Source organism: Pleurodeles waltl, chromosome 6 (assembly GCF_031143425.1).
Source record: "Pleurodeles waltl isolate 20211129_DDA chromosome 6, aPleWal1.hap1.20221129, whole genome shotgun sequence".
Taxonomy (NCBI): Eukaryota; Metazoa; Chordata; class Amphibia; order Caudata; family Salamandridae; genus Pleurodeles; species Pleurodeles waltl.
The window spans coordinates 1,717,220,368-1,717,292,456 of NC_090445.1; the positions used below are offsets into that span (position 1 = coordinate 1,717,220,368).

Sequence of the window (72,089 nt, forward strand, 5' to 3'; positions counted from 1 at the left end):
ATGTTTAGAAGCCTCTAGCGTCCTCTTGGGCCACCCTAGCGTTATGTTTTCTTTACTGTAGGTGGCATCAAGGAGGCCTTTTCCCCTCGCCAAATTTACAGTGACACATTGTAAGCATTGCGCCACTTTGTAACCCCTTGTGACACATTATACCTGCGCCAGGCATGATGTATGCAAAGTGGGCGTTTCCCTTTAGGAGGCCCAGAAAAATGTTGCAGTGAAATTTACCGGACTTCACTGCACCATTTTTTCCTATCATTTTAAAAGCCCACGGCAGGCGTTACATTGACGCTCCCATCGTTTCCAATGGGCCTCCCTACGCATTGCTGGACTAGGGCCTTCATTTTTGGTGGTAGTCGACCAATGAGTCACAAGAACGGCAAACATTTTGAAGCTATTGTGCTAACGTGCACCGTGGTGCACCATATTGTAAATACAGCGCTACCATGGTGAGGTTAGGAGGGCGCAGGGAGGCTCAAGAAAAGTGCTGCATCATAGCTGACGCACCACTTTCTTATAAATATGCCCCTGTTTTTTCTCTAGAACTTTATGCCCCTTCTAAGTGTTGTAACTACAAGGTGTTACTACTACCTAATTTCATTGACCTTTGAAAGATCCCATCTTGGTGAGTTTCAAACCAGAAACCTGAACATCTCAGCGAATGTCTGTAGTAAGCATTGAGTTCACTTAGCCATCCTGCCAGTTAAAACTAATAATGAATGCCCTGGTGGCCTTTCCGGGGAAAGCCACTCCATCACCTGTACTTGTTTCGAGTTGAGAAACTGAGGCGTGGTAAAATGTGTAGATTCAGACACCAGAAGAGGCACATGTAAAACTCACAATCATCTAACATTGAACTCACAGGAGTGGGTTGGTCACATGGGTCACATAATTAAAGGTGTAACCCATGTGACCCGATCAGGTCACACACTGAGATGCTTTATCTATAGGAATGGGGATAAAGCTTGCATTTGTGTCTAATGACTGGTGGTAAACTACTGACTCCACCTTTCCTGCTCCGTCAATCCTGGGACATTATCTTTTGTAATTGGGGAAGACCTTGGGAGCAGACATTCCCTTATCATGACTTCAGGAACAATCTTATGAAACTCACCATGACCAGAGGATCAGATCTCACGTAACTTCACCATGAAGGTAGGAACAGATCTTACTTACCTTATTGTGATATCAAGAACAACTTACATACCTCACCCCAACCTAAGGAGCAGATCTTGTGTAACTCATCATGAACGTAGGATCAGATGACACATAACCTCACAATGACCTTAGGAACAAATCTTACAAACATCACCATGACAGTAAGAAGATCTCTTACTTTCCTCAAAATATTATTGGCTGAATACTTAACTTCATGATGATCTAAGGATCAGATCTCTCTAACACGCAATGACCTGAGGAGCACGTCTCCCTTCCCCATGACCATCTGAGAAGATTTTACCTAACTCACATTAGTCTTTGGAGCTGATGTAATTTCACCTTAACGTTAGGAGGAAATCTACATTTACCATTGCATGGCAGGTCTAATGTCACCTTGACAATGGTCACAGAGCCAACCTTCTTGGTATGCCCGACCACTGGAGCAGATCTACCTTTACCAAAACTCCAGGATCAGATCTAACATCCTCAGTAACTTAGGAACAGATTTAAGGTTACCATAACCATAGGCAAAGATCCTACTTTCCTTGCAAGTGTTGACCTTACGAGCATATCTGTCTTCCCCATGACCCTGATCCGCAAATGTTACTTAAATCTTATAGTACTCAGGGCAGAGTTTCTTACCTCAAACCAACCTTAGATAGAGATCTAATTCCATTCCGACATTAGTAGGACATCTCACGTACGCCGAGAAGGCCCACAGCAGATGTAGCCTCACTAAGTCCTCAAGTGAATATCCTTCTGAGCTGGCATTGATCTTCGGAGCAGAGATAATTTTCTGCTCATTAAATTAAGAGCAGAGTACTGTATACCTCTTGTCAAACTTCACCATAACTTGAAGACCAGCACTTTCATAGCTTGAAATTAACTAAGGAGTAGATTTAAATCCACCATGATCTTGATCTGTCTTTACCATGAGTTGAACAACAGATCTAGTAGCAGACCTCACATCACCAACACCTTAGGTGTAAATGCAACGTTTCTCGTGAGCATTGACCCTGCGAGCAGACCAACCTTTGCCAAAGCCATACAAGCACATCTTACTCAATACTTTACTGACAATGCCCCCAGGGGCTGATATAACCTCTCCCAGCTCTTCAAAGGTCTTTCATGACTCACACTGACCTTAGTAGACAATCTCATTTCACTATGACTGTAGGAGGCTGGACTGGCTTGTAGTGAGTACTAAGGGGTACTTGCACCTTGCACCAGGCCCAGTTATCCCTTATTAGTGTATAGGGTGTCTAGCAGCATAGGCTGATAGATAATGGTAGCTTAGCAGAGCAGCTTAGGCTGAACTAGGAGACGAGTGAAGCTCCTACAGTACCACTAGTGTCACTTGCACAATATCCTAAGAAAACACAATACACAGATATACTAAAAATAAAGGTACTTTACTTTTATGACAATATGCCAAAGTATCTCAGAGTGTACCCTCAGTATGAGGATAGCAAATATACACAAGATATATGTACACAATACCAAAAATATGCAGTATAGTCTTAGAAAACAGTGCAAACAATGTATAGTTACAATAGGATGCAATGGGGACACATAGGGATAGGGGCAACACAAACCATATACTCCAAAAGTGGAATGCGAACCACGAATGGACCCCAAACCTATGTGACCTTGTAGAGGGTCGCTGGGGCTATTAGAAAATAGTGAGGGTTAGAAAAATAGCCCACCCCAAGACCCTGAAACGTGAGTGCAAAGTGCACTAAAATTCCCCAAAGGGCATAGAAGTCATGATAGGGGAATTCTGCAGGAAAGACACAAACCAGCAATGCAACAACAATGGATTTCCAGTCGAGGGTACCTGTGAAACAAGGGGACCAAGTCCAAAAGTCACAAGCAAGTCGGAGATGGGCAGATGCCCAGGAAATGCCAGCTGTGGGTGCAAGGAAGCTGCTACTGGACAGTAGAAGCTTAGGTTTCTGCAGGAACGACAAGGGCTAGAGACTTCACCTTTGGAGGACGGATCTCTCACGCCGTGGAGAGTCGTGCAGAAGTGTTTTCCCGCCGAAAGACCGCCAACAAACCTTGCTAGCTGCAAATCGTGCGGTTAGTGTTTTTGGATGCTGCTATGGCCCAGGAGGGACCAGGATGGTCAGGGGACAGAGGGGGCGTTGAGCAAGACAAGGAGCCCTCTCAACAGTAGGTAGTACCCAGAGAAGTGCCAGAAATAGGCACTACAAGGATGCATGAAATGATGCTCACTCGAAGTCGCACAAAGGAGTCGCCGGAGACCAACTTAGAAAGTCGTGCAATGCAGGTTAGAGTACCGTGGACCCAGGCTTGGCTGTGCACAAAGGATTTCCGCCGGAAGTGCACAGAGGCCGGAGTAGCTGCAAAAGTCGCGGTTCCCAGCAATGCAGTCTGGCGTGGGGAGGCAAGGACTTACCTCCACCAAACTTGGACTGAAGAGTCACTGGACTGTGGGAGTCACTTGGACACAGTTGCTGGATTCAAGGGACCTCGCTCGTCGTGCTGAGAGGAGACCCAGGGGACCGGTGATGCAGTTCTTTGGTGCCTGCGGTAGCAGGGGGAAGATTCCGTTGACCCACGGGAGATTTCTTCGGAGCTTCTAGTGCAGAGAGGAGGCAGACTACCCCCACAGCATGCACCACCAGGAAAACAGTCGAGAAGGCGGCAGGATCAGCGTTACAGAGTTGCAGTAGTCGTCTTAGCTACTTTGTTGCAGTTTTGCAGGCTTCCAGCGCGGTCAGCAGTCGATTCCTTGGCAGAAGGTGAAGAGAGAGATGCAGAGGAACTCTGATGAGCTCATGCATTCGTTATCTAAGGAAACCCCCAAAGCAGAGACCCTAAATAGCCAGAAAAGAGGGTTTGGCTACTTAGGAGAGAGGATATGCTAGCAACACCTGAAGGAGCCTATCAGAAGGAGTCTCTGACGTCACCTGGTGGCACTGGCCACTCAGAGCAGTCCAGTGTGCCAGCAGCACCTCTGTTTCCAAGATGGCAGAGGTCTGGAGCACACTGGAGGAGCTCTGGACACCTCCCAGGGGAGGTGCAGGTCAGGGGAGTGGTCACTCCCCTTTCCTTTGTCCAGTTTCGCGCCAGAGCAGGGCTAAGGGGTCCCTGAACCGGTGTAGACTGGCTTATGCAGAAATGGGCACCATCTGTGCCCATGAAAGCATTTCCAGAGGCTGGGGGAGGCTACTCCTCCCCTGCCTTCACACCATTTTCCAAAGGGAGAGGGTGTAACACCCTCTCTCAGAGGAAGTCCTTTGTTCTGCCATCCTGGGCCAGGCCTGGCTGGACCCCAGGAGGGCAGAAACCTGTCTGAGGGGTTGGCAGCAGCAGCAGCTGCAGTGAAACCCCTGAAAAGGCAGTTTGGCAGTACCAGGGTCTGTGCTACAGACCACTGGGATCATGGGATTGTGCCAACTATGCCAGGATGGCATAGAGGGGGCAATTCCATGATCATAGACATGTTACATGGCCATATTCGGAGTTACCATTGTGAAGCTACACATAGGTAGTGACCTATGTGTAGTGCACGCGTGTAATGGTGTCCCCACACTCACAAAGTCCGGGGAATTTGCCCTGAACCATGTGGGGGCACCTTGGCTAGTGCCAGGGTGCCCTCACACTAAGTAACTTTGCACCTAACCTTTACCAGGTAAAGGTTAGACATATAGGTGACTTATGAGTTACTTAAGTGCAGTGGTAAATGGCTGTGAGATAACGTGGACGTTATTTCACCCAGGTTGCAGTGGCAGGCCTGTGTAAGAATTGTCTGAGCTCCCTATGGGTGGCAAAAGAAATGCTGCAGCCCATAGGGATCTCCTGGAACCCCAATACCCTGGGTACCTCAGTACCATATACTAGGGAATTATAAGGGTGTTCCAGTAAGCCAATGTAAATTGGTAAAATTGGTCACTAGCCTGTTAGTGACAATTTGAAAGAAATGAGAGAGCATAACCACTGAGGTTCTGGTTAGCAGAGCCTCAGTGAGACAGTTAGGCACCACACAGGGAACACATACATATAGGCCACAAACTTATGAGCACTGGGGTCCTGACTAGCAGGGTCCCAGTGACACATAGCAAACATACTGAAAACATAGGGTTTTCACTATGAGCACTGGGCCCTGGCTAGCAGGATCCCAGTGAGACAGTGAAAACACCCTGACATACACTCACAAACAGGCCAAAAGTGGGGGTAACAAGGCTAGAAAGAGGCTACTTTCTCACAATGACTTTCAGAGCAGGTCTGCTTCCACCATGACTTTAAAAAGAAACAAAAACAAAGTTTTGTTAGTTTTCATCATGAACTATTCCATCATACAGTGTAATAGTCAAGCAGCATCACATATAGATCGTAGTTGAATATACATTCCATATAATAGGACTACAGGTGTGAGCTAGCAATCCTGTAGTATGTAACAATGGTGTTGAACAACAATCCCACCTGTAGGAAAGTACCATCTTGTCTGGCATGTTACCCCCATATTTCACTGTATATATGTTGTTTTAGTTGTATGTGTCAGTGGGATCCTGCCAGCCAGGACCCCAGTGCTCATAAAGTGTGCCCTGTATGTGTTCCCTGTGTGATGCCTAACTGTCTCACTGAGGCTCTGCTAACCAGAACCTCAGTGGTTATGCTCTCTCTGCTTTTAAAATTGTCACTGCAGGCTAGTGACTCATTTTACCACTTCTGATTGGCACACTGGAACACCCTTAATTCCCTAATATATGGTACCTAGGTACCCAGGGTATTGGGGTTCCAGGAGATCCCTATGGGCTGCAGCATTTCTTTTGCCACCCATAGGGAGCTCAGACAGTTCTTACACAGGCCTGCCACTGCAGCCTGAGCGAAATACCGTCCACGTTATTTCACAGCCATTTTACACTGCACTTAAGTAACTTATAAGTCACCTATATGTCTAACCTTTACCTGGTAAAGGTTGGGTGCTAAGTTACTTAGTGTGATGGCACCCTGGCACTAGCCAAGGTGACCCCACATTGTTCAGGGCAATTTACCCGGACTTTGTGAGTGCGGGACACCATTACACGCGTGCACTACATATAGGTCAATGCCTATATGTAGCGTCACCATGGTAACTCCGAACATGGACATGTAACATGTCTAGGATCATGGAATTGTCACCCCCAATACCATTCTGGTATTGGGGGTGACAATTCCATGCATCCCTGGGGCTCCAGCATAGAGCCCGGGTACTGCCAAACTGACTCTCTGGGGTTTTCTCTGCAGCTACCGCTGCTGCCAACCCTCAGGCAGGGTTCTGCCCTCCTGGGGTCTGGGCAGCCCAGTCCCAGGAAGGCAGAACAAAGGAATTCCTCTGAAAGAGGGTGTTACACCCTCTCCCTTTGGAAATAGGTGTGAAGGGCCTGAGAGGAGTACCCTCCCTTGGCCTCTGGAAATGCTTTGATGGGCACAGATGGTGCCCTCCTTGCATAAGCCAGTCTACACCCGTTCAGGGATCCCCCAGCCCTGCTCTGGCACGAAACTGGACAAAGGAAACGGGAGTGACCACTCCCCTGACCAGCACCTCCCAACGGGAGGTGCCCAGAGCTCCTCCAGTGTGTCCCAGGCCTCTGCCATCTTGAATGCAGAGGTGTGAGGGCACAATGGAGACCTCTGAGTGGCCAGTGCCAGTAGGTGACGTCAGAGACCCCTCCTGATAGGCTCTTACCTGGTTAGGTAGCCAATCCTCCGCTGAGGGCTATTTAGGGTCTCTCCTGTGGGTTCCTCTTCTGATAATGAATGCAAGAGTTCACCGGAGTTCCTCTGCACTTCTCTCTTCAACTTCTGCCAAGGATCGACCGCTGACTTCTCCAGGACGCCTGCAAAACCGCAACAAAGTAGCAAGAAGACTACCAGCAACATTGTAGCGCCTCATCCTGCCGGATTTCTCGACTGTTTCCTGGTGGTGCATGCTCTGAAGGCCGTCTACCTTCACCCTGCACTGGAAGCCAAGAAAAAATCTCCCATTGGTCGACAAAATCTTCCCCCGCCAACACAGGCACCAAACTTCCGCATCACAGGTCCTCTGGGTCCCCTCTCATCTTGACGAGCGTGGTCCCTGGAACACAGGAGCTGGATCCAAGTGTCCCTGACAGTCCAGTGGCCCTTCTGTCCAAATTTGGTGGAGGTAAGTCCTTGCCTCCCCACTCCAGACAGTAATCCTGTGTACTGCGTGAACTGCAGCTGCTAGGGCTTCTGTGCACTTTTGCAAGACTTCCTTTGTGCACAGCCTAGCCCAGGTTGCCAGCACTCCGTCCTGCATTGTCCAACTCGCTGAGATGGCCTCCAACTTCGTGGGACCCCCTTTTGTTGTGCTGAGTCGACCGTCGTCCTCAGATCTTCTGAACACCTGTTCAGGTGCTTCTGCTGGTGCTGCCTGCTTCTGCGTGGGCTCTCAGTATTGCTGAGGGCCCCCTCTGTTTCCTCCTCCAAGCAGCGGCCTCCTTGCTGGGCCTTGGCAGCACCCAAAACCTTCAACCGCAACTCTTGCAGCTAGCAAGGCTTGTTTGCAGTCTTTCTGCATGGAAACAATTCTGCGTCCTCCAGCACGCCGTGGGACATCTTCTGACCAACTCTTCGGCTTCTTCCACCCGCAGGCAGCCCTTTTGCACCTTCATCTGGGGTTTAGTGGGCTCCTGTCCCCTCTGGACACTTGCGTGACTCTTGGGCTTGGTCCCCTTCCTTTGTAGGTCCTCAGGTCCAGTAATCTGTCTTCAGTGCTTTGCAGTCAGTTGTTGTCCTTGCAGAATCCCCTATCTCGACTTTACTGTCTTTCTGGGGTAGTAGGGTAACTTCACTCCTACTTTTCAGGGTCTTGGGGTGGGGTATCTTGGACACCCTTAGTGTTTTCTTACACTCCCAGCGACCCTCTACACACTACACTAGGCCTGGGGTCCATTTGTGGTTCGCATTCCACATTAGGAGTATATGGTTTGTGTAGCCCCTAGGCCTATTGTCTCCTATTGCATTCTATTGTGTTCTACAGTGTTTGCAGTACTTTTCTAACTGTTTACTTACCTGATTTTGGTTGTGTGTGTATATTTTGTGTATATTACTTACCTCCTAAGGGAATATATTCTCTGAGATACTTTTGGCATATTGTCATAAAAATAAAGTACCTTTATTTTTAGTATATCTGTGTATTGTGTTTTCTTATGATATTGTGCATATGACACCAGTGGTATAGTAGGAGCTTTGCATGTCTCCTAGTTCAGCCTAAGCTGCTCTGCTATAGCTACCTTCTATCAGCCCAAGCTGCTAGAACACCTCTTCTATACTAATAAGGGATAACTGGACCTGGCACAGAGTGTAAGTACCACAAGGTACCCACTATAAGCCAGGCCAGCCTGTAATGCAGACTCAGACCCAGCCCCTCACACGGTACGCTATTTGCCCGACCACAGTCAGCGCTATGACTCAATCTGTGCCCTAAGCGCTTCCACCTGGGAGTCCCACTCCGAGATATTGTTTCCTCCTCAGTCCTCAATGCTCTTCTCTTCTGAGGGCTGCACTTTCAGCCTGGCTCCAGCGTAACAACTCGTACTTCCACAGGAGGAGAGATGGGGCATGGGGGGACTTCCAGCGCTTCGTCAGCTGACGCTTGTCCAAAAGCAGAGCAAAGTCCATTAAGTGCAAAAGTACCTCAGAGGCACGCTTCCTAGGGTACAGTCCCAGGTGAAAATAAGCAGGTGACAATTCTACTGGTTCGTGCACGACCTCTGTCAGAGTGGCGCCTATTGCGCTCCAGTAATGTGTGAGGGACGGACATGTCTGAAGCATGTGGAGAAGGCCGGCATCAGCTGTGTGGCACCGAAGACAGTGCGCCGTTGCAGTGTGGTAGATCCTACTGAGTCTATGTGGAGAAAGGTACGCTCGGTGAAAGAGGTAAAACTGAATCAGCCTAAACCGAGTGTTACGAGATACTTGCTTGGCATACTGCAATGAAAAGGACCATTCCTTGTCAGTAATGTCTCTGCCTACATCAGTTACACATGCGGCCTTCGATACCTTCTTGGCATAATGTAATGAAAAGGACCATTCCTTGTCAGTAATGTCTACACCAGTTACCCACGTGGCCTTCAATGTGTCCAATGATATGTGGAGCTGTGCCAGGATCCCGCGATATATCCATCTTACAAGATATCTACTGTGTCCCATTGCGCGAAGAGCCTGGAGGGTTTCATGTGTTACTGGTTCAGTATCCTGTGGTGCCCAATAATTGCGAACATATAATGGTATTTTAACATGTGTCAAAAAGAGCGTCTCGGATAAACCATGCAATTGCACAAAATGAGAATGTGGGAGTAACATGCCATCTTCGAACAAGTTCCCTAAAGTGAGGGGACCCAGCTGTTCCTAAACCCTGAGCATAGCCATTGTGATAGTTTCCGAAGGGCTAGGGAGCCCTCATAGTGGTATGTTAGGTGCATAGGGGGTCGCTGAAGCTGTGTACTGTGTAGTTTCCAATAGGCCAGTGACAATTCTACTCTTTTGTGCACGATCTCTGTCAGAGTGGCTCCTATTGCGCTCCAGTACTGTGTGAGGGACGGACATGTCTAAGCATGTGGAGAAGGCCGGCATCAGCTGTGTGGCACCGAGGACAGTGCACCGTTGCAGTGTGGTAGATCCTACTGAGTCTATGTGGAGGAAGGTACACTTGGTGAAAGAGGTAAAACTGAATTAGCCGAAACCGAGTGTTACGAGATAGCACCAAGGAGCAATTTAGGCAACCCAGGACAGAGCAGTTGGTGAATAAAACCCCTTCTCCACATTGATGCTGCACAGTTTATCTCATCTCAATTGTGGCTTGCTAGCCGGTAGGCCAGCCATTGCAACTGGCCCTCAATACAGTAGGCCTTAAAATCTGGAGCGCCCAAGCCACCCAAGTCTGGAGGTAACTGTAGTTTCATCACTCCAACTCGGCGGCAACCTTTCCCCCATATGAGGTCTATCAGTAAAGAATTCAGTGTCCGAAATACACAAGGTGGTACTATAAGCAGCAGGTTCAAAAAACGATATAGGACCTGTTGTAGCATTACCATCTTCACCAGGGTCACCCTTCCGGCCACTGAAATGGGTAGTGTAATCCAAAAGTCGACCTGGGATCGGCGGGATGTAATTGCCCGGTTTAGATTCCCGTCTAATAGATCCACTTGATTCCGGGATACAGGAATACCAAGATAGTGGAAGGAGACTGGGGCCGTTACAATGGTCATGGGCTCAAACCGAATCATTGGCTCGGACCAGGTGACCTGAAATGAATATGCATATGACTTATCAGGATTTATTCAGAGCCCAGAGAGAAGCACAAATCGAGAAAAAATCTGTGCCGCCTTCTCCGCGCCCTGCCGAGGATCCCTGTAATAGAATATCATATCATCCGCATATAAAGAGCAAGCATGCGTAGTGGAGTTGAGGGCAATTCCCCAATCCACCGCACTGAAGCAGAGGTACTGTGCCAGGGGCTCCAATGCCAGTACAAACAAGAGTGGGGACAGAGGGCAGCCTTGTCTAGTTCCACGGTATATGGGGTAAGAAGTGGAAATATGCACCCCTGTCTTGGCCCTGGCAGTCGGGGCAGTGTACAGGAGCCTCACCCACCGTATAAATTCGTGAGGAATTCCAAAGGCTTCTAAAGATGCCCAGAGATACTGGCAGCTGAGGGTATCAAATGCCTGTCGCATGTCTCAGGAGATGCAGCCGGCATGTGTGTATTTGTTTTTTGACTCGTCCATTAACTGAAATAACCAGCGGATATTCATGGATGAACCACGACGGGGGACAGAGCCACATTGGTCCGTGTGGAGCAGCCGCGGGAGTAGTGAGAGCAGTCTACGTGCCAAAACTTTACTGAGGAGTTTATTTTCAGTGTTTAATATAGACAGGGGCCTATAGAATGATGTCTGTATGGGAGGTCTCTTTGGTTTGAGAAACGAGGTCACTACTGCTTTGCGAGTTGTAGCTGGAAGCATTCCTTCCGCGAGGGACCTCTTGTATAATTTCTCTAGGTGGGGAAGCAAGCGCTTAGGCTCTGTGGCATCAGACTTCACCGGCAATCCGTCGGAGCCAGGGGTTTTATTGTGTGTTATATTCTCTTTTAATGCCTCACCAATCTCAGCAGTTGAGGTTGAGGCACGCAGCATTTCCTTTTCTAGTGTTGTTACCTGTGGGAGCAGATGGCAGTGCAGGAACATATGTAGGGAGTGTTGGTCTACAGGTAGCTGCTCTGCCTACAAATCTGCATAGTATGAATGGAAGGCCTCATTAATGCCAGTTTGGCTAGTTGAGAAACCCAACTGATGGAATTGTATCCTTGAAATAGGTGTGGGAGACTGTTGTGGTCTGATTAGTTTAGCAAGCAGGACACCCGGTTTGTCTGCTTCGGCATGCATCTTCTGGTGTATGAGCTGCAAACTATGGCCCGCAAGCACTCTAGAGGTTCCGCATGCTGGATTCGCACCTCTTGCAATCCGTCAGTTTTGTCGTCGTCCAATATCATCTCACGTTCTAGTGACCCCAACTTGTCCTCTAGGGGTGTGAGCTTGGTTACTATTTCAGTCCTGGCTCCCAGGATGCTGCTGTGCCAGTATTTTCTGAAAAATATGTTTCTATGGTAGTAGCTAATGTCTTTCGAAAGATCTGGTCTTCCAAGAGTGTAGGCTGCAGATGCCACGTAGGTATCGGGGTGGGTACCCATCTCCAGGTTAATTGGATCTCGAGCGGATTGTGGTCAGACAGGGTATTGCCAAAGTATGTAGCATGAGTTATGTAGGGTTGCAAGCTGGAAGTGCATAAAAATCAGTCTAAAAGGGAATGGAGCACATGAGGGTAGGAGTAAAAGGAGCATTCCCTTGCATTCGCATTACGGTGTCGCCAGACATCTACTAAGTCCCACCCCTCAACCCATTGTCACAGTGTTCTGGCCTGTCGAACCGGTGTGGCACTAGGAAGGGGCGGATGTGAGCGATCGAGGTGCACATCTAGGACAGCATTAGAGCCACCCCCCAATACCAAGGGGAGATGAGCCTATTCTGCTAGCAAGTTAGACAAGCGTGTATAAAAAGCGTCTTGTTCCTGCTGAAGAGCATAAAAATGCCCTGTACTACCTGTTCCCCATCCAGAAGTCCCTTGAGTAGGACATACCTACCTTGAGTCAACTTAAGTATCTTGGGCAGACAACGGAATTCCCGCCCTTATCCAAATGGCTGCTCCTCTAGCATATGCTGAGAAGGAGGTATGGAATAATTGACTCCGTCATCTGCGCTGTGATTTTAGGGCTTCTGGCGTAGTGAGGTGAGATTCTTGTAGGAAGGCAAGGTGAGCGTGACATCTGTGCAATTGTGCTAACACCCTGTGACGCTTGTGATGTATCCCGAGGCCTCTAATGTTCCCAGTGATTACATTGTATGATTTAGCAACCGAGGTCATTGTTCTAGATGTAAGAGGTATAACTGCCAGTCCCATGGTCCTACTACGTTCCCCTTGTGTAACAGTGGTGATGGAAGCATACGAAGAGCAAGTACTCACCCTACCCAATGCGCGGTCCAGCGGAAACAACTATGCTCGTCCAATTTAACTAAAATAACCAACTGTATAACCGAGAAATAGAAAGGCTTACGCTAGTGGGGTGTGATGGCTCCAATGCCCAATCATACATTTGTACTTCAGGTATACCATCGGAACCTGGTCCGGACCCAGGTCACATCAGTAACTGGTCACTTAGTCATCTATCCTCTACGCTAGCACACAATATAAGCTTATTATATATGTATGCGGATACGACAATTTAAGAATAGGTGATAAACAGATAATCATAATGGAGGTATCAAAGTAACAGTCCAATTTGCTGCCCAATGATCTGGAGGGGTGCTCTGGCGGTGACCACATTAACCGCGTAGCGTGGTCGAGGAGCAGCACAGACAGTTTTCTTTCATCACACATCGTGTGCAGTTTGCAGAGTGATAGATGGGAACAATGTCACACTGCCTTCAGTCTCGGTTCGGAATCTCCAGCTACGGACTATTCTGGGCTAGATCTGTGGTTGGATCTCGCAGATTAGTTGCGAGTTGGATCTGTGGTTGGGATCTCGCAGATTAGTTGCGAGTTGGATCTGTGGTTGGGATCTCGCAGATTAGTTGCGAGTTGGATGGCTTCCAGTTGGCTCTTATGTGCCGGCCTCAGGGATGGCCCCCCTCCATCCTGTACTGCGTCTTGTTTCTGGCAGGCACTCAGGGACCATAGACCAGAGCTCTGTGATGCTAACTCCCGCTGCTGCCCACTCCGTGGTCCTTGAAAGTTCTGATCAAGCCATTCCCTGGCTAACGCAGGAGAGTCAAAGAAGTGGGAGCGGTTGCTTTCAGTGTTACAGGAAAGATCAATGCGTATACAAGGCCACGTGCTCTAAGGTGTTTCTTGACCTCCTGGAAGGAGGCCCAGTGCTGCTGTACCAACAGGTAGAGAGATACTCTGGTACCCTTGACCGTAAGAGGCACACATTCCTGTGTGGCTCGAAGCAACATGTCTCTGTCTCTGTAATCCCGAATTCTAGCCACTATGGGTCCCTGCGGGGCCCCAGGGATGGGTCTCCTGGAGGGTATGCAGTGTGCCCTTTTGACTGTGAAGAGAGCGGACAGGCGCTCTAAAGACACCGTCGATTGCAACCAGCTCTCAATGTATTTCATGGGCCGATCTCCTTCGACACCTACCAGCATACCCACTATTCGGCTATTATTCCTGCGTGTTCTACCTTCGGCATCCTCAGCTCTGTCCTGGAGTTCTTCCACCTGTTTGTACAGTTGTTGTAACATAGAACCATGTTCCACCTGACCTGGAGCCAAGGTGGCCAATGTGCGTTCTGCTGATTTGACCATATCGACCAGTTTGTGCTGGTCGTTTTTCAGCAGGTGAAGGTCTGTAGTGATAGCGCCAAGCTTCTGCTCCATGATTTCTCTGGAGTCACGAATGTCCTGTAGAATAGGATCTAGCTTGTCCACTGGTGTCTCTGCTCTCGTAGGAGGGAACACAGTCCTGCGATGTAGCGGAAGGCGCATCGTGCGAGGGCGGAGATCGGTGTTGCACATATTCCTCCATCCTGGGGGCCTTAGTCTTATTTCGCCCCATGTTATCGAGGAACTGTCAACCTAAGGCCTGACGGTCATACCCGCCATTCCAAATGGTCACTCCAGCATGTGTGCGTGGAATCTGTCACTCCAGCTCAGTCTACAGTGACACAGAATGGGCCTTAGCAGTCCCGCAATTCCCACAAGTCTCAGATGGACTGGTCACATAGGGCCCGGCCTGGCCCCCTAAAGCGGGTTAGACCAGCGGCTGTAGGAAAGTACCATCCTTTCTTGGCATGTTACCCCCAGTGTAACATGCCATGCTGAGGCTCTGCTAATCAGAACCTAAGTGTTCATGCTCTCTCTGCCTTTAAACTTGTCACTATAGGCTAGTGACTACATTTCCCAATTCCAATTGGCATACTGGACTCCTCTTATAAGTCCCTAGTATATGTTACCTAGGTACCCAGGGCATTGGGTTTCCAGGAGATCCCTATGGGCTGCAGCATTTCTTTTGCCACCCATAAGGAGCTCAGACAAATCCTTATACAGGACTGCCACTGCAGCCTGCGTGAAATAACAATCACATTATTTCACAGCCATTTTCACTGCACTTAAGTAATTTATAAGTCACCTATATGTCTGAACTTCACTTGCCGAAGGTAAGGTGCTAAGTTACTAAGGCCCGTATTTATACTTTTTTTAGCGCCGCATTTGCACCGCTTTTTGACGCAAAACGGCGCAAACCAACAAAATACAATGGTATTTTGCAAGTTTGCGCTGTTTTTGCGTAAAAAAACGACGCAAATGCGGCGCTAAAAAAAGTATAAATACGGGCCTAAGTGTGAGGGCACCCTTGCAGTAGCAAAGGTGCCCCCACATAGTTCAGGGCCATTTCCCTGGACTTTGTGAGTGCGGGGACAGCATTACACGTGTGCACTACATATAGGTCAATACCTATATGTAGCTTCACAATGGTAACTCTGAATATGGCCATGTACCATGTCTAAGATCATGGAATTGTCTCCTCCATTCCAAATCTGGTATTGGGGAGTCAATTTCATGCATCCTGGGGGCTCCACTTTGGACCCTCAGTACTGCCAAACCAGCTCTCTGAGGCTTGCACTGCAGCTACAGCTGCTGCCACCTCACAGACAGGGTTCTGCCCTCCTGGGTTCTGGGAAGCCTAGTCCCAGGAAGGCAGAACAAAGCATTTCCTCTGAGAGCAGGGTGTTACACCCTCTCCCTTTGGAAATAGGTGTTACAGGCTGTGGAGGGGTAGCCTCCCCCAGCCTCTGGAAAAGCTTTGAAGGGCACAGAAGGTGCCCTCCTTGCATAAGCCAGTCTACACTGGTTTAGGGAACCCCAGTCCCTGCTCTGGTGCAAAACTGGACAAAGGAAAGGGGAGTGACCACTCCCCTGTCCATCAACACCCCAGGGGTGGTGCCCAGAGCTCCTCCAGTGTGTTTCTGGAAGCCTCTGAGTGGGCAGTGCCAACAGGCGACTAATAGGTGCATACCTTGCTAGGTAGCCAATCCTTCTCTGAGGACTATTTAGGGTCTCTCCTGTGGGCTTCTGTTCAGATTACGACTTGCAAGAAACCAGCAGGACTCCTCTGCAGTTCTCTCTTTGACTTCGGCCAAGGATCGACCGCTGACTTCTCCAGGATGCCTGCAAAACTGCAACAAAGTAGCAAGAAGACTACCAACGACATTGTAGCGCATAATCCTGCCGGCTTTCTCGACTGTTTCCTGGTGGTGCATGCTCTGGGGGCTGCCTGCCTTCACCCTGCACTGGAAGCCAACAAGAATTCTCCTGTGGGTCAACGGAATCTTCCCCCTGTTCCAGCAGGCACCAAACTTCAGCTTCACCGGTACTCTGGGTCCCCTCTCATCCTGATAAGCGTGGCCCCTGGAACACAGGTGGTAGACCTAAGTGACCCAGACTGTCCAGTGGTCCAACTGTCTGAATTTGGAAGAGGTAAGTCCTTGCCTCCCCTCCCCAGACAGGAACCCTGTGCAACGTGTGATCTGCAGCTACGAGAGCTTCTGTGAACATTTCCAAGAAATCCTGCATGCACAGTTGAGCCTAGGTCCCCAGCACTCCGTCCTGTGTTGCTCAGCTCCCTGAGTTGACCTCCAGTGTCATGGGAGCTCTCTTTGCAGTGTTGAGACGACCGCCGTGTTCAGTCTTCTTGAACCCATGTTCAAGGACTTCTGCGGGTGCTTCTGCCCTTCCAGTGGGCTCTCTACATTGCTGAGGGCCCCCTCTGTCGCCTCACCAGGGTAACGACATCCTGGTCCTTCCTGGGTCCGGGCAGAACCCTTTTTTTCAACCATGACTCTTGCAGGTAGCAAGGCTTGTTTTTGGTATTTTGCCAAGGAAACAATGCTGCATCCTACAGCACACCATAGGTCATCTTCTGCACAAAGCAGAACCTCCTACCTCCTGTTGGTGCAAAACCAGCATCTTCTTCCAACCAGAGGCAGCCATTTTGCACCTTCATCCGGGGTTTAGTGGGCTCCTGCCTCCTCCGGACACTTTCGTGACTCTTGGACTTGGTCCCTTTCCTTTGCAGGTCCTCCGGTCCAGGAATCCGTCTACAGTGCTTTGCAGTCAGTTGTGGTCTTTGCAGAATCTCCTATCACGACTTTAGTGTGTTTCTGGGAAAGTAGGGTAACTTTACTCCTACGTTTCAGGGTCTTGGGGTGGGGTATCTTAGACACCCTTAGTGTTTTCTTACACTCCCAGCAACCCTCTACACACTATACTAGGCCTGGGGTCACTAAGTGGTTTGCATTCCGCTTTCTTAGTATATGGTTTGTGTTGCCCCTCGGCCAATTGCATCCTTTTGTATTCTACAGTGTTTGCATTACTTTTCTAACTGTTTACTTACCTGATTTTGGTTTGTGTGTATATTTTGTGTATATTACTTACCTCCTAAGGGAGTATATCCTCTGAGATACTTTTGGCATATTGTCACTAACATAAAGTACCTTTATTTTTAGTAATTCTGAGTATTGTGTTTCTTGTGATGTAGTGCTATATGGTGTAAGTGGTATAGTAGGAGCTTTGCATGTCTCCTAGTTCAGCCTAAGCTGCTCTGCTATAGCTCCCTCTATCAGCCTAAGCTGCTAGAACACTAATAATCTACTAATAAGGGATAACTTGACCTGGCACAAGGTGTAAGTACCATCAGGAACCCACTATAAGCCAGGCCAGCCTCCTACACTAGTTGTCCATCTGCTCCATGTCCGTGAGACCAATGCCAGCCTCCAGGGCAGTCCACCCTGTATTCACCCAGTCACCGTCTCTGTTCTTAGCCACCAGTTATTGTCCTGTCAAGGGTGTTCTTAGGAGCTTCAGCACCTTGTTCCCAGCGCGCTCATGTAGTGTTTCACCTACGGGGCAATATCGGAAGCTGTGCACTATCCGGGCCCTTCCATCGCCATTAGATCAGTTGCAGGCCTCACGGAGTCCGCCCCACCATCACCCATCCACCACTCATGTCAGGCTTCCAGCCGGTTCCGGGCCTCCTCACTTCAATCCATCAATCTCTCAAAAAATGTATAGAGCGCTCTACTCACCCGTAAGGTTCTCAAGGCACTGGGGGTGGGGGGAGACTGGGGTAGGGGGGCTGGCTGCCTTTTTACTGTTCGAAAAGCCATGTCTTGAGGTGTTTTCTGAATGACAGGAGGTCCTGGGTCTTGCGGAGGTTGGTGGGGAGGGAGTTCCAGGTTTCGGAGGCGAGGTAGGAGAAGGATCTGCCTCCGGAGGTGGTGCATTGGATGTGGGGGACTGTTGCAAGGGCGAGGTCGGCAGAGCCGAGGTGGCGAGTGGGAATGTGGAAGTTCACTCTTTTGTTGAGGTAGTCTGGTCCAGTGTTGTGGAGGGATTTGTGTGCGAGGATGAGGATCTTGAAGATGACCCTTTTGTTGATAGGAAGCCAGTGAAGGGAGCTGAGGTGGGCGGAGATGTGTTTGTGGCATGGGAGGTTCAAGATGAGGTGTGCGGGTGCGTTTTGGATCCTCTAGAGTTTCTGCTGAAGCTTGACTGTGGTGCCAGCGTAGAGGGCGTTTCCGTAGTCTATCCTGCTGCTGATGAGTGCATGGGTGACGGTCTTTCTGGCATCTATGGGAATCCATTTGAAGGTTTTTCACAGCATGCGGAGGGTGTTGAAGCAGGAGGAGGTGATCGAGTTGATTTGCTGGGTCATGGAGAGAGAAGAATCTAAGATGACGCCGAGGTTGCGTGCGTGGGTGGTGGACCGGCACAGTTGCAGGCCCCAGCCACTCCGCAAACATACCAGCAGGCCACTGATTTCCAGGCCTAAGAGGGGGCATTGCATCTCTAGCGCGCTGGCAGACATTTAGGCGCACCCCCGGGCAATGCAGCCATTGAAAGCCACTCCTGGCACAGTCCCATCCTCCCCCGGGCAAGCTGCTCCAGCCCGCACCCTGCGTCCTCACCTTCCACGCAGCCGGGCGGCCCAACTGCGGCCGGGAGCAGGAGATGTCAGGTGGGGAGGAGGCCCGCACAGCCTGCCTCCGTCCTCCCGCAGCCAGAGGCAGTCCAGTTACAGTGCAGCCACTATACATTTACTGTGATGTTAGGAACAGATCTAACCGTCTATACAACCTTCCTTAAGAGCAGCACACACTTTTCTTATCATATCTTATAACACAGACCCTTCTAACTTCACAGTAATTTTGGGACAGGCTAGATTTACCTTACCTTCATCTGTAAGCATCATATAGGAGAGGAACAGTGGGATTTATCTGATTTTCTTGTCTCTTATTGCTGCATTTGTGCAACTTCTTATGGAATGATGGCACCCAAGTTATTAATGTTTCTCTATCCTCTCTACAGGTTCCTATGTTACCAATGGACAAATAAGTGAGACCACCATTAGTGGCCTGACTACTGATGTCACAGATCTCAGCACTAGGCTTACAATGGATATCATTGTTTGGCCCACCACAGTGGCCATTACTGAGCCCTTCACACCAGCCACTGCTGGACCCACCACTGCAGCCACTACTGAAGGTACCACGGAAGTCACTACTGAAGGGAGCACTTCTGGAGCTACCAGTGCAGCCAGTACTAAAGAGACCACTACAGTCAATACTGGAGCTACCACTAAAGCCAGCACTGAAAGTACCACTGTAGTCAAGACTGAAGGGACAACTACTGGACCTACCACTGCAGCCAGTACTGAAAGTACCACCACAGTCAATACTGTAGCAGGAACTGCACCCAACAGAGCTGTCACCTCTGCAATCAACACTGGACCTGGCAGTGCAGGAAATACTGGAGATACCACCACAATCAATACTAGACCCACCACTGCAGCCAATATTGAGGCCACCACCTCAGCCAATATTGAGGCCACTACTGCAGCTAATACTAGAGCTACCACTGCAGCCAATGCTGAGAGCACCACTGCAGCCAACAATGAGGCCCCCACTGCAGCCAATACTGAGGTCACCACTGCAGCCAGTACTGAGACCACCTCTGCAGGCAATACTAGAACTACCACTGCAGCCACTACCGAGGCCACAGTTGCAGCCAATACTGAGTCCCCCACTGCAGCCAATACTGAGGCCTCTACAGACAAAAGTGGAGTCAGTGTTGCAGCCATTACTAGGAGCACCACTTCAGTCAATACTGGGCCTGCCACTGCAGTCAATAGCAGATCCACCACAGCAAATAATGCTAATGTCACCACTGCAGCAAATACTAAACTTTCCACTGCAGCCAAAAGAGGAGCTACTAATGCAATTAATACTAACAACACTTCTGCATTCAATGCTGGATCCTCCATTGCAGGCAAAACTGGATCTATTCCAGCTGTTAATACTGCAGCCAGCACTGTAGCCAACACTGGACCTTCCACTGCACCCAAAACTGTATTTATTTCAGCTGTTAATACTGCAGCCAGCACTGTAGCCAACACTGGACCTTCCACTGCACCCAAAACTGTATTTATTTCAGCTGTTAATACTGCAGCCAGCACTGTAGCCAACACTGCACCTTCCACTGCAGCACAAACTGAATCTATTCCAGCTGTTAATACTGGAGCAGGCACTGCAGCCAGCACTGAACCTGCCACTGCATTAAAAAATGGATCTATTCCAGCTGTTAATATTGCAGCCAGCACTGTAGCCAACACTGGACCTTCCACTGCACCCAAAACTGTATTTATTTCAGCTGTTAATACTGCAGCCAGCACTGTAGCCAACACTGCACCTTCCACTGTAGCACAAACTGGATCTGTTCCAGCTGTTAATACTGCAGACAGCACTGCAGTTAATACTGGACCCTCCACTGCAGCCACAACTGGATCTATTCTAGCTGTTAATACTGGAGCTAGCACTGCAGCCAACACTAGACCTTTCACTGCACCTAAAACTGGATCTATTCCTGCTGTTAATATTGGAGCTAGCACTTCAGCCAACACTGGACCTTCCACTGCAGCCAAAACTGGATATATTCCAGCTGTTAATACTAAGCCTGCTACTTTAGCCAATACTGGACCTTCCACTGCAGCCAAAACTGGATCTATTCCAGCTGTTAATACTGGAGCCAGCACTGCGCCGATCCCTGGACCTTCTACTGCAGCCAAAACTGGAACTATTCCAGCTGTTAATACAAGAGCTAGCACTGCAGCCAACACTAGACCTTCCACTGCAGCCGAAACCGGGTCTCCTCCAGCTGTTAATAGTGGAGCTAGCACTGCATCCAACACTGGTCCCTCCACTGTAGCTAAAACTGGATCTATCCCAGCTGTTAATACCAGAGCCCGCACTACAGCTAATAGTGGACCCTCCACTGCAGCCGCAACTGAATCTATTCCAGCTGTTAATAGTGCAGCCAGCACTGCAGCCAACACTGGTCCTTCCACTGCAGCCAATACTGGATCTATTCTACCTGTTAATACTGGAGCCAGCACTACAACCAACACTGGTCCTTCCACTGCAACCAAAGCTGGGACTCTTCCAGCTGTTAATACTGGAACCGGCACTACAGCCACCACTGGACCCTCCACTGCAGCCAAAACTGGATCTACTTCAGCTGTTACTACTAAAGCCAGCACTACAGCTAATACTGGACCCCCCACTGCAGCCAAAACAGGATCTATTCCAGCTGTTAATACTGCAGCCAGCAAAGCAGCCAACACAGGAGCTTCCACTACAGCCAAAACAGGATCTATTCCAGCTGTTAATACTGGAGCCAGCACTACAGCCAACACTGGACCTTCCACTGCAACCACAACTGGGTCTCTTCCAGCTGTTAAAACTGGAGCCAGCACTGCAGCAACTACTGAACCCTCCACTGCAGCCAAAAGTGGCCCTATTCCAGCTGTTACTACTAAAGCCAGCCCTACAGCTAATACTGGACCCTCCACTGCAGCCAAAACTGAATCTATTCCAGCTATGAATACTGTAGCCAACAGTGCAGCAATCACTAGACCTTTCACTGTAGCTCAAACTGGATCTCGTCCAGCTGGTAATACTGGAGCTAGCACTGCAGCCAACACTGGACCTTCCACTGCACTCAACACTGGATCCACTCCAGCTGTTAATACTGCAGCTGACACTACAACTAATACTGGACCCTCCACTGCAGCCACAATAGGATCCATTCTAGCTGTGAATACTGGAGCCAGCACTGCAGCCAACACTGGACCTTCCACTGCAACCAAAACTGGATCTATTCCATCTGTTAATACTGGAACCAGCAAAGCAGCCAACACAGGAGCTTCTACTACAGCCAAAACAGGATCTATTCCAGCTGTTAATACTGGAGACAGCACTGCAGCTAACACTGGACCTTCCACTGCAGCCAAAACTGGATCTATTCCAGCTGTTAATACTGGAGCCAGCACTGCAGCCAACACTGGTCCTTCCACTGCAGCCGAAACAGGATCTATTCGACCTGTTAATACTGGAGGCAGCACTACAGCCAGCACTGGACCTTCCACTGCAACCAAAACTGGGACTCTTCCAGCTGTTAATACTGGAGCCAGCAGTGCAGCCACCACTGGACCCTCCACTGCAGCCAAAACTGGATCTATTCCATCTGTTAATACTGAAGCCAGCAAAGCAGCCAACACAGGAGCTTCTACTACAGCCACAACAGGATCTATTGCAGCTGTTAATACTGGAGACAGCACTGCAGCCAACACTGGACCTTCCACTGCAGCCAAACCTGGATCTATTCCAGCTGTTAATACTGGAGCCAGCACTGCAGCCAACACAGGAGCTTCTACTACAGCCAAAACAGGGTCTATTACAGCTGTTAATACTGGGGACAGCACTGCAGCCAACACTGGTCCTTCCACTGCAGCCAAAACAGGATCTATTCGACCTGTTAATACTGGAGGCAGCAGTGCCGCCAACACTGGACCTTCCACTGCAACCAAAACTGGGACTCTTCCAGCTGTTAATAGTGGAGCCAGCAGTGCAGCCACTACTGGACCCTCCACTGCAGCCAAAACTGGATCTATTCCAGCTGTTACTATTGAAGCCAGCACTACAGCTAATACTGGACACTCCACTGCAGCCAAAACTAGATCAATCCCGGCTATTAATACTGGAGCCAGCACTGCAGCCAACACCGGACCTTTCACTGCAAATACTACTGGACCCTTCAGTGCAGCCAATACTGGACCCATTGCAGCTGCCAGTTCTGCAGGCACCACCACAGCTGACACAGACATCAGAGGTAAGAGCTGCCTTGCTGCTCACTTTGTACTGCACGGAAGGAGACAATGAGGCACTTGTTGGGGGTTGGTGGGTGAAGAGCTTTCACATCTCTCTTTATGACGCTAGCGTGCACTTTCACATCTCTCTTTATGACGCTAGCGCGCCCTTTCACATCTCTCTTTATGACGCTAGCGTGCGCTTTCACATCTCTCTTTATGACGCTAGCGCGCCCTTTCACATCTCTCTTTATGACGCTAGCGCGCGCTTTCACATCTCTCTTTATGACGCTAGCGCGCCCCTTCACATCTCTCTTTATGACGCTAGCGTGCCCTTTCACATCTCTCTTTATGACGCTAGCGCGCCCTTTCACATCTCTCTTTATGACGCTAGCGCGCCCTTTCACATCTCTCTTTATGACGCTAGCGCGCCCTTTCACATCTCTCTTTATGACTCTAGGGCGCCCTTTCACATCTCTCTTTATGACTCTAGCGCGCCCTTTCACATCTCTCTTTATGACGCTAGCGCGCCCTTTCACATCTCTCTTTATGACGCTAGCGCGTCCTTTTACATCTCTCTTTATGACGCTAGCGCGCCCTTTCACATCTCTCTTTATGACGCTAGCGCGCCCTTTCACATCTCTCTTTATGACGCTAGCGCGCCCTTTCACATCTCTCTTTATGACGCTAGCGCGCTAGCGTGCCCTTTCACATCTCTCTTTATGACGCTAGCGCGCCCTTTTACATCTCTCTTTATGACGCTAGCGCGCCCTTTCACATCTCTCTTTATGACGCTAGCGTGCCCTTTTACATCTCTCTTTATGACGCTAGCGCGCCCTTTCACATCTCTCTTTATGACGCTAGCGCACCCTTTCACATCTCTCTTTATGACGCTAGCGCGCTAGCGTGCCCTTTCACATCTCTCTTTATGACGCTAGCGCGCCCTTTCACATCTCTCTTTATGACGCTAGCGTGCCCTTTCACATCTCTCTTTATGACGCTAGCGCGGCCTTTCACATCTCTCTTTATGAAGCTAGCGTGCCCTTTCACATCTCTCTTTATGACGCTAGCGCGCTAGCGTGCCCTTTCACATCTCTCTTTATGACGCTAGCGCGCCCTTTCACATCTCTCTTTATGACGCTAGCGCGCACTTTCACATCTCTCTTTATGACGCTAGCGCGCCCTTTCACATCTCTCTTTATGACGCTAGCGTGCCCTTTCACATCTCTCTTTATGACGCTAGCGCGCCCTTTCACATCTCTCTTTATGACGCTAGCGCGCTCTTTCACATCTCTCTTTATGACGCTAGCGCGTCCTTTTACATCTCTCTTTATGACGCTAGCGCGTCCTTTTACATCTCTCTTTATGACGCTAGCGCGCGCTTTCACATCTCTCTTTATGACGCTAGCGCGCCCTTTCACATCTCTCTTTATGACGCTAGCGCGCTCTTTCACATCTCTCTTTATGACGCTAGCGCGTCCTTTTACATCTCTCTTTATGACGCTAGCGTGCCCTTTCACATCTCTCTTTATGACGCTAGTGCGTCCTTTTACATCTCTCTTTATGACGCTAGCGCGCCCTTTCACATCTCTCTTTATGACGCTAGCGCGCTAGCGTGCCCTTTCACATCTCTCTTTATGACGCTAGCGCGCCCTTTCACATCTCTCTTTATGACGCTAGCGTGCCCTTTCACATCTCTCTTTATGACGCTAGCGCGCCCTTTCACATCTCTCTTTATGACGCTAGCGCGCGCTTTCACATCTCTCTTTATGACGCTAGTGCGTCCTTTTACATCTCTCTTTATGACGCTAGCGTGCCCTTTCACATCTCTCTTTATGACGCTAGCGTGCCCTTTCACATCTCTCTTTATGACGCTAGCGTGCCCTTTTACATCTCTCTTTATGACGCTAGCGCGCCCTTTCACATCTCTCTTTATGACGCTAGCGCGCCCTTTCACATCTCTCTTTATGACGCTAGCGCGCCCTTTCACATCTCTCTTTATGACGCTAGCGCGCCCTTTCACATCTCTCTTTATGACGCTAGCGTGCCCTTTTACATCTCTCTTTATGACGCTAGCGCGCCCTTTCACATCTCTCTTTATGACGCTAGCGCGTCCTTTTACATCTCTCTTTATGACGCTAGCGTGCCCTTTCACATCTCTCTTTCTGATGCTAGCGCGCCCTTTCACATCTCTCTTTATGACGCTAGCGCGCTAGCGCACCCTTTCACATCTCTCTTTATGACGCTAGCACGCCCTTTCACATCTCTCTTTATGACGCTAGCGCGCCCTTTCACATCTCTCTTTATGACGCTAGCGCGCCCTTTCACATCTCTCTTTATGACTCTAGTGCGCCCTTTCACATCTCTCTTTATGACTCTAGCGCGCCCTTTCACATCTCTCTTTATGACGCTAGTGCGTCCTTTTACATCTCTCTTTATGACGCTAGTGCGTCCTTTTACATCTCTCTTTCTGATGCTAGCGTGCCCTTTCACATCTCTCTTTATGACGCTAGCGCGCTAGCGTGCCCTTTCACATCTCTCTTTATGACGCTAGCGTGCCCTTTCACATCTCTCTTTATGACTCTAGCGCGCCCTTTCACATCTCTCTTTATGACGCTAGTGCGTCCTTTCACATCTCTCTTTATGACGCTAGCGTGCCCTTTCACATCTCTCTTTATGACGCTGCGCGCCCTTTCACATCTCTCTTTATGATGCTAGCGCGCCCTTTCACATCTCTCTTTATGACGCTAGCGCGCCCTTTCACATCTCTCTTTATGATGCTAGCGCGCCCTTTCACATCTCTCTTTATGACGCTAGTGCGTCCTTTTACATCTCTCTTTATGACGCTAGCGTGCCCTTTCACATCTCTCTTTATGACGCTAGCGCGCGCTTTCACATCTCTCTTTATGACGCTAGCGCGCCCTTTCACATCTCTCTTTATGACGCTAGCGCGCCCTTTCACATCTCTCTTTATGACGCTAGAGTGCCCTTTCACATCTCTCTTTATGACGCTAGCGCGCTAGCGTGCCCTTTCACATCTCTCTTTATGACGCTAGCGTGCCCTTTCACATCTCTCTTTATGACGCTAGCGCGCCCTTTCACATCTCTCTTTATGACGCTAGCGCGCCCTTTCACATCTCTCTTTATGACGCTAGCGCGCCCTTTCACATCTCTCTTTATGACGCTAGCGCGCCCTTTCACATCTCTCTTTATGACGCTAGCGCGCCCTTTCACATCTCTCTTTATGACGCTAGCGCGCCCTTTCACATCTCTCTTTATGACGCTAGCGCGCCCTTTCACATCTCTCTTTATGACGCTAGCGCGCCCTTTCACATCGCGCTAGCGTGCCCTTTCACATCTCTCTTTATGACGCTAGCGCGCCCTTTCACATCTCTCTTTATGAGGCTAGCGTGCCCTTTCACATCTCTCTTTATGACGCTAGCGCGCTAGCGTGCCCTTTCACATCTCTCTTTATGACGCTAGCGCGCCCTTTCACATCTCTCTTTATGACGCTAGCGTGCCCTTTCACATCTCTCTTTATGACGCTAGCGCGCCCTTTCACATCTCTCTTTATGACGCTAGCGCGCGCTTTCACATCTCTCTTTATGACGCTAGTGCGTCCTTTTACATCTCTCTTTATGACGCTAGCGTGCCCTTTCACATCTCTCTTTATGACGCTAGCGTGCCCTTTCACATCTCTCTTTATGACGCTAGCGTGCCCTTTTACATCTCTCTTTATGACGCTAGCGCGCCCTTTCACATCTCTCTTTATGACGCTAGCGCGCCCTTTCACATCTCTCTTTATGACGCTAGCGCGCCCTTTCACATCTCTCTTTATGACGCTAGCGCGCCCTTTCACATCTCTCTTTATGACGCTAGCGTGCCCTTTTACATCTCTCTTTATGACGCTAGTGCGCCCTTTCACATCTCTCTTTATGACGCTAGCGCGTCCTTTTACATCTCTCTTTATGACGCTAGCGTGCCCTTTCACATCTCTCTTTCTGATGCTAGCGCGCCCTTTCACATCTCTCTTTATGACGCTAGCGCGCTAGCGCGCCCTTTCACATCTCTCTTTATGACGCTAGCGCGCCCTTTCACATCTCTCTTTATGACGCTAGCGCGCCCTTTCACATCTCTCTTTATGACGCTAGCGCGCCCTTTCACATCTCTCTTTATGACGCTAGCGTGCCCTTTCACATCTCTATGATGCTAGCGCGTCCTTTTACATCTCTCTTTATGACGCTAGTGCGTCCTTTTACATCTCTCTTTATGACGCTAGTGCGTCCTTTTACATCTCTCTTTCTGATGCTAGCGTGCCCTTTCACATCTCTCTTTATGACGCTAGCGCGCTAGCGTGCCCTTTCACATCTCTCTTTATGACGCTAGCGTGCCCTTTCACATCTCTCTTTATGACTCTAGCGCGCCCTTTCACATCTCTCTTTATGACGCTAGTGCGTCCTTTCACATCTCTCTTTATGACGCTAGCGTGCCCTTTCACATCTCTCTTTATGACGCTAGCGCGCCCTTTCACATCTCTCTTTATGATGCTAGCGCGCCCTTTCACATCTCTCTTTATGACGCTAGCGAGCCCTTTCACATCTCTCTTTATGATGCTACCGCGCCCTTTCACATCTCTCTTTATGACGCTAGTGCGTCCTTTTACATCTCTCTTTATGACGCTAGCGTGCCCTTTCACATCTCTCTTTATGACGCTAGCGCGCGCTTTCACATCTCTCTTTATGACGCTAGCGCGCCCTTTCACATCTCTCTTTATGACGCTAGCGCGCCCTTTCACATCTCTCTTTATGACGCTAGCGTGCCCTTTCACATCTCTCTTTATGACGCTAGCGCGCTAGCGTGCCCTTTCACATCTCTCTTTATGACGCTAGCGTGCCCTTTCACATCTCTCTTTATGACGCTAGCGCGCCCTTTCACATCTCTCTTTATGACGCTAGCGCGCCCTTTCACATCTTTCTTTATGACGCTAGCGTGCCCTTTCACATCTCTCTTTATGACGCTAGCGCGCCCTTTCACATCTCTCTTTATGACGCTAGCGTGCCCTTTCACATCTCTCTTTATGACGCTAGCGCGCCCTTTCACATCTCTCTTTATGACGCTAGCGTGCCCTTTCACATCTCTCTTTATGACGCTAGCGCGCCCTTTCACATCTCTCTTTATGACGCTAGCGCGTCCTTTCACATCTCTCTTTATGACGCTAGCGCGTCCTTTCACATCTCTCTTTATGACGCTAGCGCGCTAGCGTGCCCTTTCACATCTCTCTTTATGACGCTAGCGCGCCCTTTCACATCTCTCTTTATGACTCTAGCGCGCCCTTTTACATCTCTCTTTATGACGCTAGCGCGTCCTTTTACATCTCTCTTTATGACGCTAGCGCGCCCTTTCACATCTCTCTTTATGACGCTAGCGCGCTAGCGTGCCCTTTCACATCTCTCTTTATGACGCTAGCGCGCCCTTTCACATCTCTCTTTATGATGCTAGCGTGCCCTTTCACATCTCTCTTTATGACGCTAGCGCGCCCTTTCACATCTCTCTTTATGACGCTAGCGCGCCCTTTCACATCTCTCTTTATGACTCTAGCGCGCCCTTTCACATCTCTCTTTATGACGCTAGCGCGCCCTTTCACATCTCTCTTTATGACGCTAGCGCGTCCTTTCACATCTCTCTTTATGACGCTAGCGCGCTAGCGTGCCCTTTCACATCTCTCTTTATGACGCTAGCGCGCCCTTTCACATCTCTCTTTATGACTCTAGCGCGCCCTTTCACATCTCTCTTTATGACGCTAGTGCGCCCTTTCACATCTCTCTTTATGACGCTAGCGCGCCCTTTCACATCTCTCTTTATGACGCTAGCGCACCCTTTCACATCTCTCTTTATGACGCTAGCGTGCCCTTTCACATCTCTCTTTATGACGCTAGCGCGCCCTTTCACATCTCTCTTTATGAAGCTAGCGCGCTAGCGTGCCCTTTCACATCTCTCTTTATGACGCTAGCGCGCCCTTTCACATCTCTCTTTATGACGCTAGCGTGCCCTTTCACATCTCTCTTTATGACGCTAGCGCGCTAGCGTGCCCTTTCACATCTCTCTTTATGACGCTAGCGCGCCCTTTCACATCTCTCTTTATGACGCTAGCGTGCCCTTTCACATCTCTCTTTATGACGCTAGCGCGCCCTTTCACATCTCTCTTTATGACGCTAGCGCGCGCTTTCACATCTCTCTTTATGACGCTAGTGCGTCCTTTTACATCTCTCTTTATGACGCTAGTGCGTCCTTTTACATCTCTCTTTCTGATGCTAGCGTGCCCTTTCACATCTCTCTTTATGACGCTAGCGCGCTAGCGTGCCCTTTCACATCTCTCTTTATGACGCTAGCGTGCCCTTTCACATCTCTCTTTATGACTCTAGCGCGCCCTTTCACATCTCTCTTTATGACGCTAGTGCGTCCTTTCACATCTCTCTTTATGACGCTAGCGTGCCCTTTCACATCTCTCTTTATGACGCTAGCGCGCCCTTTCACATCTCTCTTTATGATGCTAGCGCGCCCTTTCACATCTCTCTTTATGACGCTAGCGCGCCCTTTCACATCTCTCTTTATGATGCTAGCGCGCCCTTTCACATCTCTCTTTATGACGCTAGTGCGTCCTTTTACATCTCTCTTTATGACGCTAGCGTGCCCTTTCACATCTCTCTTTATGACGCTAGCGCGCGCTTTCACATCTCTCTTTATGACGCTAGCGCGCCCTTTCACATCTCTCTTTATGACGCTAGCGCGCCCTTTCACATCTCTCTTTATGACGCTAGCGTGCCCTTTCACATCTCTCTTTATGACGCTAGCGCGCTAGCGTGCCCTTTCACATCTCTCTTTATGACGCTAGCGTGCCCTTTCACATCTCTCTTTATGACGCTAGCGCGCCCTTTCACATCTCTCTTTATGACGCTAGCGCGCCCTTTCACATCTCTCTTTATGACGCTAGCGCGCGCTTTCACATCTCTCTTTATGACGCTAGCGCGCCCTTTCACATCTCTCTTTATGACGCTAGCGCGCCCTTTCACATCTCTCTTTATGACGCTAGCGCGCCCTTTCACATCTCTCTTTATGACGCTAGCGCGCCCTTTCACATCTCTCTTTATGACGCTAGCGCGCCCTTTCACATCTCTCTTTATGACGCTAGCGCGCCCTTTCACATCTCTCTTTATGATGCTAGCGCGCCCTTTCACATCTCTCTTTATGACGCTAGCGCGTCCTTTCACATCTCTCTTTATGACGCTAGCGCGCTAGCGTGCCCTTTCACATCTCTCTTTATGACGCTAGCGCGCCCTTTCACATCTCTCTTTATGACTCTAGCGCGCCCTTTCACATCTCTCTTTATGACGCTAGTGCGCCCTTTCACATCTCTCTTTATGACGCTAGCGCGCCCTTTTACATCTCTCTTTATGACGCTAGCGCGCCCTTTCACATCTCTCTTTATGACGCTAGCGCGCCCTTTCACATCTCTCTTTATGACGCTAGCGCGCCCTTTCACATCTCTCTTTATGACGCTAGCGCGCCCTTTCACATCTCTCTTTATGACGCTAGCGCGCCCTTTCACATCTCTCTTTATGACTCTAGCGCGCGCTTTCACATCTCTCTTTATGACGCTAGCGCGCCCTTTCACATCTCTCTTTATGACGCTAGCGCGCCCTTTCACATCTCTCTTTATGACGCTAGCGCGCCCTTTCACATCTCTCTTTATGACGCTAGCGCGCCCTTTCACATCTCTCTTTATGACGCTAGCGCACCCTTTCACATCTCTCTTTATGACGCTAGCGCGCCCTTTCACATCTCTCTTTATGACGCTAGCGCGCCCTTTCACATCTCTCTTTATGACGCTAGCGCGTCCTTTCACATCTCTCTTTATGACTCTAGCGCGCCCTTTCACATCTCTCTTTATGACGCTAGTGCGCCCTTTCACATCTCTCTTTATGACGCTAGCGCGCTAGCGTGCCCTTTCACATCTCTCTTTATGACGCTAGCGCGCCCTTTCACATCTCTCTTTATGACTCTAGCGCGCCCTTTCACATCTCTCTTTATGACTCTAGCGCGCCCTTTCACATCTCTCTTTATGACGCTAGCGCGCCCTTTTACATCTCTCTTTATGACGCTAGCGCGCCCTTTCACATCTCTCTTTATGACGCTAGCGTGCCCTTTCACATCTCTCTTTATGACGCTAGCGCGCCCTTTCACATCTCTCTTTATGACGCTAGCGCGCTAGCGTGCCCTTTCACATCTCTCTTTATGACGCTAGCGCGCCCTTTCACATCTCTCTTTATGACGCTAGCGTGCCCTTTCACATCTCTCTTTATGACGCTAGCGCGCTCTTTCACATCTCTCTTTATGACGCTAGCGCGTCCTTTTACATCTCTCTTTATGACGCTAGCGTGCCCTTTCACATCTCTCTTTATGACGCTAGCGCGTCCTTTTACATCTCTCTTTATGACGCTAGCGCGCCCTTTCACATCTCTCTTTATGACGCTAGCGCGCTAGCGTGCCCTTTCACATCTCTCTTTATGACGCTAGCGCGCCCTTTCACATCTCTCTTTATGACGCTAGCGTGCCCTTTCACATCTCTCTTTATGACGCTAGCGCGCCCTTTCACATCTCTCTTTATGACGCTAGCGTGCCCTTTGACATCTCTCTTTATGACTCTAGCGCGCCCTTTCACATCTCTCTTTATGACGCTAGTGCGCCCTTTCACATCTCTCTTTATGACGCTAGCGCGCCCTTTCACATCTCTCTTTATGACGCTAGCGCGCCCTTTCACATCTCTCTTTATGATGCTAGCGCGCTAGCGTGCCCTTTCACATCTCTCTTTATGACGCTAGCGTGCCCTTTCACATCTCTCTTTATGACGCTAGCGCGCCCTTTCACATCTCTCTTTATGACGCTAGCGCGCCCTTTCACATCTTTCTTTATGACGCTAGCGTGCCCTTTCACATCTCTCTTTATGACGCTAGCGCGCCCTTTCACATCTCTCTTTATGACGCTAGCGCGCCCTTTCACATCTCTCTTTATGACGCTAGCGCGCCCTTTCACATCTCTCTTTATGACGCTAGCGCGCCCTTTCACATCTCTCTTTATGACGCTAGCGCGCCCTTTCACATCTCTCTTTATGACGCTAGCGCGCCCTTTCACATCTCTCTTTATGACGCTAGCGCGCGCTTTCGCATCTCTCTTTATGACGCTAGCGCGCCCTTTCACATCTCTCTTTATGACGCTAGCGCGCCCTTTCACATCTCTCTTTATGACGCTAGCGCGCCCTTTCACATCTCTCTTTATGACGCTAGCGCGCCCTTTCACATCTCTCTTTATGACGCTAGCGCGCCCTTTCACATCTCACTTTATGACGCTAGCGCGCCCTTTCACATCTCTCTTTATGACGCTAGCGCGCCCTTTCACATCTCTCTTTATGACGCTAGCGCGTCCTTTCACATCTCTCTTTATGACGCTAGCGCGCTAGCGTGCCCTTTCACATCTCTCTTTATGACGCTAGCGCGCCCTTTCACATCTCTCTTTATGACTCTAGCGCGCCCTTTCACATCTCTCTTTATGACGCTAGTGCGCCCTTTCACATCTCTCTTTATGACGCTAGCGCGCCCTTTCACATCTCTCTTTATGACGCTAGCGCGCCCTTTCACATCTCTCTTTATGACGCTAGCGTGCCCTTTCACATCTCTCTTTATGACGCTAGCGCGCCCTTTCACATCTCTCTTTATGACGCTAGCGCGCTAGCGTGCCCTTTCACATCTCTCTTTATGACGCTAGCGCGCCCTTTCACATCTCTCTTTATGACGCTAGCGTGCCCTTTCACATCTCTCTTTATGACGCTAGCGCGCTCTTTCACATCTCTCTTTATGACGCTAGCGCGTCCTTTTACATCTCTCTTTATGACGCTAGCGTGCCCTTTCACATCTCTCTTTATGACGCTAGCGCGTCCTTTTACATCTCTCTTTATGACGCTAGCGTGCCCTTTCACATCTCTCTTTATGACGCTAGCGCGCCCTTTCACATCTCTCTTTATGACGCTAGCGCGCCCTTTCACATCTCTCTTTATGACTCTAGCGCGCCCTTTCACATCTCTCTTTATGACGCTAGCGCGCCCTTTCACATCTCTCTTTATGACGCTAGCGCGCCCTTTCACATCTCTCTTTATGACGCTAGCGCGCCCTTTCACATCTCTCTTTATGACGCTAGCGCGCCCTTTCACATCTCTCTTTATGACGCTAGCGCGCCCTTTCACATCTCTCTTTATGACGCTAGCGTGCCCTTTCACATCTCTCTTTATGACGCTAGCGCGCCCTTTCACATCTCTCTTTATGACGCTAGCGTGCCCTTTCACATCTCTCTTTATGACACTAGCGCGCTCTTTCACATCTCTCTTTATGATGCTAGCGCGTCCTTTTACATCTCTCTTTATGACGCTAGCGTGCCCTTTCACATCTCTCTTTATGACGCTAGCGCGTCCTTTTACATCTCTCTTTATGACGCTAGCGCGCCCTTTCACATCTCTCTTTATGACGCTAGCGCGCTAGCGTGCCCTTTCACATCTCTCTTTATGACGCTAGCGCGCCCTTTCACATCTCTCTTTATGACGCTAGCGTGCCCTTTCACATCTCTCTTTATGACGCTAGCGCGCCCTTTCACATCTCTCTTTATGACGCTAGCGCGCGCTTTCACATCTCTCTTTATGACGCTAGTGCGTCCTTTTACATCTCTCTTTATGACGCTAGCGTGCCCTTTCACATCTCTGTTTATGACGCTAGCGTGCCCTTTCACATCTCTCTTTATGACGCTAGCGTGCCCTTTTACATCTCTCTTTATGACGCTAGCACGCCCTTTCACATCTCTCTTTATGACGCTAGCGCGCCCTTTCACATCTCTCTTTATGACGCTAGCGCGCCCTTTCACATCTCTCTTTATGACGCTAGCACGCCCTTTCACATCTCTCTTTATGACGCTAGCGTGCCCTTTTACATCTCTCTTTATGACGCTAGCGCGCCCTTTCACATCTCTCTTTATGACGCTAGCGCGTCCTTTTACATCTCTCTTTATGACGCTAGCGTGCCCTTTCACATCTCTCTTTCTGATGCTAGCGCGCCCTTTCACATCTCTCTTTATGACGCTAGCGCGCTAGCGCGCCCTTTCACATCTCTCTTTATGACGCTAGCGCGCCCTTTCACATCTCTCTTTATGACGCTAGCGCGCCCTTTCACATCTCTCTTTATGACGCTAGCGCGCCCTTTCACATCTCTCTTTATGACGCTAGCGTGCCCTTTCACATCTCTATGATGCTAGCGCGTCCTTTTACATCTCTCTTTATGACGCTAGTGCGTCCTTTTACATCTCTCTTTATGACGCTAGTGCGTCCTTTTACATCTGTCTTTCTGATGCTAGCGTGCCCTTTCACATCTCTCTTTATGACGCTAGCGCGCTAGCGTGCCCTTTCACATCTCTCTTTATGACGCTAGCGTGCCCTTTCACATCTCTCTTTATGACTCTAGCGCGCCCTTTCACATCTCTCTTTATGACGCTAGTGCGTCCTTTCACATCTCTCTTTATGACGCTAGCGTGCCCTTTCACATCTCTCTTTATGACGCTAGCGCGCCCTTTCACATCTCTCTTTATGATGCTAGCGCGCCCTTTCACATCTCTCTTTATGACGCTAGCGCGCCCTTTCACATCTCTCTTTATGATGCTAGCGCGCCCTTTCACATCTCTCTTTATGACGCTAGTGCGTCCTTTTACATCTCTCTTTATGACGCTAGCGTGCCCTTTCACATCTCTCTTTATGACGCTAGCGCGCGCTTTCACATCTCTCTTTATGACGCTAGCGCGCCCTTTCACATCTCTCTTTATGACGCTAGCGCGCCCTTTCACATCTCTCTTTATGACGCTAGCGTGCCCTTTCACATCTCTCTTTATGACGCTAGCGCGCTAGCGTGCCCTTTCACATCTCTCTTTATGACGCTAGCGTGCCCTTTCACATCTCTCTTTATGACGCTAGCGCGCCCTTTCACATCTCTCTTTATGACGCTAGCGTGCCCTTTCACATCTCTCTTTATGACGCTAGCGTGCCCTTTCACATCTCTCTTTATGACGCTAGCGCGCCCTTTCACATCTCTCTTTGTGACGCTAGCGCGCCCTTTCACATCTCTCTTTATGACGCTAGCGTGCCCTTTCACATCTCTCTTTATGACGCTAGCGCGCCCTTTCACATCTCTCTTTATGACGCTAGCGTGCCCTTTCACATCTCTCTTTATGACGCTAGCGCGCGCTTTCACATCTCTCTTTATGACGCTAGCGCGCCCTTTCACATCTCTCTTTATGACGCCAGCGCGCCCTTTCACATCTCTCTTTATGACGCCAGCGCGCCCTTTCACATCTCTCTTTATGACGCTAGCGCGCCCTTTCACATCTCTCTTTATGACGCTAGCGCGCCCTTTCACATCTCTCTTTATGACGCTAGCGCGCCCTTTCACATCTCTCTTTATGACGCTAGCGCGCCCTTTCACATCTCTCTTTATGACGCTAGCGCGCCCTTTCACATCTCTCTTTATGACGCTAGCGCGCCCTTTCACATCTCTCTTTATGACGCTAGCGCGTCCTTTCACATCTCTCTTTATGACTCTAGCGCGCACTTTCACATCTCTCTTTATGACGCTAGTGCGTCCTTTTACATCTCTCTTTCTGATGCTAGTGTGCCCTTTCACATCTCTCTTTATGACGCTAGCGCGCCCTTTCACATCTCTCTTTATGACGCTAGCGCGCCCTTTCACATCTCTCTTTATGACGCTAGCGCGCCCTTTCACATCTCTCTTTATGACGCTAGCGTGCCCTTTCACATCTCTCTTTATGACGCTAGCGTGCCCTTTCACATCTCTCTTTATGACGCTAGCGCGCCCTTTCACATCTCTCTTTATGACTCTAGCGCGCCCTTTCACATCCCTCTTTATGACGCTGGCGCGCCCTTTCACATCTCTCTTTATGACGCTAGCGCGTCCTTTTACATCTCTCTTTATGACGCTAGCGCGCCCTTTCACATCTCTCTTTATGACGCTAGTGCGCCCTTTCACATATCTCTTTATGACGCTAGTGCGTCCTTTTACATCTCTCTTTATGACGCTAGCGTGCCCTTTCACATCTCTCTTTATGACGCTAGCGCGCGCTTTCACATCTCTCTTTATGACGCTAGCGCGCCCTTTCACATCTCTCTTTATGACGCTAGCGCGCCCTTTCACATCTCTCTTTATGACGCTAGCGTGCCCTTTCACATCTCTCTTTATGACGCTAGCGCGCTAGCGTGCCCTTTCACATCTCTCTTTATGACGCTAGCGTGCCCTTTCACATCTCTCTTTATGACGCTAGCGCGCCCTTTCACATCTCTCTTTATGACGCTAGCGCGCCCTTTCACATCTTTCTTTATGACGCTAGCGTGCCCTTTCACATCTCTCTTTATGACGCTAGCGCGCCCTTTCACATCTCTCTTTATGACGCTAGCGCGCCCTTTCACATCTCTCTTTATGACGCTAGCGTGCCCTTTCACATCTCTCTTTATGACGCTAGCGCGCCCTTTCACATCTCTCTTTATGACGCTAGTGTGCCCTTTCACATCTCTCTTTATGACGCTAGCGCGCCCTTTCACATCTCTCTTTATGACGCTAGCGCGCTAGCGTGCCCTTTCACATCTCTCTTTATGACGCTAGCGCGCCCTTTCACATCTCTCTTTATGACTCTAGCGCGCCCTTTTACATCTCTCTTTATGACGCTAGCGCGTCCTTTTACATCTCTCTTTATGACGCTAGCGCGCCCTTTCACATCTCTCTTTATGACGCTAGCGCGCTAGCGTGCCCTTTCACATCTCTCTTTATGACGCTAGCGCGCCCTTTCACATCTCTCTTTATGATGCTAGCGTGCCCTTTCACATCTCTCTTTATGACGCTAGCGCGCCCTTTCACATCTCTCTTTATGACGCTAGCGCGCCCTTTCACATCTCTCTTTATGACTCTAGCGCGCCCTTTCACATCTCTCTTTATGACGCTAGCGCGCCCTTTCACATCTCTCTTTATGACGCTAGCGCGTCCTTTCACATCTCTCTTTATGACGCTAGCGCGCTAGCGTGCCCTTTCACATCTCTCTTTATGACGCTAGCGCGCCCTTTCACATCTCTCTTTATGACTCTAGCGCGCCCTTTCACATCTCTCTTTATGACGCTAGTGCGCCCTTTCACATCTCTCTTTATGACGCTAGCGCGCCCTTTCACATCTCTCTTTATGACGCTAGCGCACCCTTTCACATCTCTCTTTATGACGCTAGCGTGCCCTTTCACATCTCTCTTTATGACGCTAGCGCGCCCTTTCACATCTCTCTTTATGAAGCTAGCGCGCTAGCGTGCCCTTTCACATCTCTCTTTATGACGCTAGCGCGCCCTTTCACATCTCTCTTTATGACGCTAGCGTGCCCTTTCACATCTCTCTTTATGACGCTAGCGCGCTAGCGTGCCCTTTCACATCTCTCTTTATGACGCTAGCGCGCCCTTTCACATCTCTCTTTATGACGCTAGCGTGCCCTTTCACATCTCTCTTTATGACGCTAGCGCGCCCTTTCACATCTCTCTTTATGACGCTAGCGCGCGCTTTCACATCTCTCTTTATGACGCTAGTGCGTCCTTTTACATCTCTCTTTATGACGCTAGTGCGTCCTTTTACATCTCTCTTTCTGATGCTAGCGTGCCCTTTCACATCTCTCTTTATGACGCTAGCGCGCTAGCGTGCCCTTTCACATCTCTCTTTATGACGCTAGCGTGCCCTTTCACATCTCTCTTTATGACTCTAGCGCGCCCTTTCACATCTCTCTTTATGACGCTAGTGCGTCCTTTCACATCTCTCTTTATGACGCTAGCGTGCCCTTTCACATCTCTCTTTATGACGCTAGCGCGCCCTTTCACATCTCTCTTTATGATGCTAGCGCGCCCTTTCACATCTCTCTTTATGACGCTAGCGCGCCCTTTCACATCTCTCTTTATGATGCTAGCGCGCCCTTTCACATCTCTCTTTATGACGCTAGTGCGTCCTTTTACATCTCTCTTTATGACGCTAGCGTGCCCTTTCACATCTCTCTTTATGACGCTAGCGCGCGCTTTCACATCTCTCTTTATGACGCTAGCGCGCCCTTTCACATCTCTCTTTATGACGCTAGCGCGCCCTTTCACATCTCTCTTTATGACGCTAGCGTGCCCTTTCACATCTCTCTTTATGACGCTAGCGCGCTAGCGTGCCCTTTCACATCTCTCTTTATGACGCTAGCGTGCCCTTTCACATCTCTCTTTATGACGCTAGCGCGCCCTTTCACATCTCTCTTTATGACGCTAGCGCGCCCTTTCACATCTCTCTTTATGACTCTAGCGCGCGCTTTCACATCTCTCTTTATGACGCTAGCGCGCCCTTTCACATCTCTCTTTATGACGCTAGCGCGCCCTTTCACATCTCTCTTTATGACGCTAGCGCGCCCTTTCACATCTCTCTTTATGACGCTAGCGCGCCCTTTCACATCTCTCTTTATGACGCTAGCGCGCCCTTTCACATCTCTCTTTATGACGCTAGCGCGCCCTTTCACATCTCTCTTTATGACGCTAGCGCGCCCTTTCACATCTCTCTTTATGACGCTAGCGCGTCCTTTCACATCTCTCTTTATGACGCTAGCGCGCTAGCGTGCCCTTTCACATCTCTCTTTATGACGCTAGCGCGCCCTTTCACATCTCTCTTTATGACTCTAGCGCGCCCTTTCACATCTCTCTTTATGACGCTAGTGCGCCCTTTCACATCTCTCTTTATGACGCTAGCGCGCCCTTTTACATCTCTCTTTATGACGCTAGCGCGCCCTTTCACATCTCTCTTTATGACGCTAGCGTGCCCTTTCACATCTCTCTTTATGACGCTAGCGCGCTCTTTCACATCTCTCTTTATGACGCTAGCGCGTCCTTTTACATCTCTCTTTATGACGCTAGCGTGCCCTTTCACATCTCTCTTTATGACGCTAGCGCGTCCTTTTACATCTCTCTTTATGACGCTAGCGTGCCCTTTCACATCTCTCTTTATGACGCTAGCGCGCCCTTTCACATCTCTCTTTATGACGCTAGCGCGCCCTTTCACATCTCTCTTTATGACTCTAGCGCGCCCTTTCACATCTGCTAGCGCGCTAGCGTGCCCTTTCACATCTCTCTTTATGACGCTAGCGCGCCCTTTCACATCTCTCTTTATGACGCTAGCGTGCCCTTTCACATCTCTCTTTATGACGCTAGCGCGCCCTTTCACATCTCTCTTTATGACGCTAGCGCGCGCTTTCACATCTCTCTTTATGACGCTAGTGCGTCCTTTTACATCTCTCTTTATGACGCTAGCGTGCCCTTTCACATCTCTGTTTATGACGCTAGCGTGCCCTTTCACATCTCTCTTTATGACGCTAGCGTGCCCTTTTACATCTCTCTTTATGACGCTAGCACGCCCTTTCACATCTCTCTTTATGACGCTAGCGCGCCCTTTCACATCTCTCTTTATGACGCTAGCGCGCCCTTTCACATCTCTCTTTATGACGCTAGCACGCCCTTTCACATCTCTCTTTATGACGCTAGCGTGCCCTTTTACATCTCTCTTTATGACGCTAGCGCGCCCTTTCACATCTCTCTTTATGACGCTAGCGCGTCCTTTTACATCTCTCTTTATGACGCTAGCGTGCCCTTTCACATCTCTCTTTCTGATGCTAGCGCGCCCTTTCACATCTCTCTTTATGACGCTAGCGCGCTAGCGCGCCCTTTCACATCTCTCTTTATGACGCTAGCGCGCCCTTTCACATCTCTCTTTATGACGCTAGCGCGCCCTTTCACATCTCTCTTTATGACGCTAGCGCGCCCTTTCACATCTCTCTTTATGACGCTAGCGTGCCCTTTCACATCTCTATGATGCTAGCGCGTCCTTTTACATCTCTCTTTATGACGCTAGTGCGTCCTTTTACATCTCTCTTTATGACGCTAGTGCGTCCTTTTACATCTGTCTTTCTGATGCTAGCGTGCCCTTTCACATCTCTCTTTATGACGCTAGCGCGCTAGCGTGCCCTTTCACATCTCTCTTTATGACGCTAGCGTGCCCTTTCACATCTCTCTTTATGACTCTAGCGCGCCCTTTCACATCTCTCTTTATGACGCTAGTGCGTCCTTTCACATCTCTCTTTATGACGCTAGCGTGCCCTTTCACATCTCTCTTTATGACGCTAGCGCGCCCTTTCACATCTCTCTTTATGATGCTAGCGCGCCCTTTCACATCTCTCTTTATGACGCTAGCGCGCCCTTTCACATCTCTCTTTATGATGCTAGCGCGCCCTTTCACATCTCTCTTTATGACGCTAGTGCGTCCTTTTACATCTCTCTTTATGACGCTAGCGTGCCCTTTCACATCTCTCTTTATGACGCTAGCGCGCGCTTTCACATCTCTCTTTATGACGCTAGCGCGCCCTTTCACATCTCTCTTTATGACGCTAGCGCGCCCTTTCACATCTCTCTTTATGACGCTAGCGTGCCCTTTCACATCTCTCTTTATGACGCTAGCGCGCTAGCGTGCCCTTTCACATCTCTCTTTATGACGCTAGCGTGCCCTTTCACATCTCTCTTTATGACGCTAGCGCGCCCTTTCACATCTCTCTTTATGACGCTAGCGTGCCCTTTCACATCTCTCTTTGTGACGCTAGCGTGCCCTTTCACATCTCTCTTTATGACGCTAGCGCGCCCTTTCACATCTCTCTTTGTGACGCTAGCGCGCCCTTTCACATCTCTCTTTATGACGCTAGCGTGCCCTTTCACATCTCTCTTTATGACGCTAGCGCGCCCTTTCACATCTCTCTTTATGACGCTAGTGTGCCCTTTCACATCTCTCTTTATGACGCTAGCGCGCGCTTTCACATCTCTCTTTATGACGCTAGCGCGCCCTTTCACATCTCTCTTTATGACGCCAGCGCGCCCTTTCACATCTCTCTTTATGACGCTAGCGCGCCCTTTCACATCTCTCTTTATGACGCTAGCGCGCCCTTTCACATCTCTCTTTATGACGCTAGCGCGCCCTTTCACATCTCTCTTTATGACGCTAGCGCGCCCTTTCACATCTCTCTTTATGACGCTAGCGCGCCCTTTCACATCTCTCTTTATGACGCTAGCGCGCCCTTTCACATCTCTCTTTATGACGCTAGCGCGCCCTTTCACATCTCTCTTTATGACGCTAGCGCGTCCTTTCACATCTCTCTTTATGACTCTAGCGCGCACTTTCACATCTCTCTTTATGACGCTAGTGCGTCCTTTTACATCTCTCTTTCTGATGCTAGTGTGCCCTTTCACATCTCTCTTTATGACGCTAGCGCGCCCTTTCACATCTCTCTTTATGACGCTAGCGCGCCCTTTCACATCTCTCTTTATGACGCTAGCGCGCCCTTTCACATCTCTCTTTATGACGCTAGCGTGCCCTTTCACATCTCTCTTTATGACGCTAGCGTGCCCTTTCACATCTCTCTTTATGACGCTAGCGCGCCCTTTCACATCTCTCTTTATGACTCTAGCGCGCCCTTTCACATCCCTCTTTATGACGCTAGCGCGCCCTTTCACATCTCTCTTTATGACGCTAGCGCGTCCTTTTACATCTCTCTTTATGACGCTAGCGCGCCCTTTCACATCTCTCTTTATGACGCTAGTGCGCCCTTTCACATCTCTCTTTATGACGCTAGTGCGTCCTTTTACATCTCTCTTTATGACGCTAGCGTGCCCTTTCACATCTCTCTTTATGACGCTAGCGCGCGCTTTCACATCTCTCTTTATGACGCTAGCGCGCCCTTTCACATCTCTCTTTATGACGCTAGCGCGCCCTTTCACATCTCTCTTTATGACGCTAGCGTGCCCTTTCACATCTCTCTTTATGACGCTAGCGCGCTAGCGTGCCCTTTCACATCTCTCTTTATGACGCTAGCGTGCCCTTTCACATCTCTCTTTATGACGCTAGCGCGCCCTTTCACATCTCTCTTTATGACGCTAGCGCGCCCTTTCACATCTTTCTTTATGACGCTAGCGTGCCCTTTCACATCTCTCTTTATGACGCTAGCGCGCCCTTTCACATCTCTCTTTATGACGCTAGCGCGCCCTTTCACATCTCTCTTTATGACGCTAGCGTGCCCTTTCACATCTCTCTTTATGACGCTAGCGCGCCCTTTCACATCTCTCTTTATGACGCTAGTGTGCCCTTTCACATCTCTCTTTATGACGCTAGCGCGCCCTTTCACATCTCTCTTTATGACGCTAGCGCGTCCTTTCACATCTCTCTTTATGACGCTAGCGCGCTAGCGTGCCCTTTCACATCTCTCTTTATGACGCTAGCGCGCCCTTTCACATCTCTCTTTATGACTCTAGCGCGCCCTTTTACATCTCTCTTTATGACGCTAGCGCGTCCTTTTACATCTCTCTTTATGACGCTAGCGCGCCCTTTCACATCTCTCTTTATGACGCTAGCGCGCTAGCGTGCCCTTTCACATCTCTCTTTATGACGCTAGCGCGCCCTTTCACATCTCTCTTTATGATGCTAGCGTGCCCTTTCACATCTCTCTTTATGACGCTAGCGCGCCCTTTCACATCTCTCTTTATGACGCTAGCGCGCCCTTTCACATCTCTCTTTATGACTCTAGCGCGCCCTTTCACATCTCTCTTTATGACGCTAGCGCGCCCTTTCACATCTCTCTTTATGACGCTAGCGCGTCCTTTCACATCTCTCTTTATGACACTAGCGCGCTAGCGTGCCCTTTCACATCTCTCTTTATGACGCTAGCGCGCCCTTTCACATCTCTCTTTATGACTCTAGCGCGCCCTTTCACATCTCTCTTTATGACGCTAGTGCGCCCTTTCACATCTCTCTTTATGACGCTAGCGCGCCCTTTCACATCTCTCTTTATGACGCTAGCGCACCCTTTCACATCTCTCTTTATGACGCTAGCGTGCCCTTTCACATCTCTCTTTATGACGCTAGCGCGCCCTTTCACATCTCTCTTTATGAAGCTAGCGCGCTAGCGTGCCCTTTCACATCTCTCTTTATGACGCTAGCGCGCCCTTTCACATCTCTCTTTATGACGCTAGCGTGCCCTTTCACATCTCTCTTTATGACGCTAGCGCGCTAGCGTGCCCTTTCACATCTCTCTTTATGACGCTAGCGCGCCCTTTCACATCTCTCTTTATGACGCTAGCGTGCCCTTTCACATCTCTCTTTATGACGCTAGCGCGCCCTTTCACATCTCTCTTTATGACGCTAGCGCGCGCTTTCACATCTCTCTTTATGACGCTAGTGCGTCCTTTTACATCTCTCTTTATGACGCTAGTGCGTCCTTTTACATCTCTCTTTCTGATGCTAGCGTGCCCTTTCACATCTCTCTTTATGACGCTAGCGCGCTAGCGTGCCCTTTCACATCTCTCTTTATGACGCTAGCGTGCCCTTTCACATCTCTCTTTATGACTCTAGCGCGCCCTTTCACATCTCTCTTTATGACGCTAGTGCGTCCTTTCACATCTCTCTTTATGACGCTAGCGTGCCCTTTCACATCTCTCTTTATGACGCTAGCGCGCCCTTTCACATCTCTCTTTATGATGCTAGCGCGCCCTTTCACATCTCTCTTTATGACGCTAGCGCGCCCTTTCACATCTCTCTTTATGATGCTAGCGCGCCCTTTCACATCTCTCTTTATGACGCTAGTGCGTCCTTTTACATCTCTCTTTATGACGCTAGCGTGCCCTTTCACATCTCTCTTTATGACGCTAGCGCGCGCTTTCACATCTCTCTTTATGACGCTAGCGCGCCCTTTCACATCTCTCTTTATGACGCTAGCGCGCCCTTTCACATCTCTCTTTATGACGCTAGCGTGCCCTTTCACATCTCTCTTTATGACGCTAGCGCGCTAGCGTGCCCTTTCACATCTCTCTTTATGACGCTAGCGTGCCCTTTCACATCTCTCTTTATGACGCTAGCGCGCCCTTTCACATCTCTCTTTATGACGCTAGCGCGCCCTTTCACATCTCTCTTTATGACGCTAGCGCGCGCTTTCACATCTCTCTTTATGACGCTAGCGCGCCCTTTCACATCTCTCTTTATGACGCTAGCGCGCCCTTTCACATCTCTCTTTATGACGCTAGCGCGCCCTTTCACATCTCTCTTTATGACGCTAGCGCGCCCTTTCACATCTCTCTTTATGACGCTAGCGCGCCCTTTCACATCTCTCTTTATGACGCTAGCGCGCCCTTTCACATCTCTCTTTATGACGCTAGCGCGCCCTTTCACATCTCTCTTTATGACGCTAGCGCGTCCTTTCACATCTCTCTTTATGACGCTAGCGCGCTAGCGTGCCCTTTCACATCTCTCTTTATGACGCTAGCGCGCCCTTTCACATCTCTCTTTATGACTCTAGCGCGCCCTTTCACATCTCTCTTTATGACGCTAGTGCGCCCTTTCACATCTCTCTTTATGACGCTAGCGCGCCCTTTCACATCTCTCTTTATGACGCTAGCGCGCCCTTTCACATCTCTCTTTATGACGCTAGCGCGCCCTTTCACATCTCTCTTTATGACGCTAGCGCGTCCTTTCACATCTCTCTTTATGACTCTAGCGCGCCCTTTCACATCTCTCTTTATGACGCTAGTGCGCCCTTTCACATCTCTCTTTATGACGCTAGCGCGCTAGCGTGCCCTTTCACATCTCTCTTTATGACGCTAGCGCGCCCTTTCACATCTCTCTTTATGACTCTAGCGCGCCCTTTCACATCTCTCTTTATGACTCTAGCGCGCCCTTTCACATCTCTCTTTATGACGCTAGCGCGCCCTTTTACATCTCTCTTTATGACGCTAGCGCGCCCTTTCACATCTCTCTTTATGACGCTAGCGTGCCCTTTCACATCTCTCTTTATGACGCTAGCGCGCCCTTTCACATCTCTCTTTATGACGCTAGCGCGCTAGCGTGCCCTTTCACATCTCTCTTTATGACGCTAGCGCGCCCTTTCACATCTCTCTTTATGACGCTAGCGTGCCCTTTCACATCTCTCTTTATGACGCTAGCGCGCTCTTTCACATCTCTCTTTATGACGCTAGCGCGTCCTTTTACATCTCTCTTTATGACGCTAGCGTGCCCTTTCACATCTCTCTTTATGACGCTAGCGCGTCCTTTTACATCTCTCTTTATGACGCTAGCGCGCCCTTTCACATCTCTCTTTATGACGCTAGCGCGCTAGCGTGCCCTTTCACATCTCTCTTTATGACGCTAGCGCGCCCTTTCACATCTCTCTTTATGACGCTAGCGTGCCCTTTCACATCTCTCTTTATGACGCTAGCGCGCCCTTTCACATCTCTCTTTATGACGCTAGCGTGCCCTTTGACATCTCTCTTTATGACTCTAGCGCGCCCTTTCACATCTCTCTTTATGACGCTAGTGCGCCCTTTCACATCTCTCTTTATGACGCTAGCGCGCCCTTTCACATCTCTCTTTATGACGCTAGCGCGCCCTTTCACATCTCTCTTTATGATGCTAGCGCGCTAGCGTGCCCTTTCACATCTCTCTTTATGACGCTAGCGTGCCCTTTCACATCTCTCTTTATGACGCTAGCGCGCCCTTTCACATCTCTCTTTATGACGCTAGCACGCCCTTTCACATCTTTCTTTATGACGCTAGCGTGCCCTTTCACATCTCTCTTTATGACGCTAGCGCGCCCTTTCACATCTCTCTTTATGACGCTAGCGCGCCCTTTCACATCTCTCTTTATGACGCTAGCGTGCCCTTTCACATCTCTCTTTATGACGCTAGCGCGCCCTTTCACATCTCTCTTTATGACGCTAGCGTGCCCTTTCACATCTCTCTTTATGATGCTAGCGCGCGCTTTCACATCTCTCTTTATGACGCTAGCGCGCCCTTTCACATCTCTCTTTATGACGCTAGCGCGCCCTTTCACATCTCTCTTTATGACGCTAGCGCGCCCTTTCACATCTCTCTTTATGACGCTAGCGCGCCCTTTCACATCTCTCTTTATGACGCTAGCGCGCCCTTTCACATCTCTCTTTATGACGCTAGCGCGCCCTTTCACATCTCTCTTTATGACGCTAGCGCGTCCTTTCACATCTCTCTTTATGACGCTAGCGCGCTAGCGTGCCCTTTCACATCTCTCTTTATGACGCTAGCGCGCCCTTTCACATCTCTCTTTATGACTCTAGCGCGCCCTTTCACATCTCTCTTTATGACGCTAGTGCGCCCTTTCACATCTCTCTTTATGACGCTAGCGCGCCCTTTCACATCTCTCTTTATGACGCTAGCGCGCCCTTTCACATCTCTCTTTATGACGCTAGCGTGCCCTTTCACATCTCTCTTTATGACGCTAGCGCGCCCTTTCACATCTCTCTTTATGACGCTAGCGCGCTAGCGTGCCCTTTCACATCTCTCTTTATGACGCTAGCGCGCCCTTTCACATCTCTCTTTATGACGCTAGCGTGCCCTTTCACATCTCTCTTTATGACGCTAGCGCGCTCTTTCACATCTCTCTTTATGACGCTAGCGCGTCCTTTTACATCTCTCTTTATGACGCTAGCGTGCCCTTTCACATCTCTCTTTATGACGCTAGCGCGTCCTTTTACATCTCTCTTTATGACGCTAGCGTGCCCTTTCACATCTCTCTTTATGACGCTAGCGCGCCCTTTCACATCTCTCTTTATGACGCTAGCGCGCCCTTTCACATCTCTCTTTATGACTCTAGCGCGCCCTTTCACATCTCTCTTTATGACGCTAGCGCGCCCTTTCACATCTCTCTTTATGACGCTAGCGCGCCCTTTCACATCTCTCTTTATGACGCTAGCGCGCCCTTTCACATCTCTCTTTATGACGCTAGCGTGCCCTTTCACATCTCTCTTTATGACGCTAGCGCGCCCTTTCACATCTCTCTTTATGACGCTAGCGTGCCCTTTCACATCTCTCTTTATGACGCTAGCGCGCCCTTTCACATCTCTCTTTATGACGCTAGCGTGCCCTTTCACATCTCTCTTTATGACACTAGCGCGCTCTTTCACATCTCTCTTTATGATGCTAGCGCGTCCTTTTACATCTCTCTTTATGACGCTAGCGTGCCCTTTCACATCTCTCTTTATGACGCTAGCGCGTCCTTTTACATCTCTCTTTATGACGCTAGCGCGCCCTTTCACATCTCTCTTTATGACGCTAGCGCGCTAGCGTGCCCTTTCACATCTCTCTTTATGACGCTAGCGCGCCCTTTCACATCTCTCTTTATGACGCTAGCGTGCCCTTTCACATCTCTCTTTATGACGCTAGCGCGCCCTTTCACATCTCTCTTTATGACGCTAGCGCGCGCTTTCACATCTCTCTTTATGACGCTAGTGCGTCCTTTTACATCTCTCTTTATGACGCTAGCGTGCCCTTTCACATCTCTGTTTATGACGCTAGCGTGCCCTTTCACATCTCTCTTTATGACGCTAGCGTGCCCTTTTACATCTCTCTTTATGACGCTAGCACGCCCTTTCACATCTCTCTTTATGACGCTAGCGCGCCCTTTCACATCTCTCTTTATGACGCTAGCGCGCCCTTTCACATCTCTCTTTATGACGCTAGCACGCCCTTTCACATCTCTCTTTATGACGCTAGCGTGCCCTTTTACATCTCTCTTTATGACGCTAGCGCGCCCTTTCACATCTCTCTTTATGACGCTAGCGCGTCCTTTTACATCTCTCTTTATGACGCTAGCGTGCCCTTTCACATCTCTCTTTCTGATGCTAGCGCGCCCTTTCACATCTCTCTTTATGACGCTAGCGCGCTAGCGCGCCCTTTCACATCTCTCTTTATGACGCTAGCGCGCCCTTTCACATCTCTCTTTATGACGCTAGCGCGCCCTTTCACATCTCTCTTTATGACGCTAGCGCGCCCTTTCACATCTCTCTTTATGACGCTAGCGTGCCCTTTCACATCTCTATGATGCTAGCGCGTCCTTTTACATCTCTCTTTATGACGCTAGTGCGTCCTTTTACATCTCTCTTTATGACGCTAGTGCGTCCTTTTACATCTGTCTTTCTGATGCTAGCGTGCCCTTTCACATCTCTCTTTATGACGCTAGCGCGCTAGCGTGCCCTTTCACATCTCTCTTTATGACGCTAGCGTGCCCTTTCACATCTCTCTTTATGACTCTAGCGCGCCCTTTCACATCTCTCTTTATGACGCTAGTGCGTCCTTTCACATCTCTCTTTATGACGCTAGCGTGCCCTTTCACATCTCTCTTTATGACGCTAGCGCGCCCTTTCACATCTCTCTTTATGATGCTAGCGCGCCCTTTCACATCTCTCTTTATGACGCTAGCGCGCCCTTTCACATCTCTCTTTATGATGCTAGCGCGCCCTTTCACATCTCTCTTTATGACGCTAGCGCGTCCTTTTACATCTCTCTTTATGACGCTAGCGTGCCCTTTCACATCTCTCTTTATGACGCTAGCGCGCGCTTTCACATCTCTCTTTATGACGCTAGCGCGCCCTTTCACATCTCTCTTTATGACGCTAGCGCGCCCTTTCACATCTCTCTTTATGACGCTAGCGTGCCCTTTCACATCTCTCTTTATGACGCTAGCGCGCTAGCGTGCCCTTTCACATCTCTCTTTATGACGCTAGCGTGCCCTTTCACATCTCTCTTTATGACGCTAGCGCGCCCTTTCACATCTCTCTTTATGACGCTAGCGTGCCCTTTCACATCTCTCTTTATGACGCTAGCGTGCCCTTTCACATCTCTCTTTATGACGCTAGCGCGCCCTTTCACATCTCTCTTTGTGACGCTAGCGCGCCCTTTCACATCTCTCTTTATGACGCTAGCGTGCCCTTTCACATCTCTCTTTATGACGCTAGCGCGCCCTTTCACATCTCTCTTTATGACGCTAGTGTGCCCTTTCACATCTCTCTTTATGACGCTAGCGCGCGCTTTCACATCTCTCTTTATGACGCTAGCGCGCCCTTTCACATCTCTCTTTATGACGCCAGCGCGCCCTTTCACATCTCTCTTTATGACGCTAGCGCGCCCTTTCACATCTCTCTTTATGACGCTAGCGCGCCCTTTCACATCTCTCTTTATGACGCTAGCGCGCCCTTTCACATCTCTCTTTATGACGCTAGCGCGCCCTTTCACATCTCTCTTTATGACGCTAGCGCGCCCTTTCACATCTCTCTTTATGACGCTAGCGCGCCCTTTCACATCTCTCTTTATGACGCTAGCGCGCCCTTTCACATCTCTCTTTATGACGCTAGCGTGCCCTTTCACATCTCTCTTTATGACGCTAGCGTGCCCTTTCACATCTCTCTTTATGACGCTAGCGCGCCCTTTCACATCTCTCTTTATGACTCTAGCGCGCCCTTTCACATCCCTCTTTATGACGCTAGCGCGCCCTTTCACATCTCTCTTTATGACGCTAGCGCGTCCTTTTACATCTCTCTTTATGACGCTAGCGCGCCCTTTCACATCTCTCTTTATGACGCTAGTGCGCCCTTTCACATCTCTCTTTATGACGCTAGCGCGCCCTTTCACATCTCTCTTTATGACGCTAGCGTGTCCTTTGACATCTCTCTTTATGACGCTAGCGCGCCCTTTCACATCTCTCTTTATGACGCAAGCGCGCTAGCGTGCCCTTTCACAACTCTCTTTATGACGCTAGCGCGCCCTTTCACATCTCTCTTTATGACTCTAGCGCGCCCTTTCACATCTCTCTTTATGACGCTAGTGCGCCCTTTCACATCTCTCTTTATGACGCTAGCGCGCCCTTTCACATCTCTCTTTATGACGCTAGCGCGCCCTTTCACATCTCTCTTTATGACGCTAGCGTGCCCTTTCACATCTCTCTTTATGACGCTAGCGTGCCCTTTCACATCTCTCTTTATGACGCTAGCGCGCTAGCGTGCCCTTTCACATCTCTCTTTATGACGCTAGCGCGCCCTTTCACATCTCTCTTTATGACGCTAGCGTGCCCTTTCACATCTCTCTTTATGACGCTAGCGCGCCCTTTCACATCTCTCTTTATGACGCTAGCGCGCACTTTCACATCTCTCTTTATGACGCTAGCGCGCACTTTCACATCTCTCTTTATGACGCTAGCGTGCCCTTTCACATCTCTCTTTATGACGCTAGCGTGCCCTTTCACATCTCTCTTTATGACGCTAGTGTGCCCTTTCACATCTCTCTTTATGACGCTAGCGCGCCCTTTCACATCTCTCTTTATGACTCTAGCGCGCCCTTTCACATCTCTCTTTATGACGCTAGCGTGCCCTTTCACATCTCTCTTTATGACGCTAGCGCGCCCTTTCACATCTCTCTTTATGACTCTAGCGCGCCCTTTCACATCTCTCTTTATGACGCTAGCGCGCACTTTCACATCTCTCTTTATGACGCTAGCGCGCCCTTTCACATCTCTCTTTATGACGCTAGTGCGTCCTTTTACATCTCTCTTTATGACGCTAGCGCGCACTTTCACATCTCTCTTTATGACGCTAGCGCGCCCTTTCAAATCTCTCTTTATGACTCTAGCGCGTCCTTTTACATCTCTCTTTATGACGCTAGCGCGTCCTTTTACATCTCTCTTTATGACGCTAGCGCACCCTTTCACATCTCTCTTTATGACTCTAGCGCGCCCTTTCACATCTCTCTTTATGACGCTAGCGCGTCCTTTTACATCTCTCTTTATGACGCTAGCGCGTCCTTTTACATCTCTCTTTATGACGCTAGCGCGTCCTTTTACATCTCTCTTTATGACGCTAGCGCGCCCTTTCACATCTCTCTTTATGACGCTAGCGCTCCCTTTCACATCTCTCTTTATGACGCTAGCGCACCCTTTCACATCTCTCTTTATGACGCTAGCGCGCCCTTTCACATCTCTCTTTATGACGCTAGCGCGCCCTTTCACATCTCTCTTTATGACGCTAGCGCGCCCTTTCACATCTCTCTTTATGACGCTAGCGTGCCCTTTCACATCTCTATGATGCTAGCGCGTCCTTTTACATCTCTCTTTATGACGCTAGTGCGTCCTTTTACATCTCTCTTTATGACGCTAGTGCGTCCTTTTACATCTGTCTTTCTGATGCTAGCGTGCCCTTTCACATCTCTCTTTATGACGCTAGCGCGCTAGCGTGCCCTTTCACATCTCTCTTTATGACGCTAGCGTGCCCTTTCACATCTCTCTTTATGACTCTAGCGCGCCCTTTCACATCTCTCTTTATGACGCTAGTGCGTCCTTTCACATCTCTCTTTATGACGCTAGCGTGCCCTTTCACATCTCTCTTTATGACGCTAGCGCGCCCTTTCACATCTCTCTTTATGATGCTAGCGCGCCCTTTCACATCTCTCTTTATGACGCTAGCGCGCCCTTTCACATCTCTCTTTATGATGCTAGCGCGCCCTTTCACATCTCTCTTTATGACGCTAGCGCGTCCTTTTACATCTCTCTTTATGACGCTAGCGTGCCCTTTCACATCTCTCTTTATGACGCTAGCGCGCGCTTTCACATCTCTCTTTATGACGCTAGCGCGCCCTTTCACATCTCTCTTTATGACGCTAGCGCGCCCTTTCACATCTCTCTTTATGACGCTAGCGTGCCCTTTCACATCTCTCTTTATGACGCTAGCGCGCTAGCGTGCCCTTTCACATCTCTCTTTATGACGCTAGCGTGCCCTTTCACATCTCTCTTTATGACGCTAGCGCGCCCTTTCACATCTCTCTTTATGACGCTAGCGTGCCCTTTCACATCTCTCTTTATGACGCTAGCGTGCCCTTTCACATCTCTCTTTATGACGCTAGCGCGCCCTTTCACATCTCTCTTTGTGACGCTAGCGCGCCCTTTCACATCTCTCTTTATGACGCTAGCGTGCCCTTTCACATCTCTCTTTATGACGCTAGCGCGCCCTTTCACATCTCTCTTTATGACGCTAGTGTGCCCTTTCACATCTCTCTTTATGACGCTAGCGCGCGCTTTCACATCTCTCTTTATGACGCTAGCGCGCCCTTTCACATCTCTCTTTATGACGCCAGCGCGCCCTTTCACATCTCTCTTTATGATGCTAGCGCGCCCTTTCACATCTCTCTTTATGACGCTAGCGCGCCCTTTCACATCTCTCTTTATGACGCTAGCGCGCCCTTTCACATCTCTCTTTATGACGCTAGCGCGCCCTTTCACATCTCTCTTTATGACGCTAGCGCGCCCTTTCACATCTCTCTTTATGACGCTAGCGCGCCCTTTCACATCTCTCTTTATGACGCTAGCGCGCCCTTTCACATCTCTCTTTATGACGCTAGCGTGCCCTTTCACATCTCTCTTTATGACGCTAGCGTGCCCTTTCACATCTCTCTTTATGACGCTAGCGCGCCCTTTCACATCTCTCTTTATGACTCTAGCGCGCCCTTTCACATCCCTCTTTATGACGCTAGCGCGCCCTTTCACATCTCTCTTTATGACGCTAGCGCGTCCTTTTACATCTCTCTTTATGACGCTAGCGCGCCCTTTCACATCTCTCTTTATGACGCTAGTGCGCCCTTTCACATCTCTCTTTATGACGCTAGCGCGCCCTTTCACATCTCTCTTTATGACGCTAGCGTGTCCTTTGACATCTCTCTTTATGACGCTAGCGCGCCCTTTCACATCTCTCTTTATGACGCAAGCGCGCTAGCGTGCCCTTTCACAACTCTCTTTATGACGCTAGCGCGCCCTTTCACATCTCTCTTTATGACTCTAGCGCGCCCTTTCACATCTCTCTTTATGACGCTAGTGCGCCCTTTCACATCTCTCTTTATGACGCTAGCGTGCCCTTTCACATCTCTCTTTATGACGCTAGCGCGCCCTTTCACATCTCTCTTTATGACGCTAGCGTGCCCTTTCACATCTCTCTTTATGACGCTAGCGCGCCCTTTCACATCTCTCTTTATGACGCTAGCGCGCTAGCGTGCCCTTTCACATCTCTCTTTATGACGCTAGCGCGCCCTTTCACATCTCTCTTTATGACGCTAGCGTGCCCTTTCACATCTCTCTTTATGACGCTAGCGCGCCCTTTCACATCTCTCTTTATGACGCTAGCGCGCACTTTCACATCTCTCTTTATGACGCTAGCGCGCACTTTCACATCTCTCTTTATGACGCTAGCGTGCCCTTTCACATCTCTCTTTATGACGCTAGCGTGCCCTTTCACATCTCTCTTTATGACGCTAGTGTGCCCTTTCACATCTCTCTTTATGACGCTAGCGCGCCCTTTCACATCTCTCTTTATGACTCTAGCGCGCCCTTTCACATCTCTCTTTATGACGCTAGCGTGCCCTTTCACATCTCTCTTTATGACGCTAGCGCGCCCTTTCACATCTCTCTTTATGACTCTAGCGCGCCCTTTCACATCTCTCTTTATGACGCTAGCGCGCACTTTCACATCTCTCTTTATGACGCTAGCGCGCCCTTTCACATCTCTCTTTATGACGCTAGTGCGTCCTTTTACATCTCTCTTTATGACGCTAGCGCGCACTTTCACATCTCTCTTTATGACGCTAGCGCGCCCTTTCAAATCTCTCTTTATGACTCTAGCGCGTCCTTTTACATCTCTCTTTATGACGCTAGCGCGTCCTTTTACATCTCTCTTTATGACGCTAGCGCACCCTTTCACATCTCTCTTTATGACTCTAGCGCGCCCTTTCACATCTCTCTTTATGACGCTAGCGCGTCCTTTTACATCTCTCTTTATGACGCTAGCGCGTCCTTTTACATCTCTCTTTATGACGCTAGCGCGTCCTTTTACATCTCTCTTTATGACGCTAGCGCGCCCTTTCACATCTCTCTTTATGACGCTAGCGCTCCCTTTCACATCTCTCTTTATGACGCTAGCGCACCCTTTCACATCTCTCTTTATGACGCTAGCGCGCCCTTTCACATCTCTCTTTATGACGCTAGCGCGCCCTTTCACATCTCTCTTTATGACGCTAGCGCGCCCTTTCACATCTCTCTTTATGACGCTAGCGTGCCCTTTCACATGCCCATTCACATGTCTCAATAGTTGTTTTAGTCAGGGCCACTGGAATTGTGCAGCAGAGGAGGGCCAAATTTAGCAGCAATGTTGACTTAATTATGTAGCAATAAAAAGCAAAATATGCTTCATAATGTGGCACATTTTGTAATAGTATTACTATGTCATTTTTATACTTGGTAACAGTGTCTACAAAAATAATTCACCTTACGTACTATCAAGTAAACACCCAAATACAACATTAAGCAAGGGAAAGATGTTCGGCCAACCTTTGCCAAAAGCTTTCTGGCGCACAGTAACATGAGTTGCAATATATTTTTTGTAGGTTTTGATGTGTTTGAGCTGGAAACAATTGTTTTTGTTAAAATCTGCAGATCATGCAGCAAATGATGGATTATGTGGCAAATGGGGCTAATCCATAATTATGTGAAAATCGCTGCAATCGCGGAATCGCATAATTCCAGTGGCCCTGGCTATAGTCTGGTTATTTACAGCCGGTGCTCCAGGTGTCAAGTTAGGACTGGTTGAAGCCGAGTGTTCTGGGGAATGAGTACCGAGGCACTACTGATGAAAGCCTGGTGCTCGGAGCTGAATACTAAGGCACTACTTGTTGAAGATAGTTACTCCTTGTTGGGCTCAAACACCCCCCTTTCATTTAGAAGGACAGAGGGAGCAGGTCTTACTGTTAATGGTGTTCTTCATTTATACAGGAAGATACAACACAGATTCTGGGTCTTATTTACTAATTCACCTATTTACTACTAGTTCACGGGTGGCACCACAAGTGCGTCCGCACAGGGAGCAGAAGTGTGTTATATCTTTGTAAATATGGAGCATTGCTGCCCTCTCCCTCTCACGCAACGCAGAACAAGTTCCCTTGCTGCATTGTGTATGTGAGTTTAGTAAAACGGGGCCTCAACGTCCACACTGAGCTGCACCTAGAAACTAAATGTTGTCCTTCACATACATGGAAGGCCATGCAGTCAAATCCCCTTCTAATGAAGATACATCTCGAAGAGAGACTTGTTCCCTCCATGCGACTCTGGGCTAGAGGTGGGCAGATTAGCCTCACACAGATAACGATGTGAAAGGGAGGCTCAGAGATTTCCCACACTCACTGTCCTGGGATGCTTTCTGTAGGGTCTCAATAGCTCTAGTGATACCGTTACTCCTCTGAAGAATTCTGGGTATCTGGCCTGCAAGGTTCACATGGCTCCTGGACAGTTCACTCCGACCAGCTGGGGCCTGACCCTTGCTCTTTTCATTCTGGGAAGGGATTGCTCCTCTCCACATGAGGTCGAACAACTTTATCCTACTAGTCACAGAAACAGGGCTTGGATGCGGGCAGACCATAGGTTTAATCACAGCAGAGGCTACTCTATCTTTGCCAAGAATAAGTCCCCCTGAGGGCCCTGTGGAGTAGGGACCATTGCAGGCAGATCTCTAATTCCGCCCACCTAATGTAGATGAGCAGAACTCTGAGTCAAAGTTCTGTTAACTTTGAGGCAAAATGTCAGATGCAAGTCTTTTTCCTGAACTGGTCCAGAGACCCTCTTGGCAAAGTTCAAGTGAAAGCAACTTATCCAAGTATACAGCCTGCACTTCTCCTGCTCTGGGGCACCTGCAGGAAGCCATTTTGAAATAGACCGCAATATTTGATTAAAATCCAAACACTCCCCTAGACTGGAGAGAGCAGGGGCAAAGCGTGGTAGGGGAAGGAGGTATGGGGTCGTTTACCCCCTAATCATTTCTTAGTTGGGTCATGGCCTGTGTCTTCTGACTGGACGTGGGATGGCTGAGTGACCAGTGTGCGCTGCACAGGGGCCGCGGCAAAGATCTGACTAGCCAGGAATTAAAAACTGTGCTTGAAGCGAGTTCCTGTGGGATCCCAAACTTGTGTCCTTTCAAAGGGAACAAAACTACTTGAATTTCCAGCAACGACTGTAGAAACATAGAGACAGCCACCCCCCTACAGCACTGGAAGCACGCTGAGATCCACCCGCTCTTGAAGAAACCCATGACCACCCCATTTCTCTGCTGCCTTTCCCAGCCAAGGTCATTGAAAAGGCCAACAACTTTCAGCTCTGTAAGCACATCGAGGGCAACCACATCCTTGACACCTCCTACTCAGGCTTCAGGAGCAACCACAACACGAAGACCGCCCTCCTCGCAGCCACAGATGACATCTGCTCGCTCCTCGACTGCGGCCATACAGCAGCCGTCATCCTCCTGGACCTATCGGCCACCTTCGACATGGTCTCACACCTCACCCTCTGCTGCACGCAGCCAGCATCCGTAAATAGGCCTTACAATGGATATGCTCCTTCCTGTCTGGTAGAACACAGAGAGTCAGACTCCTGCCTCATCTGTCAGAACTTATGGAGATTAGCTGCGGAGTTCCACAGGGCTCCTCCCTGAGCCCCACACTCTTCAACATCTACATGGCCCTGCTCACATCCATCGTCAGGAACCACGGGCTGAACATCATCTCCTGCGCCGACGATACCCAGCTGATCATCTCACTGACTGGAAACCCCACTATTGCCAAGACGAATTTCCACAACGGGATGGAAGCTGTCGTCGCCTGGATGAAGGACAGCTGCCTCAAGCTCAATGCTAACAGGACCAAGATCCTCATCCTGGGACCATCCACATCTGTCTGGGGTGACTCCTGGTGGCCATCAACCCTTGCACCTCCCCCACCAACAAACTACGCACTGAACCTCAGCTTCATCCTGGACTCATCGCTCTCCTTGACCCACCAAGTCAACTCAGTCGCATCCTCCTGCTTTCACACACTCCGATCTATCAATGGATCCCGAAGGACTGCCGCAAAACCGTAACCCATGCCCTAGTTACCTGCAGACTCAACTATGGCAACGCCCTCTATGCCCTTACCACCCAGAAGAACCTGAAGAAACTACAGCACATCCAAAACGCTTCCGCCAGACTCATCCTGGACATTCCCCACCGTGATCATATCTCCAATCACCTAAGAGACCTCCACGGGCTTCCTATCGAGAAAATAATTAACTTCAAGCTCCTCGTCCATGCTTACAAGGCCCTCCAGCACCAAGACCCACGTACGTCAACCACCGCATCACCTTCTACTCCCCCACCAGACCCGCGTACCTCAACCACTGCATCACCTTCTACTCCCCCACCAGACCCGCGTACCTCAACCACTGCATCACCTTCTACTCCCCCACCAGACCTGCGTACCTCAACCACTGCATCACCTTCTACTCCCCCACCAGACCCGCGTACCTCAACCACTGCATCACCTTCTACTCCACCACCAGACCCGCGTACCTCCACCACTGCATCACCTTCTACTCCCCCACCAGACCTGCGTACCTCAACCACCGCATCACCTTCTACTCCCCCACCAGACCCGCGTACCTCAACCACTGCATCACCTTCTACTCCCCCACCAGACCCGCGTACCTCAACCACTGCATCACCTTCTACTCCCCCACCAGACCTGCGTACCTCAACCACTGCATCACCTTCTACTCCCCCACCAGACCCGCGTACCTCAACCACTGCATCACCTTCTACTCCACCACCAGACCCGCGTACCTCCACCACTGCATCACCTTCTACTCCCCCACCAGACCTGCGTACCTCAACCACCGCATCACCTTCTACTCCCCCACCAGACCCGCGTACCTCAACCACTGCATCACCTTCTACTCCCCCACCAGACCCGCGTACCTCAACCACCGCATCACCTTCTACTCCCCCACCAGACCCGCCTACCTCAACCACCGCATCACCTTCTACTCCCCCACCAGACCCACCTACCTCAACCACCGCATCACCTTCTACTCCCCCACCAGACCCGCGTACCTCAACCACCGCATCACCTTCTACTCCCCCACCAGACCCGCCTACCTCAACCACCGCATCACCTTCTACTCCCCCACCAGACCCGCGTACCTCAACCACCGCATCACCTTCTACTCCACCACCAGACCCGCGTACCTCAACCACTGCATCACCTTATACTCCCCCACCAAGACCCGCCTACCTCAACCACCGCATCACCTTCTACTCCCCCACCAGGACCCGCCTACCTCAACCACCGCATCACCTTATACTCCCCCACCAAGACCCGCCTACCTCAACCACTGCATCACCTTCTACTCCCCCACCAGACCTCTCTGCTCAACAAGCACTAACCACTGTACCCCGCGTACGGAACACCTGGGTGGGTGGAAGATCCTTTGCATACCTCGCGCCCTGCACCTCCGGCAGTCACCATCGCTACCTCAATTCACGAAGGACCTTAAGACCTGTCTCTTCAAGTGAAGCTCAGAGCACAACCCCCATTGGCACCTTGAGACCCCTACGGGTGAGTAGCTGTGCTCTATAAATCCTGATTTGATTTAAAATATTGATGGGGCAAAGGAAAACAAAATGCAGCACTCAAAGTTGAGTTGGTCGTTCAGGTGGGTGGGAGGATGCTGAGGTGGGGAAGAACAGAAGTACGAGAAAAAGAAGGGAGTGGCAAGTTGGTACGATGAGGAAAATAATGACAGAATCAAAACCGACTAAGGGCCTGAGTTATATTTTTGTGGTAAGCATACTCTGTCGTAACAGTGATGGATAGAGCTTACCACCAAGATAATACTCCACCCCGCACGATTTCGATGTGGGCAGACCGTAGGTTTAATCAGGGCAGAGAGGAGTCCATCCTTGTCACGATTAAACCCTTCCTGAGGCCCTGTGAGGTAAGGGCCCTCGCAGGCAGGCCTCTGATCCACACACTTAATTTAGATGGGCAGAATTAAAGGTCAGTTTTCACTGCCCCCTCAGGCAAACCCTGGTGGTAAGGGAGCAACGATTACTGCTAAATTCACCCCTCGCCATGGGAGAGAACTTCCCTACTGAGGCGAGCATTTTAGTTTTTATTTTGAAGAAGAAACTCCAGTTTGCTATGGTTCTCACACATTCACTGCCTCCCGCTCTCACGAGGCGCTATCCGATCAGAGGATTAACACTAGTCCCTGCTTGCTTACTTCAATTACTGTTTAACTTTTAACTGCAATAAATATGATTTAAAGTCCCTCACTGGTTGCCAGCGAGGAAGGGATCGTGTTGAAAGCCCTTGTCTTGGTCCATGGGGCAGTGTTTCCAGCTGGTCCGGGTTCTCCTGAGAGGAGACTTGTGCCATCCGCCCTCCAGGATGCGTCTGCCGCGCTGCTGGTCTCTGAGCATCCATCGCTCGGGGAGGCTTGCAAGGCGTTCTCGCTTCTTGCTTCTAAAGCTTGGAACCGGCTTCCAAGCGAGAGGATTCCTCCTGTGACCACCTTAGGAAGTGACCCCCTTAGGAAGTGACCACCTTAGGAAGTGCCCACCTTAGGAAGTGACCCCCTTAGGAAGTGACCACCTTAGGAAGTGACCACCTTATGAAGTGACCCCCTTAGGAAGTGACCTCCTTAGGAAGTGACCCCCTTAGGAAGTGACCACCTCAGGAAGTGACCACCTTATGAAGTGACCCCCTTAGGAAGTGACCCCCTTAGGAAGTGACCTCCTTATGAAGTGACCCCCTTAGGAAGTGACCTCCTTAGGAAGTGACCCCCTTAGGAAGTGACCACCTCAGGAAGTGACCACCTTATGAAGTGACCCCCTTAGGAAGTGACCCCCTTAGGAAGTGACCTCCTTAAGCAGTGACCACCTTAGGAAGTGACCTCCTTAGGAAGTGACCCTCTTAGGAAGTGACCACCTCAGGAAGTGACCACCTTATGAAGTGACCCCCTTAGGAAGTGACCCCCTTAGGAAGTGACCTCCTTAGGAAGTGACCACCTTAGGAAGTGACCTCCTTAGGAAGTTACCACCTTAGGAAGTGACCCCCTTAGGAAGTGACCCCCTTAGGAAGTGACCACCTTAGGACGTTAGCACCTTAGGAAGTGACCACTTTAGGAAGTGACCTCCTTAGGAAGTGACCCCCTTAGGAAGTGACCTCCTTAGGAAGTGACCACCTTAGGAAGTGACCTCCTTAGGAAGTGACCCCTTAGGAAGTGACCACCTTAGGAAGTGACCCCCTTGGGAAGTGCCTGTGGCCCTCAGCGGCGGGGCAATCACCTCACTCATTCATTTATTCAAAGCACTCTCGTGCACACCGTCGAGGACATGCTTTCGCGTTATAAGACTTTTTGGGGGGAGGTGAGGCTCCCTTGTTCAGTAGAGCTCACTCAAATACATTTGCACCCCCGCTTTCTTAAACATTTCAGCTAATTGTGTGAACTTCCTGCCTGTGGCTTTTCAGCCCCTTTCCCCGTCCTGCATGCAAACGATGTCGCTACTGTGTAGATATCTGTATTTGTGGGGAGGTCATTTGTCATGTCTCACACTTCCAGACAACAAGCAGCATTGCATTCTGGGACCTGTAGTTCTGCTTTCAACATTTTAAGAATTGGTGGTGACCCCTTTGGGCAATAGTTCAACACGACACAATCTCTCCCGCCTCTTTTCGCTTGTTTGGCATTTATGTGTGCCCACGTCTACACTTGTGACATTGTGCACAACAAAGGTATGTGTTTTACAATCATACAGACTTAGACTGAAAACATGCATTGTGAGGAAATGCCTCTGGTTGCGGGTTCACCACCACATTTTTGGTGAAGCGGTCCTGATTAAAGGGTGGGGGTGGGGTGGGGGCAGGTCTCCCCTGGATGCCCTGAGCCCTGCGGCTGCACGTGACATGCTAGTTAGTGAAGAAGGCCGGTGCTGTGTGTCTGAGATCTTTGTTTATTCATTCACTCATTCACTGTCTGGTGCCACACTCACGACCTCCTCTCCTTGTGTCTTTACACAGAGGCGCCCGCAGCATCCTCAGAGCCTGGCAAGGGCCTACGTCACTGGGAGATTCTCCTCATCTGTCTGGGGACCGTCTGCGGCGCTGCACTGATCCTCGTCGTCTTGTTTACGGTAAGAGGGGGAAATGAAGAAACGATTCACGAGGGGCATGCATCCATCCATCCATTCATCCATTTGTTAATTTATTCATCCAGCCACCCATTCATCCAGCCACCCATTCATCCCCATTAATTAACTAAAATCATTAATTCATCCATCCATTCATGTATCCATCCGTTCATTCATTCACTCACTTACTCACTCACTCACAGTCCCCTTGCACGCTGGTCCCACCGCACACAGCCTTGGCCCTAGTGCACCAGGCTCAGGGCGCAGGAAGTTGTCTCGGGCTACAACCTTCAGTCGCCACATAGCTCACAGAAGCTGCCCTGACTTGTTTCTAGTTGTTTGTCGTTATTCACATAGAGTCACAGGAAGGCAGAACCCACCTTCAGACATAAAAGCAACCCGTTGCGTGCTTGGATGTAAAATAGAATTAAATATAATTCAGCAATGACAGAGTCACATCCAAGTTGAATTTTGATGACACGAAAACCCGCATAATATCACATTAAGGATTTGTATGAATCTTGCTCTGAAAAAAGCTGTTCCTGGACCTTCTTTCTCGGGTGTGTGTCTGAATATAGTTGAAAAAATATTGTCAGACAAAAAAGGTGCCCTAAAAACTTTTTTCAGAGATATTGCCCCATTTGGTGCAGATTTGCTAGTAAGAGGGTGATATTTTTTGCCAGACAGTGTTTATTCCATGATATTCCGGTAGCATACCCGTCCTATGGCACGTACCCTTGTTATACCGAGGGAGGGTTCTCAGGCTCCCGTGTTTCACACACTAGATTAACATGACCGGAGAATGAGTAATTCTGACTTTAAAGCACGATGAATTCGTGTTATTTTTAAAGTCATTGGTAAGAAGCTGTGTGTTACTGTACACAACCCCCCTTTAAAGGTTGAAGCATTTCGGGGGTTTGGGGTTGTTTTGGTGTCGGGAGCCTTGTTCGGCGAGTGTTGGGATTTTGTTGGGTTTTAGACGCGTCAGTGATGCTGACACCAAACATGGATGAGGCGGCTTGAAGTGTGTCTTAGCTGTGACCCTGTGGCTGCGCACTCACTGATAACAAAGGCAGAGACAGCGATGGGAAGGGCGGTGTATTCAGTCATCAGAGAGATATCCACGGATGGGAAGAAAGGCGTCTGACTGATCACAGAGACAGAGATGGGAAGGGCGGTGCATTCAGTCATCACAGAGATATCTATGGATGGATGGCAAGAAAGGCGTCTGACTGATCACAGAGACAGCGATGGGAAGGGCGGTGTATTCACTCATCAGAGAGATATCCATGGATGTGAAGAAAGGGGTCTGTCTGACTGATCACAGAGACAGCGATGGTAAGGGCGGTGTATTCACTCATCATAGAGATATCCAGGGATGGGAAGAAAGGGGTCTGACTGATCACAGAGACAGCGATGGGAAGGGCGGTGTATTCACTCTTCAGAGAGATATCCAATGATGGCAAGAAAGGTGTCTGACTGATCACAGAGACAGAGACAGCGACGGGAAGGGCGGTGTATTCACTCATCAGAGAGATATCCATGGATGGGAAGAAAGGGGTCTGACTGATCACAGAGACAGCGTTGGGAAAGGCGGTGTATTCAGTCATCAGAGAGATATCCATAGATGGGAAGAAAGGCGTCTGACTGATCACAGAGACAGAGACAGCGATGGGAAGGGCGCTGTATTCACTCATCAGAGAGATATCCAGGGATGGGAAGAAAGGGATCTGACTGATCACAGAGACAGCGATGGGAAGGGCGGTGCATTCAGTCATCAGAGAGATATCCATGGATGACAAGAAAGGGGTCTGACTGATCACAGAGACAGCGATGGGAAGGGCGGTGTATTCAGTCATCAGAGCGATATCCACGGATGGGAAGAAAGGTGTCTGACTGATCACAGAGACAGCGATGGGAAGGGCGGTGTATTCACTCTTCAGAGAGATATCCAATGATGGCAAGAAAGGTGTCTGACTGATCACAGAGACAGCGATGGGAAGGGCGGTGTATTCACTCATCAGAGAGATATCCATGGATGGCAAGAAAGGCGTCTGACTGATCACAGAGACAGCGATGGGAAGGGCGGTGTATTCAGTCATCAGAGAGATATCCATGGATGGCAAGAAAGGCGTCTGACTGATCACAGAGACAGCGATGGGAAGGGAGGTGTATTCAGTCATCAGAGAGATAGTCCTGGATGGCAAGAAAGGTGTCTGACTGATCACAGAGACAGCGATGGGAAGGGCGGTGTATTCAGTTATCAGAGAGATATCCATGGATGGGAAGAAAGGTGTCTGACAGATCACAGAGAGAGACAGAGCTATGGGAAGGGCAGTGTATTCAGTCATCAGAGAGATATCCATGGATGGGAAGAAAGGGGTCTGACTGATCACAGAGACAGCGATGGGTAGGGCGGTGTATTCAGTCATCAGAGAGATATCCAATGATGGCAAGAAAGGTGTCTGACTGATCACAGAGACAGAGATGCGAAGGGCGGTGCATTCAGTCATCTCTCTAGGACTGGGAAGGTTGAGGCAGGATCTGAAGTGGTGACTTTTGGTACCTAATATGGCATCCTGTAGAGCTGGGTGTTGTCGGTTTTGCCAGTGTATTGATAGATCCTGATGACTTGAGTGATCTGGAGGGTTCCAGGTATAGACCGAACAGACTGGGTGCGAGCTAGGAACTCGGTACGAGTAAAAGCTGAGAGTGAGGGATATCTAGAGTTCTCGCTTTGAATGAGTACTGAGGTTCGCCGCTGGAGGCTGCCCCGGCTGTTGTGAGTGAAAGGGTCAGTTATGATGACTGAGGACCTTAGAAGCTGCTGCGTGGTCCGCGGTGGGTCTCTCTGTGGGTTGTGTGAAAGGAGTCAGTGACGACCGCAGTGTTCAGATGTCTGTGCCCGAAGGCTGCTCGGCACGGTTAGTATTGGTGGATATGGTCAGTGTAGGGGGGGTTTCAAGGGTCACCTGCTTCTAACATCCTCCAAGCTAAGGCGGGTGGATGACAGAGCGGCAGCCGTGGTGCTCTTAAGCGTCCAGTGGCTTTGAGGATTTGCCCACATTGAGGAGCGGTGTTGCCAATACTGAAGTGGGGAGTGTTTCTCTGTGTGGGAGTCTCTGAATTGGGGTCTCTTGAGTTTGTGCTTTACCCATGTTTTTAGTTTTCTCCTTGGGGAACACAAACAAAGGTGCTGTAGGATAGATTTTTAGAGGATACACAAATGGACTTAGAGATATATCTGTGCTGGGCCAGGACAGTAGCATCCCTTGTTGGCCGTACATAGGGATACGCATCAGGGCAGCTGGCCGCGTGCCGCTCTCTTACAACAGAGACATATAGGGGATTGTTCAAATGGATCTGAGCTCACCTCAAGTTTGCCTTTTTATTTTTCAGGTTGGCTTTTATGTGAATGCCGGGCGGAGTGCTTTCTACAGCCTAGGAAACTGAGGAGCGAGGCGAGGGGGTACCAGCATGATCCACCATCATTCAGCCCACATGCCCATGTACTCTCTCATGACCCATGACCTGAGTCCCTTCACCAGCCGCATGGCACAGGGTGGAGCCTGCAGGGGTAGGACCGCCAGCATGCACAAGAGGTGTGAACCACAACAGGAAATCACCCATGTACTGCCTGCCACCTGCAGCTCCCACCACTATGAAGGACATTGACTAATGCCATCCTCTACCAGGTACATGTAGCTGGTGACACTCTGACACAAGATGGGCCACACAGGCAAATGGCCTCTGGACTACCTTTTACCTATATCTGGCAGCGGTGAGCTGAACAGCTGGGCCATAGGGGAAGATGGAACATATGCAGTCTTCGCCTGCAGCTGGAGTCCATGGTATTTACAAAGGTATAAGGGATCCAGTGTGGCCTGACATCTGGAGACAGCAGCACTACAGAGGACAGGCCTCCCAGGTGTGCCAGGTGTCTGCAGCACAGGTGCAGCCCCTCTCAGAAGGTGATGCTAACAGGCCCAGAGCATCCTCTGACCACACAGACCACAGTGGGTCGAGCTTCCAGTTAAGAGATTCTGATGGCACAATAGACACCTGCTTCGGACAACAGAGTTACCCGCGGGTTACACAGATCCTACAAACTCAGCCATCTGAAATCACAGCTATAAATCAGGTGAACCAGTGAGAAGCAGCAAAGCTACCCACCTAATTACCCTGATTAGCCATATTTAGTGCTTGAAAGCAGAACTATCCTTTAGGATACACTGATTCAGGGCCCAGACAGCAGCACTATCTCTCAGACTGTGCAGACGTTGGGCTTACTGAAGTATACATCAGGCTTCATAGCTCTCAGAAGCCAAGGGTGAGCTACTGCTCAGGTTACACACAGACGTCGAGGCCAGCATCAGCCAGCAGAGCTATCCCTTAAATTACATAGCTGTCATAGGCTGTAGACTCAGAGAGCAGAGGTATTGCTAGACCTGTCAGCCTTAAGGTTGTCTCCCCCAACTTCTTGCCTCGACTCCTCCATTTTGCTGGACCTATTTTTGTTGGCCTTTAAATCTGAGCACTTCACCACTGCCAGCCAGTGCTAAAGTGTATTTGCTCACTCCTTAAAACACTTATATGTCCCTAGTAAAGTGCACTACATGTTCCAGGGCCAGTAAATGAAATGCTACTGGTGGGCCTGCAGCACTGATTGTGCCACCCACTAAAGCAGCACTTTAAACATGCCTCCGGCCTCGTATTGCAGAGCCTGTGTGTGCAGTGTAAACTGCCATTTCGACCTGGCAAAATATGCCATTTGCCAGGCCCAAACCTTCCTTTTTCATAGCCCTGGGCAGAACTGGCAGAGTTTCACTCCGTGGAATTCCGCAGAGTTACATCAAATGAGTTCCTCAAGCAGCGGAACCGGGGACGCCGCACTGCTCGTGCTGATTCTTAGCTCTGGGATCTTGTTCCACGCTGTAAAATCAGTGAAACAGCACCATGCTGCGTGCCAGACAGCTGCTTCTGCCGCTCGAGTAGATTTTCTACTCGACCAGCAGCTTTCTCAACGCTAATGGTCGCGTCCTACTGCGACCGCTCATGTTGAGAATCTTCACCAGGAGGCATTCTAGCGCCTGAAAATCACACTAGGAGATGAAAATTCTTGCTCACTCTCGCCAACTTAATGTTGACAGGCTACACATGAGAATAAACTCCACCACGTGGCAGTTGGCAGAGTTTTGCCAGAACTCTACACTCCAATCGGAGTGCTAAGTGGGCAAACTCCATGAACTCCTCCAGCAGAGCGGAAACTTTCACCCACCCCTACATTTTCATACATATAAGTCACCCCTATGGTAGGCCTTGGACAGCTCAGAGGGCAGGGTGCAATGTATTTAAAATGTTGGACATGTACTTTCCAGTTTTACAGGTCCTGGTTGTGAAAAACTCTTAACTCCATTTTTTACTACTGCAAGGCCTATCTCTCCCATATAATAATGTTGGAGTTGCCTTATTATTTTTTATAGGTGTAAGATCCAAATGAGAAGAAATAATCAGTACATGTTTGGTATCTCTGGAATCATAATTTAACATCCTGACTCGTGGTGAAGTTGGATTTAAAATTATAATTCTAAAAATTACACTTTTAGAAAGTTGGAATTTTCTTGCCTTAGACATTTGGTGCCTGTCTTTGGTCACATGACTGGGTGTAGATGGCAGTTGGGCTTGTGTATTCCTCCTAGACAGCCACACAAGGGAAGGAAGCTTAGGTGTGACTGGATGGGCCATCACTGGCAGGATGGGAGGGAAGAGCCTCACTTAGACTGTGTCCTGTCTCCACAAAAGGGCTCATCGAACCTGCATCATCACTTTAGCCAGTTTGGAGCCGGGGCAGGGGAGGCAGGGAATTCCATGCACTTCAAACAGCCTGTCTAGAAGCTTCTCCTGTCTTCCAGTACCAGGGCACCAGTGTATAAAAAAGAAACCTCAGACACAGCCACTTTGGTACCCTTCTGGACCTGTGGATACTCTGCAGGAAGAAGGACTGCTGTGCTGCTGCGAGGACTGCCTTCTTGTGGACTGCTACTGTGAAGGAGCTGCTGCCTTGCTGTGATAATCATCAGTGTCTCGCTGCCCTCCTGTCTGGAGATGAGGAACTGGACCTGCAATCCATCTTGAAGCCTAAACCTCAGAGTGACTCGAAAGGCCAGTCTGCTGGCCTCCTGATCTGAGCCTCAGGGACAGAACAGGCTCCCCCACAGCTCCTAAACCTGTCTTCAGCGAGCTCCTGACCCCAAGTGGTGCCTCTCAGGTTCTGGACCCATCGTGTGGCTCTTGAGCTCCTAAAATCAAGCTTTGGGCTCTTCGCGACAGCGAATGGGCCCATTGTACCGGTACTGCATCGCATGCACAGAGATTCAGGGTGAGCCAACACCAGCCCATTTCCTCACACAGAAAGCATCCTTTGCTGTGACAAAGCGCCAGCCTGCCTGTCTGCGACCCCAGGTCTCCTCTTCACGTCACGCGGCACACCGTCAGCAACTCTCTCCTTTCTCCCCATGACCCTCTCCGATGCGCACTTGACTCTTGGCACAAAGCGCGAGAAGGTACACCTTCAGCAGGACTAATCTGGGACTGCATCTGACACATGCTCCATGCCGGTTGGCCTGAACTTGTGACTTTGACCCAGTCCCTTGCAACCAGATGTTTCCGGTTGGTGCTTTATGCTTTTAGGCACTATTTTACAGTTTATTCTTTAAAAATTCATAACTCTGGTTCTACTAATTAAACGTTTGTCATCCTGGATTTGTTTTATTTAATAAATTGTGCTCTATTTTCCTATCCTGGTGTGGGATATTTTTGTGTGGTGTTTTCTCTGTCTTACTGTTTGAGGTGTTGCCTCTAAGTTAAGCCTGACTGCTCTGTGCCGAGCTGTCGGGGGATTGAGCGTAGGTTAATTTGGGTTTTGCTTGTCCCTTGCCGTGACTAGGATTGTGGTTGCTGCTTGACCAGGGCTCACACCCCAGTCAACCAGTGACCCGGTTTCTTACAGATCTCTCTCAGGAAGAGCAGTGCCCACGGCTCAGGTCTGCAACGTGTAAGCTCAGTATGTGGCTCTTGCTGCCTTTGCTGATTTACTGTTCCTAATTACACCGTTCTGGTTCGTCCATGGTCTGTGTTTTCTATGTTTCTATTGGTTATTTATTGAATAAACTATGTTATTTATTAAATGACGGAACCCTTGAGAATGAACTGTTTCTTGTGATGTGTGAGCCAATTGTGATCCACTATCTGGATTTTTCCATGTGCCGGGCTGCAGGCCAAGCACCTGTACTGAGACCTGCCCTGAAGAGCTGCTGTGAGATGGCCTGTCTCCAAGCCCTTCCAACTTTTCTTTCTGGTTCTTCCGATTGTCAAATCATTTACTCCTGGCTTTCAATTCTCCAGGATTTAAGATTCTTCTCTCCCCTCCCCTCATGTTTTTTGGTTTACAAAGGGAGGGCTAGAGGGGTAAATACAGCCTCTCTTCCATGTTCCCATCTTCAAAACTTCTTTCAAAGGCCAGCAATTCTGAGTCCTCGAGAACATGTGTGTGGTTGCATGCCTGTGTCCCCAGGAACATGTGTGTGGTTGCATGCATGTGTCCCCAGGAACATGTGTGTGGTTGCATGCCTGTGTCCTCAGGAACATGTATATGGGTGCTTGTCTCTGTCCTCAGAGCCTTGTGTGTGGTTGCATTCCTCTGTCTTCAGGAACATGTGTGTGGTTGCAGGTCTGTGTCCTGAGGGCCATGTGTGTGTTGGCAGGTCTGCGTCCTCAGGAACATGTATATGGGTGCTTGTCTCTGTCCTCAGAGCCATGTGTGTGGTTGCATACCTGTGTCTTCAGGAACATGTGTGTGGTGGCATGCCTGTGTCCTCAGGAACATGTGTGTGGTTGCAGGTCTGTGTCCTCAGGAACATGTGTGTGGTTGCAGGTCTTTGTCCTCAGGAACATGTGTGTGGTTTCTTGCCTCTATCGTCAGGAACATGTGTGTGGTTGCTCGCCTCTATCCTCAGGGCCATGTGTGTGTTGGCAGGTCTGTGTCCTCAGGAACATGTGTGTGGTTGCTTGCCTGTATCCTCAGGAAGATGTATGTGGTTGCTTGCCTCTATCCTCAGGAACATGTGTGCGGTTGCTTGCCTCTGTCCTCAGGAACATGTGTGTGGTTGCTCGCCTCTGTCCTCAGGGCCCTGTGTGTGTTGGCAGGTCTGTGTCCTCAGGAACATGTGTGTGGTTGCTTGCCTGTATCCTCAGGAACATGTATGTGGTTGCTTGCCTGTATCCTCAGGAACATGTATGTGGTTGCTTGCCTCTATCCTCAGGAACATGTGTGTGGTTGCTTGCCTCTGTCCTCAGGAACATGTGTGTGGTTGCTTGCCTGTATCCACAGGAACATGTGGGTGGGTGCAGGTCTTTGTCCTCAGGAACATGTGTGTGATTGCAGGTCTGTGTCCTGAAGGACACGTGTGTGGTTGCAGGTCTGTGTCCTCAGGGACACGTGTGTGGTTGCAGGTCTGTGTCCTCAGGAACATGTGTGTGGTTGCTTGCCTGTATCCTCAGGAACATGTATGTGGTTGCTTGCCTGTATCCTCAGGAACATGTATGTGGTTGCTTGCCTCTATCCTCAGGAACATGTGTGTGGTTGCTTGCCTCTGTCCTCAGGAACATGTGTGTGGTTGCTTGCCTGTATCCACAGGAACATGTGGTGGGTGCAGGTCTTTGTCCTCAGGAACATGTGTGTGGTTGCAGGTCTGTGTCCTGAGGGCCATGTGTGTGTTGGCAGGTCTGCGTCCTCAGGAACATGTATATGGGTGCTTGTCTCTGTCCTCAGAGCCATGTGTGTGGTTGCATACCTGTGTCTTCAGGAACATGTGTGTGGTGGCATGCCTGTGTCCTCAGGAACATGTGTGTTGTTGCAGGTCTGTGTCCTCAGGAACATGTGTGTGGTTGCAGGTCTTTGTCCTCAGGAACATGTGTGTGGTTTCTTGCCTCTATTGTCAGGAACATGTGTGTGGTTGCTCGCCTCTATCCTCAGGGCCATGTGTGTGTTGGCAGGTCTGTGTCCTCAGGAACATGTGTGTGGTTGCTTGCCTGTATCCTCAGGAAGATGTATGTGGTTGCTTGCCTCTATCCTCAGGAACATGTGTGCGGTTGCTTGCCTCTGTCCTCAGGAACATGTGTGTGGTTGCTCGCCTCTGTCCTCAGGGCCCTGTGTGTGTTGGCAGGTCTGTGTCCTCAGGAACATGTGTGTGGTTGCTTGCCTGTATCCTAAGGAACATGTATGTGGTTGCTTGCCTGTATCCTCAGGAACATGTATGTGGTTGCTTGCCTCTATCCTCAGGAACATGTGTGTGGTTGCTTGCCTCTGTCCTCAGGAACATGTGTGTGGTTGCTTGCCTGTATCCACAGGAACATGTGGGTGGGTGCAGGTCTTTGTCCTCAGGAACATGTGTGTGATTGCAGGTCTGTGTCCTGAAGGACACGTGTGTGGTTGCTCGCCTCTGTCCTCAGGGCCCTGTGTGTGTTGGCAGGTCTGTGTCCTCAGGAACATGTGTGTGGTTGCTTGCCTGTATCCTCAGGAACATGTATGTGGTTGCTTGCCTGTATCCTCAGGAACATGTATGTGGTTGCTTGCCTCTATCCTCAGGAACATGTGTGTGGTTGCTTGCCTCTGTCCTCAGGAACATGTGTGTGGTTGCTTGCCTGTATCCACAGGAACATGTGGGTGGGTGCAGGTCTTTGTCCTCAGGAACATGTGTGTGGTTGCAGGTCTGTGTCCTGAGGGCCATGTGTGTGTTGGCAGGTCTGCGTCCTCAGGAACATGTATATGGGTGCTTGTCTCTGTCCTCAGAGCCATGTGTGTGGTTGCATACCTGTGTCTTCAGGAACATGTGTGTGGTGGCATGCCTGTGTCCTCAGGAACATGTGTGTGGTTGCAGGTCTGTGTCCTCAGGAACATGTGTGTGGTTGCAGGTCTTTGTCCTCAGGAACATGTGTGTGGTTTCTTGCCTCTATCGTCAGGAACATGTGTGTGGTTGCTCGCCTCTATCCTCAGGGCCATGTGTGTGTTGGCAGGTCTGTGTCCTCAGGAACATGTGTGTGGTTGCTTGCCTGTATCCTCAGGAAGATGTATGTGGTTGCTTGCCTCTATCCTCAGGAACATGTGTGCGGTTGCTTGCCTCTGTCCTCAGGAACATGTGTGTGGTTGCTCGCCTCTGTCCTCAGGGCCCTGTGTGTGTTGGCAGGTCTGTGTCCTCAGGAACATGTGTGTGGTTGCTTGCCTGTATCCTCAGGAACATGTATGTGGTTGCTTGCCTCTATCCTCAGGAACATGTGTGTGGTTGCTTGCCTCTGTCCTCAGGAACATGTGTGTGGTTGCTTGCCTGTATCCACAGGAACATGTGGGTGGGTGCAGGTCTTTGTCCTCAGGAACATGTGTGTGATTGCAGGTCTGTGTCCTGAAGGACACGTGTGTGGTTGCAGGTCTGTGTCCTCAGGGACACGTGTGTGGTTGCTGTCCTCTGTCCTCAGGAACATGTGTGTATTGGCAGGTCTGTGTCCTCAGGGACACGTGTGTGGTTGCAGGTCTGTGTCCTCAGGGCCATGTGTGTGTTGGCAAGTGTGTCCCCTCAGGGACATGTGTGTGGTTTCTGGCCTCGGTCCTCAGGGCCATGTGTGTGGTTGCTGGACTCTATCCTCAGGGCCATGTGTGTGTTGGCAGGTGTGTGTCCTCAGGAACATGTGTGTGGTTGCTGACCTCTGCCCTCAGGGAAACATGTGTGATTGCAGGTCTGTGTCCTGAGGGACACGTGTGTGATTGCAGGCCTCTGTCCTCAGGGACACGTGTGGTTGCAGGTCTGTGTTCTCAGGGACACGTGTGGCTGCAGGTCTGTGTCCTCAGGGACACGCGTGTGATTGCAGGTCTGTGTCCTCACGGACACGTGTGTGGACCCCCTGCACCTCCTGGCCCACACATGCACTGAAGGGGCCGGGAGGCCGCACGTGCAGTGGACCACGCACCCTACGTGAGTGAACCGTGACGTGGAGAGCCTTCAGTCGGACACTGAAAGAAGAGGTCGGTGAC

General features: G+C 49.9%; 1 protein-coding gene across 1 annotated transcript; it reads left to right on the forward strand.

Moving 5' to 3' along the window:
- The first annotated feature begins 19,201 nt into the window (after positions 1–19,201).
- LOC138301829 (pneumococcal serine-rich repeat protein-like) lies at positions 19,202–56,491 on the forward strand. Its single transcript, XM_069242326.1, has 2 exons — positions 19,202–22,973; positions 56,124–56,491. Exons 1-2 carry the CDS (start codon positions 19,202–19,204, stop codon positions 56,489–56,491), a joined length of 4,140 nt encoding a protein of 1,379 aa, XP_069098427.1.
- The last annotated feature ends 15,598 nt before the right edge of the window (positions 56,492–72,089 follow it).

Coding starts and splice junctions, on each gene's coding strand:
- LOC138301829 (XM_069242326.1), top strand. CDS start 19,202: ATGGATATCATTGTTTGGCCCACCACAGTGGCCATTACTGAGCCCTTC. Junction 22,974..56,123: donor AGCTGACACAGACATCAGAG/GTAAGAGCTGCC, acceptor TGCCTTTCCCAG/CCAAGGTCATTGAAAAGGCC.